The sequence below is a fragment of the Toxotes jaculatrix genome, chromosome 11 (assembly GCF_017976425.1).
Source record: "Toxotes jaculatrix isolate fToxJac2 chromosome 11, fToxJac2.pri, whole genome shotgun sequence".
In the NCBI taxonomy this organism is placed as follows: domain Eukaryota; kingdom Metazoa; phylum Chordata; class Actinopteri; family Toxotidae; genus Toxotes; species Toxotes jaculatrix.
Genome location: NC_054404.1, coordinates 12459522 through 12520469, shown reverse-complemented (window position 1 = coordinate 12520469; position 60948 = coordinate 12459522). Strand labels below are relative to the sequence as shown.

General features: G+C 41.3%; 4 protein-coding genes across 5 annotated transcripts; 3 read left to right on the top strand and 1 right to left on the bottom strand.

Annotated features, from left to right (window-relative positions):
* Nucleotides 1–2498: 2498 nt before the first annotated feature.
* slc25a28 (solute carrier family 25 member 28) lies at nucleotides 2499–9302 on the bottom strand. 2 transcript variants are annotated; one of them, XM_041050249.1, is made up of 4 exons: nucleotides 8697–9302; nucleotides 5932–6160; nucleotides 5003–5059; nucleotides 2499–4521 (listed from the first exon to the last, which is right to left on the bottom strand). In XM_041050249.1, the coding sequence occupies exons 1-4, from the start codon at nucleotides 9039–9041 to the stop codon at nucleotides 3953–3955; spliced, it is 1200 nt and encodes a 399-aa protein (XP_040906183.1). In that variant the 5' UTR covers nucleotides 9042–9302; the 3' UTR covers nucleotides 2499–3952. The 2 variants fall into 2 exon arrangements, with proteins under 2 accessions (XP_040906183.1, XP_040906184.1); XM_041050250.1 differs by lacking the exon at nucleotides 8697–9302 and adding an exon at nucleotides 5472–5487 and having other exon boundaries at nucleotides 5932–6122.
* A 2401-nt stretch (nucleotides 9303–11703) lies between these two features.
* Nucleotides 11704–18160, top strand: pyroxd2 (pyridine nucleotide-disulphide oxidoreductase domain 2). Its single transcript, XM_041050247.1, has 16 exons — nucleotides 11704–11852; nucleotides 12255–12274; nucleotides 12413–12506; nucleotides 12929–13002; nucleotides 13102–13257; nucleotides 13443–13596; nucleotides 13732–13793; nucleotides 13884–13981; nucleotides 14097–14238; nucleotides 14360–14494; nucleotides 14575–14647; nucleotides 15300–15453; nucleotides 16221–16372; nucleotides 16729–16835; nucleotides 17191–17311; nucleotides 17606–18160. Exons 1-16 carry the CDS (start codon nucleotides 11729–11731, stop codon nucleotides 17674–17676), a joined length of 1737 nt encoding a protein of 578 aa, XP_040906181.1. The 5' UTR covers nucleotides 11704–11728; the 3' UTR covers nucleotides 17677–18160.
* Nucleotides 18161–18991: 831 nt separating this feature from the next.
* On the top strand, nucleotides 18992–29364 carry zgc:123010 (uncharacterized protein LOC641500 homolog). The gene is made up of 16 exons (XM_041050248.1): nucleotides 18992–19180; nucleotides 23653–23735; nucleotides 23823–23903; nucleotides 24020–24076; nucleotides 24165–24377; nucleotides 24572–24685; nucleotides 25146–25191; nucleotides 25378–25468; nucleotides 25569–25710; nucleotides 25847–25951; nucleotides 26110–26203; nucleotides 26333–26366; nucleotides 26583–26660; nucleotides 26837–26939; nucleotides 27035–27156; nucleotides 27300–29364. Exons 1-16 carry the CDS (start codon nucleotides 19123–19125, stop codon nucleotides 27433–27435), a joined length of 1557 nt encoding a protein of 518 aa, XP_040906182.1. The 5' UTR covers nucleotides 18992–19122; the 3' UTR covers nucleotides 27436–29364.
* Nucleotides 29365–32884: 3520 nt separating this feature from the next.
* On the top strand, nucleotides 32885–57264 carry loxl4 (lysyl oxidase-like 4). The gene is made up of 15 exons (XM_041050246.1): nucleotides 32885–32965; nucleotides 34196–34525; nucleotides 35410–35714; nucleotides 35798–36012; nucleotides 42716–42754; nucleotides 43028–43241; nucleotides 43330–43507; nucleotides 48399–48553; nucleotides 48642–48809; nucleotides 49252–49414; nucleotides 49503–49746; nucleotides 50834–50949; nucleotides 51243–51379; nucleotides 54147–54258; nucleotides 54352–57264. The coding sequence occupies exons 2-15, from the start codon at nucleotides 34216–34218 to the stop codon at nucleotides 54420–54422; spliced, it is 2427 nt and encodes an 808-aa protein (XP_040906180.1). The 5' UTR covers nucleotides 32885–32965; nucleotides 34196–34215; the 3' UTR covers nucleotides 54423–57264.
* Nucleotides 57265–60948: the final 3684 nt, after the last annotated feature.

Here is a 60948-nt window from a genome sequence, read left to right as displayed (position 1 = left end):
AAAGAGTCTGTAATCACACCTCATCCATTAGCTGCTGGCAAAGGATGGAATAAAGTGGACATTATGGCATAATCCTGTATCACTCAGTAATTCACGCTGAGTGGTCCAGTCATGATTTGGCTGAATATATGGAGAGAGATGTGACAAGAGAAGCAACAAAAGAGCCATAAATATGTAGAGAGGGAGAGTTGTTATAGACGACCTGAGTCCTTCAGGCGATCACATTCCTAAGTACCGTTGGAGTGTGTGTTTGTGAGCATGTGTGTGTGAAATACACTCTTCCACAGGTGCTTGCTGTAAGGGGCTTTGACCCGAGGCTTTAGTTTCCAAAACACGGGCTTACACCAATACACCCGGGAGTGTGTGCATGTGTGTTTCTGCCAGCCCTTCATCAACTTGTAAGGGTCTTTTTCACCACAAAAGATTTATCCACTGTGTGTGTGTGTGTGTCTCTACGTGTGTTATTGTCCAAATAAAGTCAGACAAGCTGGCCTCGAAATACCGCTTATGTGCAGTTGAGGAGAGAAAGTGTTCCGGGTTTGGATAGGGGGCAGCAGCCACTGATCTACACACTCACACACATGCATAGTATATACACCTCAGAGTAATTATGACTGACAATACAAAGCATTGCACTGTGGGAGCAACAACTCCATCCTTGCTTTCATGTTTGTGTATCTATTTCACACTGCCAGTTGCTTTTAATGATTTGTCTGTGCACCACAAAGCTACAAAAGACAGCACCTGTAACAGCTGCCAAGTAGAAACATGGTGTTGGCACCCACAGAAACTAAGTCAACACCTCTATCATCTGCCAATGCGAAGCAATAGTGCTAATAGAAAGGACATCCATACACACACAAAAACCAAACTACTGGAATGGCATGCTCTCCCTCTTTTTCTTTCCCTTCACTGATGTACACACACACATACACTTACATGAACAGAATCAGAAAGAGAAAGGCAAATGACCAGACTACATAGTTTACTCCATTGCTGAGATTTGCAGCAGACAGGCTCAGTCTGACTCTCCCACACAGACACACAGACTTTGCTTTCCCTCTGCATTTTTATCACTGTAGTTCAACCACATATAACACCTGTCAGTCAGTGTCGCATGAGATTCATTTCTAGATGCAGCGAGACACAGAACAGTGGGCAAGCTATAGCTGGCTGAGCAGCGCTAGAGGAGAGAGAGGCGCACACAAACACACAGACAGGCACAAATACACCACTCTAACAGCATAAACTGTGAGAGGCCACATGTACTGTAGACATGCATGCCGAGATAGTGAGAGAGAGGGAGAGAGAGTGCGACAGAGACGGTTCATTAACACTCCCTGTTTGAACAGGTGTCTCACATGGGTGTGTGTATATGTCAAGGCTGGGGTGTAGGGGTAGCTGTCACTCTTCACTACGATCTGTACGGTGTGTCCACAGATTCTAACTGAAGGATTTCGGTCTTTCTACCAGACAGAGCAAAGGTGTGAACGTTTCGAATGACATGACGTTAAAAGACTGACTGACATTATTCCAACGCAACGGAAGACCTTAGAAGAAAAATCAGTTAAGTGCTTCACAGCCTCTGCATGATGTAGTTGCCCGATTTCATACTTAGTAAAACTTCTAGACATAACTGAAGGACTCCTGATATGTAATGTTACTTTGTACGCAGGTCCAATGGTAATCAAACCATTTGACATACTTGTTACATACATACTTGTTTTGTTCACAAGTAAGATGTTAAGATAAGTTGTTTGCTGCCAAACTAGTAGTACTGGATTTCAGTTCATTCATAGTTTAGTGTAAAGATGACTTTCAAACTGATTGACACACACCAATAAGCAGAATCATCTCATCTCACCAGTGGTCACAAGCCCGATTAAAGAATTACTCTGAATTGTTCTTCCTCCAACATCCTCAATTAAAATATGTCATTGTGGACTCAATACAGTGACTGATAGATTTTTGTTAGGCTTTCTACTAACCATAGTTCCGTCTTTTTAAGCACAAACAGTTTTTGAATATGCAGTCTACCTTTCAGTAAAATACCAGTTTTGCTTTCTGTGGTTCCTAAAGTTTGGTGCATCATGCATCATTTGCTGAATTACAAAGCTTCTCTGTCCCTGCTGTTTGTACGCAGGCTGTGTGTCCACAAGTTCAAACTGTGTTTTCAGTCTGGAGGGTCAAAGTTGAAATCTGCACCTGTGTTCAAGACTAAACAACTGTACCTGCCTCAAACTAAAAATAAATACCTGAAAACACACACACACAAACTCACCATGTATTTCTGGCAGTACAGATGTGGCTTAGGGCACTGCCTCCTTTTCAGCCATCCCTTTCTTTGGTTTCTATTCACAGAGAAAACAAAGACTAAAAATCTTTTGTACACACCCAGATTAAAAAGACAATATGCAAGAATCTTTCATTAAGTTATCTTCAAATAGCCATTCATTCAGCACTCAGAAACATTTAAGGAAATCAAAGGAGGGCTCCCATCATTTACGAGCAGTGAGTAGAGCACCGCTGCTCAGTCTTTATTCAACGAGTGCAATTCAGTGTCGGAAACAATCAGACATCAGTCAATAAGAATGACAGCTTCCATTTATGTGTACTCAACAGGGGTGCAGACAGATATCTTATGGGACACTGAACTCCTTGAAATTCTGAGTGAAATTCTTCTCTTGGGCTCAGTAAACTGTACACAACCTTCGCTATCATGCACAGATATTAAAACTCAGTAGTTCACAAGCTGAAACAGGACCATAGCTACAGTTACTGCACAGAAGTGGCCGTTCTAATGCTGCCCTGGTCTGCTCTGCCAAACAGGTACACAAGGCATTAATGGTGAGTATTTGGATGATCCAAGTGTTGTTTAAACACATGAATGGGGGACAAAATGTAATATTTAAAGTAATGCATTTGCTGGAAATAAAATACAATTTACGGAATCAAAGTAACTTAAACGCAGATTTCAGATATCTTACAGCTACTGAAAATTGGTATCTTTCTATCCTGTTATATCTTGGGGAACAGTCTTTGAAAAAAAAAAATTATATTAACTTTCTTTCTTTAATTAATTTCTTTACCGGCCTGTTGCCCATTGAAAAAGTGGAACCCCAAATCTGATCTGTGGCCTTTTTTGTTAATCTGTGGAATCAGGGTACAAAGATGGTCTGAAGCTCTGCTCTCAACGACTTGGGTTGCCAGGGTTCCACTGAAGTTCTACAAAGGTATCTGGGTACTGGTCCATATCAGTAAATAAATGGATTTATGGACAAAATCTTCTGAGCTAGGGTCTGTTTTCTTTGGATTCTAAATGGCTGCAAAACTTTTAATTTGGATGAACTCAATAAGATATTTTTTAGGAAGCGCAAAGTTATCTTTCTAGGGTTACTGTGAAAATCATGTGTTATGAGATATATAAAGGTTTGTTCATTAATCTAGAGAGGGCTCAGGTGCTGGAAACTGCTATAATCTTTATCTGCAAACTCAACATTTTAATGGGTGAAACTTTTAAAAAAAAATCTGGTTCTAGGACAGCACAGCTTATGAAACTACAAGAATTGACAAATAAACACTACTGCCCTCTGCTGACTACCTTTCCAGCTGAAAATCTGTGCATTGTTCACATTTATCCTTTGCTTGGACAAATGCAGTGGCCATTAGAATTGCCTTAAAGAGTCTCCAGACTTACTAGTTTTATAATGCTGTGTAAATGCTTTCTCCTACAGAAGAGAACCAACATAGCCAAACCAAAGCTAGTCTTGAAATAGTGTACCAGAAATATAACTAGCCAAGTTGTCTTTGAAGATGTCTTTCTTATCTGCTATGTCTGAAAGGGATGGACAACTGAGGTGGATTTTAGTCAGATTCTATGTGCGTATTGACTTCATCTTCTCCTCACAGGGAGGGCAGAGCAATATTAGAGGAGATTAAACTGAGGAGGTGTCTACATCTCAGCCTCCATGTGCTGCGTTCTCCTCTTGTTGTGCTGGTGCTTGGTGAGTCCATACTTGAAGAACTCATACACTGACCAGCTGATGGCTGTGGAGGGCATCTGGTAGATGACCCTCGCCTGGACTCCCTTGAAGAAGCCCTGCAGGCCGCCCAGCCTGTAAACTGTCCGGAAGGCATGGGCCAGGCCTGAGATGTGTCTGTGGGCCCCTTGGCCTTGGCTGGGGCCTTGGCCAGAAGACAGGGAGTTGAGGGTTAGAGACTCCTGGGTGTTGAGCAGGGTCTTGCAGACATCTAGAGGTGTGGTGGCTGCAGCTGCGATGGCTCCAGCCAAAGCCCCGGACAACATATGGGATGAGGGATTGTACTGTCTGTGGGGGTTGAGAAGCTCCTGAAGGTACTCGTAAGTCATGAAGTGGAGCGCCTGGAAGGGCACGTTCATGGTGAGCTGGGTGGTGTAGCTGCGGTAAAACGCAGCAGGGCCTTCTTTCTGCCATATGGCGCGTACACAGTCCAACACGCCACGGTAGGGCGAATTATACATCTGCATGCGCTGCTTCACAACTTGAGACACACGGGTAGATGTGTTGAGGGGGGAGAAATCCAAATGTGACGGGAGGGGGGGTTGGCCAGTACGAAGGTAGAAAAAGATTGGAAAACAACAAAAAAGAAATTAGTGAGCTGTTACCTGCATTAAAGTACATGTAGTGTGAATATACACAGAGAAAGATATAGGATGTCATTATAATAGCATTTGCTCAGGCAGCTGCACCAAATCTAACAGCTGCACATGAGGACGCTGACCAGTGTCCTTCTACTGACATGTTTGGGCAGGTGGACTAGAGGCAGCTGTGAAAGTCAATATGAGAGACTGTGAGATTTAGGCCAACATGTGAAGGTGGCTGGCCCAGGCATGGCACCTGTAAGTTTCTTCACTGAAATTTCAGTATGGCAAACTTTTTTTTTTCTGAGAGAGAGAGAAAATTTCTTAATACCCTGATTCAAAGCGTCAAAGGCAAATTCGACAGTAAAATGTTACCCCTACCTTCAGCCGGGTTCATGACTGCATCATGAAGCAGTGTGGCCACACACCCAGCTGCTCCTGAAATAAATACACCTTGGAAATTACTACACATTAACATAATCATGAAGAATAAACAAGGAAAACAGTAGAAACTGCAGTAAAGAAGCACAGAGCAGAAAAGGAAAATGAATTTTCACTTGCAAACAAAAGAACCCCTTTTTTCATGACATGACACAGCCTTCACTGCCTTATTCCTAAAAACTGCAGATGTCAGAACTGAGCAGAACTGGTACATATTCAGTAAACTGCACAGGTGTAAGCTACAGATCACTCCTGACCAAATTCAGGAGGCCAAACCTGAGCAAAGAGAGACATCTAGTGCACAAGGCAGTTCATTGCGCCTTTTGAGAGATTTAAACCAAACCCATAAGCTTTAATAGACAGGACCAGCAGAGGAGAGAGCATATGAGATGGGAGAAAGAGGACTTACCCAGCCTCCCACTAAACTGGAAAAGAAGGAAGAGAGAGAGAGAGTAGGGAGAACAAGGGATAAGGAAAAGGTTGACATTCAGAGCAAGGTTTCCAAACTGAATCTGGCTGAATCTCTCTTTCTATTTTGGTAACTTTACTGGACTTGACCTGAATGAAACACATTGTTTAACTTTCCTAAAAACCAGGGACGGATCGACAGCTGACCCTGGCACTTCCTTACACAGTACAACTGTAGCTATGAAAAGGCTCTATCCAATTTGACGGCCTGCCAGGGGTTTTCAGGACTGGTCAGGCCATGTCTGCTCTGTATGCGGATTAGGCTGAGTCAGCAGCTTCATTGAGATCACACCGAGTGTGCTTGGCATTAGGAATGGAGTCCAAGTCCTACATATCAGCGTAAATTATATTGTTAAGATAACCATACATGTTTATGTGTGTATATGCATGTTTTGTGATACCATTAGCCAAATGACTGTTAGCCCCTGGGTGAATGACATCACTTAGAGTCTTTTTGAGTTTCTCATAGCTGGCAAAGTAGAGCGCATGGGCAGGTCCTGCCCCAACTGCTGTCGCATTCAGCCCTCTCATTGGCCTCCAGACTCCCTCTGTGGCTACAATCCGGCGAAGAGCATCCATTACATTCCTGTAGCGGGCTGCGGGGTCGGGCTGGAGGCTCTGCATTCGTGTCTGGGAAGGAGGAAAAGGTGAAATGCAGCAAAGTTCAAGGTCAACACTGTGCTTCATTCCCACCCACCAGGGCTAGGTATTAGGTTTAGTAAGGTGTTCAGTGAATCTGACCTAAAATGGATATAAAAATAGGATGTAATGCATAATTTAAGTCTTACAATATGTCTGCCTATTACAGCAAAGAATAGAAAGGCAATGAAAAGAGGTCTGAATAGACTGCAGTGTGAATAAGGAGTCAAATGAGGGAAATGGGGTGTTCAACATTGTGTGTGTGTATGTGTGTGTATGTGTGTGTGTGTGGTGTATATGCATAATTGAATAGAAGGAAGTTTGGAGTTACAAGCTCCAAGGTCACAAGGGGACATAAGCTGACTTCCTGTAAGCCTCTTTTCCCACTGACCCTGAAGCACACCTTTCTCTCTTCCTTCTAACACACACACACACAGATAAATGACAGATTTTATAAACATTATGAAAAGGATAAGTGCAAAGCATACATGTTTCAGTCACCTGTTATTTGGTATTTAAAGACGGATGGCTGGGGATGGACTGGGTAAGTGTGTCCGTCTATGAGGAACCGGCAGTGACATAATCCCTGAATACCAAACTTCCAGCTGAATGGACAAAATTACACCCCACTGTGTGTGTGTATATAGTGCATCAGGAAATGAGTACAAGTGGCCTCATGTCACTCTATACTACAGCTGTGGACTGCAAGTCCTGAAGAGAGCTAGCTAACAGTGGTACAAGTGTATGCATCAGGTTAGATCACGTCTAGCACACAAACTCACAGCATACTCACTCACTCTCTTTGAAGGGGGGGGGGGGGTGGGGGGTACAATGTCAGTACTCCTCATTCATTCATGACTCCCCAACCTATAGCTGGCCTACCGTTTGCATATGTAGAAAGCTATGAACTTTGTGCTCAAAGTAAACACCATGCTCACCAATCTTCAGTGAAAACACAGAGGACTTTATGGTTTCTTTCAATGACTGGCAATTCCATTCATATCTGCCATGCAGTGTACTCTCTAAAATACCTCCAAACGCAGCACATGTTTTTAAATCCACAACCAATTACTGGGATTTAGGAAACATTAAGGGCGAACGACAGTCTATTCTAAACTGTAATTACACAACAATCTCTTAAGTGAGAAGCTTATCGTACAGGAGGAAAAGCCACCTGTTTATTTGGTTTAGGAGGAGACCTTTAAAAGGGAAAGACATTTTCTGTATGCAAAAACAAAGGACTGTGTTTCAAGCATGTGAAATATTTCTCAAATTCCTGCAATATCTATTTCTCTGGGGGAAAAAAAGCATCTGTTTGTTTATGTGCAGGAGACTTCAATTTGCTGAGTCACAATGCTTAAAATCTTCAAGTCCCATGTGGCTTGTTTGACAAGATGTTGAGCTCCATCAGCAGTGTAGCAGACACCCTGTACAAGGGTATGCAAAGTCTGGTCTTGTGCTGTTTCACGGCTGCGAACATAGGTGGACTACAGGTGGAAGAGACATGGATGAAGCATGGGCGTAAGAACAGCTTTTCAGCCTGACATGGACAGCTGACTATACTAAGCTCATTGTCACTTGCTCTGCCTCTCTGGTCCTCCGCCTGTTACACAATAATCACTAGTGCATGGCTACCGCTAGCTGACCTCTTAGGGCAATAGGTCATGCCTCATTAGATGTATTGACAGTAAAAACAGAATAAATCTAATTCATACATAACAAAGAAGACCACATGACAAGATCTGGCCCGGTTCAATTGCATGACTCACATGTGATCCAAAAAAAAACAAGACCTCTGTAAACAAATGGTTATGGTGTGTGAAGCAGTGGGCTCGCTGCTCAATAAAACTACCACACTGTGTGCTGGGAGAGTAGCAACTAGATGCTGCATTGTGGACTGAAAGGGCCAAACTGTCTCAAAATTGCAGTGTAATTCATTCCTGTGTGTCTTGTAATAATAGTGGCACACACTGCGTAAGTTACCAGAAACAACAACATTCAACCAGCCCCTGGTTTTTGTAAACAGGGAGCATAGCTTTGGTCTCCCTGAGCGTTTTGATTGCTGTTACATTGGTTTCCCTTATTAGCTCCTCCAATAACTTAAACTGTCCCTTTCCACTTCCTTACACGTAACGTTAGTTATGTAACATTATCATTAGAGTGTTTCACTGCAGATTGTTGTTATGGTGTTTAGTAGATTTACGCGAAGTGACAAAACGGGCTCCCGTGTTTGACCCTGCCATCGGTTGTCATAACTAGCCAGTGGCTAGCGTTAGTCGTGCTTAACTTAATAGCAACATGCTAACCAGTTAGCTAGTAGGGATACGAGACGCTAACTGAGCCGACTGACCTTGTCCTCACAGCCGTCAGTTCTGCAGCGGTTAGCTAATAAGCTATGCTACCAAAACACGTTGGCTACACGAATAATATCCACATAAACACAACAGAGACCGGGCTGTGGAAGCACTGAATGCTCATTTAAAAAAAAGTTGAGGGTCAGTTGGTTAGCCACTGAGCTATGAGCTACCTTAACACAGTCGATGGGGAACATGAGGCAGTGCTCCATGATCCCGGCCACGGCTCCTGCCAACATGTGGGTGCCAGTGGAAGCTCCCTGTGGCAAACCCTCATAGTCCGGTTCAGAGTCCTCTGTTTCTGCATCTTGTGCACTACGGATAAAGTCAACAGTCTGTAGTTCTGCCTCGCCTCCGATCCGGGGTGTCAGGCTTCCAACGATACTTTCCGAAACTCCCCACAATCTCCCCCCAAGCCATCGAACTTCTGCACCGGCAGAGGCACCAGCAACCCCGGGATCACTGCCTGTAGTCTCCGCTGTCATCCGACGCCTCCTCACAAATCCATCTGCTTCCATGAGAAACCAGGTTATAGGTTAAGTCTTTGGGCACGCAGACACGGCGTCTCGGGGGTGATTTCAGTCCTAAACTTTTACATTCCCTTGGGGGCGGTTTCGATTCCACGGCTTCTTGCCTCCTTTACCATTCCCTCCCAGCCAGAGCCAAGCAAGGCAGGCCGAGGCGGACACATACGCACCGAGACACACCGCAGGCCGCGGCGAGGTATTGGACTCTGATTGGTTACTAGAGCCAAGTCCTACCTACGCTATTGGGTAATACATGTGCCACTCATGATTGTATTTTGGTGAAGACTTCAAACCTTGTCATGTGGTACTTGACATGGGGTGTTGCTGCGTGGTAGGCGCATCTGTGAAAGATATCAAAAAACACAGTTGTAGGTCACTGTAGGTCAGTATAAAGGACATTTTTAGTTACTGAGAAAGACACAAAGAGCATAAGATTATTTTACCAGTATGGTTTCACTTTAATTTGTTTCCATTTGCTGTTATGCTCATTCTTGGCCAACTTGACAGTTGGCAGCCTATTGATTAGTGAGTTCCATGCAGACAGACATAAAATTGCCCAAAATGTTTACAAAGAAACTGTAATAATTTGTTCAGATTGTGCAAAAACGAACAAACAAATCATGTTGCACATCAGAGTGATAGTGTCACAATAAAATATTATAATCTGGTTTGGATCAATAAAGGGCTACAACAAACAATTATTAGTGATTTATGTGTGAATCATGCTTTCAATTAAAATCTAGGAAAATATATTGCTTATAATGAGCTGAAGAAATAAGAAACCTGTTATATTTTTGTGTCACATGACTTTTCCATTTTGAATTTACTTTTTTCCTTTAATTTTTTTCCCTTCATTCTACAAATGACTTTTTCTTGACATAAGTGTCTTCAGTATTTTACAGTGAGAATGTTCAAATGTTCATCCTGCACCATAACACCTTTTCTGGTCTGCTGTGAGACAGTAGTTTATGATTTAATAACTATGAATGCTGAGAGGCCTGACATGTTCACCGGTGAACCTCTCTGCCTGGAGGCAAAGGACCACATTTTTTCCAGAAAATGAGGTAATTGTGTTTTGGTGCGGCGCTGTTATAACATAATTGAATTTTCCCCTTTATTGCCTGGGAGAGCCTTCAAGGGCTGTAGTGTTGAATTTCTGCCGACAAAGGGGAATGAAGTGTTAATTTCTGCTTACAAGAACAAAATCTCCTGCTTCTGATCTAGTTATGGTTGATTGGCTGTTGTCTGCAGACGTTCCTTAAAGGAAAACCAAGCAGACAGCACATCGGGATCATTTCTCTTCCCTGAAACTAATGCTACTCTAATACACTGGGGGAGAGGCATGTTAGGTCTAGCGGGAAACTCTAGATCACCATAACACCTCATTTCATTCCCTCTACCAAGAGAGTGCACAATCTATATAGGCCTTAGGAATTATTTTACACTGTCTAAGCAAAACATAGTCAAAAATCTACATTATATAGACAAGATGAGAAGATAATATGCTTATGTTCTGCTGTGTTTGGTTGTTTTTGTACCAATTAACACCCGTCCTTCCTTAGATCCCAGCAGACAATCTCCTCTGTCTATTCCCTGGACTACTGCTTAGGCCCACAGCATTATATGGCCTCTTATCTTATTAATGCAAGGTGAGTGAACCACTAGGCCAACATGACATCTTCAACAGCAGCACTAAGAAACCATTCTGTGTTAAGAGCTCATCTTAAAACTCTTAAGGTGGGCCCTTACTGTGAGATGAGTTGTGTCCAACCCCAAACCAGCTCAGAAAGGACTTCTTGAATTGCACGTTTTGGTTATATATATTATATTATATTTGGTTATATATTTTCACACATGTAAAATATGTACATATTTTACATGTGTGAAAACACCTTCAAAAACACATCACGTGTGCTCTAGAGCAAATGTTGTTTCCATATGTGAACATTTTTTAATATTTACATATTTACACATCTGGAAAGAGTCGAAAAGAAAGTCCAGAGAGTCTGGAAAGGAATACAGCCTTTGAGGTTTTAAGTCTTTTAAGCTTGTTGCCGACATCAAAATATTTCATACTACAACATAACATGCAAATATAATGTGAATGGAAACAATGAAATCTGACAGGCCTTAGTAGCACCTGAGTGATGAAGTTTCAAGTTCTTGCGGGAGCTGTGTGACACAAGGGATTGTAAAGCTGGTTTCAGTGGAACAACTGCGCCACCAAATGGACCACTGTATAATTACAAGCCCTGTGGGGCCAGCTAAAAAAAATGGAAACCACAATTCACTGATCTATTGGTTAACAGTAGGATCTGATTATTCTTCTCATTCATTTTGATGTCATTTCTGACTCTAAATTAGAAACAGACAGACAGACAGATAGACAGATAGATCTCATCCAATAAGCTCTCAAATTTCTTATCTACTTTCAAATGGTCAGTGGATCAACAATCAACACTTTGGCTAATTTTAACAAATATGTAGATAATGTAACTCGACTTATTTCAGTCCATGTTTTCAGATCAGTTTCCGGACCCCTAGTCCAGATCGGTTCAGTGAGTGAGTTCAGATTTTGATCGCAGTACTAGATCTCACAGGAAACCCGGATCTACTTTAAACGGCTCTAGGTGGAAAAGGGGAGGGACTCGTGTGGGATACTGCCTCAAACTCCGGCCATGGCTGCAGCGGTGTGGACTGATCGAGGACGGAGGGCTGTGACTGTTGTTGGGACAGTGACTAGATCCAGATCCAGTCACGCCGGTTTAAAATCCCAGTATGACGCGCTGGTCATCGGAGGAGGTGAGATCTGTGGACTGTGGGGGCATAAAAGTGCAGAAAACACAAGGAGCTGTGTTAATACCCCGCCAAACTTTGCAATAACAACACTGCAAAAGATTGCAAAAATAATTGGTGAGGTTTTTTTTCTCCCTCCTTAAAACGCCTTAATGCTCCTGAGAGAAGTGATTCGTCTCTGTCTCTCATTACGTACCGAGGTGTTTTGCACAGTTTGATCTGAATTGTTCAACTTTGGACCCGTTCTACTTGACTGTAAAATTCACTGGAGAGCAGCGTGCACAAGATGCCCAGCAAAAAAATATTCATGAAACTTGAACAACTGTCACTATTAAAATGAATTTTAGAATTTAAAGTAATTTCAATGGGGAATTAAATCTGCGTGACATATTTTATATTTCATTGCAGGACACAATGGACTGGTGGCGGTGAGTTCCTGCAATTGTTTCCCAACATCTACAGTATGCTGCAATAAAATCTATGGTTCAGCAACACGATAAAGGTGATGTGTGTATGGTGTGTGTGTGTGTGTGTGTGTGTGTGTGTGTGTGTGTGTGTGCGCGCAGGCTGCCTATCTTCAGAAGGGAGGACTGAAGACAGCAGTGTTGGAGCGCAGACATGTGCTGGGAGGAGCAGCTGTTTCAGAGGAGATCTTCCCTGGTACGGTGGCCTGTGGCTGGAGAACAATCCTGGCTCATCCTAGGTCATAAAGGGTTGGTTCACCCAAATTTAATAATAATAATAGTCATAAAAACAACCAAAGAAACAACATTTTTCTCACTTACCCATAGTATTATCACAATACAGATACTGCTTTCTAACTAACAAATAGTCCATCCCAAACCTATTTGCAATATCTTGGATACCCCTAGAGATAAGTGAAGAAATATGATTTTCTGTTATTTGGGTGAACCAACATTTTAATGGTAGAATAGGTTTGATTTTGTGTTTACATAGCAAGTAAATGTGTTATGTGAGTAATACACTGTTTCTTTTCCCCTTGTTTATAGTTTTATACACTGTTGTTCACAAACGTCATATAAGTTTGGTTCTTGAGAGAATAATAACACTCTTGTATGCAGGTTTCCGCTTCTCCAGGTGCTCCTATTTGCTCAGTTTGTTACGACCCCACATATGCGCAGACCTGGAGCTCAAGGTAAATACAGATATTTCTAGAAAGAATTTTTAGCCATCCTAAACTGTCTAGATTTTAAAGAAGTTTTTTTTTTTTTTATCTTTGTGTATCTGTATTCAGAAACATGGGCTGAAGGTGTACATGAGAGACCCTCATGCTTTCACCCCTATGTTGGAAGAGGGGGTGAAAGGTGCTCCACCAAGATCTCTCACCCTGGGCTCAGATCTTGCCATGAACCAGAAGGAGATTGGCAAGTTCTCACAGAAGGATGCTAAGGTGATATAAGCATTATGATAGCTACAGTAAATGGCTGACAGGTCAACTGACTGAACTGGAAACGTTCCTCACTGTCTCTTGATCTTTACTTCTTCACCAGTGTAAAGTTATTCTGCCATTTTTCTCAAATAATCTGCACCTCTACACTCACCCTCCTCTTCACCCACTCTCTCACATGTACCCAGGCTTTTCCAGATTTTGTTGCACACCTTGAGAAGCTCGCAGGAGCTATTCACCCTCTGTTGGATGCTCCTCCAGTTGACATTCCAGGTGTCACCACTGGATCACTGAGGAGACGGCTGAGTGCAGCTAAAACACTGATGCCTATTGTCAAATGTGGTGAGTCGGTGGATGCATACCTGGGAACCAAAATTTTATATTTTGGATGTCAGAACAAATTATTTACCATATACTAATTTTGTTTTCTGCAGTAGCTGAGTCATGCTGGGTTATGTTATGTTTTTGAATTTAAAGGTCTGAAACTGGGCAGAAACATTCCAGACTTTTATGAGATTATAACTGCACCAATAATGAAGGTTTGTTATACTTCACACAAACTTTGGGGTTAATTGCCATTTTCTTTTCATGTTCACTGCATTATGACTAAGTCTTTTTTTGTGCTGTAGATTCTCAATCGGTGGTTTGAGTCAGAGCCACTGAGAGCAACACTGGCTACCGATGCTGTGATTGGAGCTATGACCAGTCCAAGTAATCCTGGTAGTGGGTGAGACACATTTTCGGGCAACCTGAAGCACACAAACACTCATAACTACAGGTATAACTGTACAAAATTAAACTATGACCTCTAAAAATGTTGATTTTATGGTCTTGCTTTGAAGGTATGTGCTCTTACATCATGTAATGGGAGAACTGGAGAAGGAGAAAGGAGCCTGGGGTTATGTGGAGGGAGGCATGGGAGGTGTGTCGCAGGCTATTGCTAGTGCTGCGCAATCCTATGGTGTAGACATTTTCACTGAGAAGGTAGCGTGGTTTGAGTAAATAGACTGATTTGTTGCAGTTTATTTTGTGAATTAATAGGAAGTATATTCTAACATCTGTACTGTATCCGTACTTATGCATTTACATGTATCCCTGGATACAGGATGTAGGACAGGTCCTAGTGGGTTCAGATGGTGCTGCCAAGGGAGTGGTGCTAAAGGATGGCACAGAGATCACCAGTAAAGTTGTTTTATCCAATGCTACCCCACATGTCACCTTCAAGTACCTCACGCCTCAGGTAATACAGAAATATACACATCACACGTAACCATGGCACCAGATAGCGTGGTTTATTCTGGTTTCCTGTTTTCGTTGTAGGCTGCCCTTTCTCCAGAGTTTGTCAGAGCCATAGACCAGATAGACTACACATCACCTGTTACCAAAATCAATGGTAAATCTGGTCCTCTCACACTAATCACAAATCCTTAAATAAGTTTCAATTTTTATTTTTTGACTGCTAAAAATAAGGTATCCAAAGGTGCTGACTGTCAAAACGTAAAGACGTAAGAGTTGTAGTGTATCAGGAGGGATCTGGTCTTTGCCCTCCACTATTAAGAACTGTGTGTTATTACATTGTAAGATTAGGTAACTGTCTTGGTACTGAAAACACAAATTTCAAAGTTTGGGGTATTTTAAGACTGTGTAAAACGCACACAACTAAGAAGATGTTTAGAGTTTTTCAGCTTCCTGTATGGTGCCATTTGTAGCTCTGGCTTGTTAATTACAGTAGAGCCTGAGCTGTAGGGCTCTATTACTCAGGAAGTCTTTACTCACTACTGAACCTTTACAGTGCATTGCTTCTTAAAGTTAATGATAATCTACTCTGTTTTATAGAAGTTATTTTTAAAACTTAACTTTAAGGTGAAGGAAGTGAGCAGTGTGAAGCACAACATATTGCACATATTGAGTTGCCCTAATTGTAAGTCAAATATAAACTTAAACTTACGCAAGCATTTAGCTCTCCCAGAATGTAAATTTACATAGCGATACATAATCTTACAGGAAATACTGATTCCATGTCATTTCCTTTGTTGTTTTTACAGTGGCGGTGGACAAGCTACCAAACTTCCTAGCATCTCCCACACCAGACGATAAACCCGGACCCCACCATCAGTGCTCCATTCATCTCAACTGTGAAAGTGTAGAGGTACTGGAGACCGCGTACAAAGAGGCCATGAATGGACATCCCTCAGTAAGGTACATATACTGTTACACTCCTACATACATGAGCACTTTAACACAAAGAATTTACTTTTAATTCCCCATATACAACATCCTTACATGCAAGAGATATTACAGAAGGTAAACGTATGTTCTGCACAAAGAACTTTTGATTAATGTTGAAGCACCTCAAGTCATGCATAAGAGCTAGCCATGCATTCCTTACTGTATAGAAAGCGTTAGGTGCGTGTTACTGTAGATTAGAAATTAACCTTGCAGTTGTAAAACTTTGAGCACTTAAACTTTAAGCCATAACATAGAGATCATTGGTGTAAACTGCAGCTTAAAATGTCTTTCTTTATGATGTAAATGTTTTTAAAACTACACCACTATGCATCTTGCAATAGACATTTTCTCCACATATTTATGTCCACATAACTATGCAACACACTTAGTTAGGATGTTAACATAACTTTAGGATGTTCACATTTCTTTAGCTCATAGGTGACATTTAGCCTTGAATGAATAGGCTTTTGTCCCAAAAACATAAGGCCTTCATCTTTTTTTCCTGAAGGATCTGTATATTAGTTATTAAAGTTTGATTGCTTGCAGACTGGTTACCATGTGACGACAGACATCACTTGCATACAATCTTGACTATTCAACTTTTTTCTTAACTCTTATCTTTAAAGTGTTTTTAAAAATGTATATACTTACATTCTCTTATCCCAAATTTTCATCATCAACTCACCCACCCTTCACTCGCCACCATCTTGGTTCATCATGCGCCTCTACTCCTGTAGACCCATGCTGGAGATGACCATCCCCTCTGTGTTGGATCCTACTCTGGCTCCCCCCGGCTGCCACGTTGTGTCACTGTTTACCCAGTTCACGCCCTACCATATAGAGGGCAGAGAGTGGACTGACCAGGATCGGGAGGCCTTTGCAGACACTGGTTAGAAACACAGAAACATTCAGGACTTCTTAAAGCTCAAAGTGTGATGAAAGTATACATTGCTACTACATTTATTACTCAGGCACACAAGTTCTACCATGCTATGCTTAAAGCTATTCTTAAACTGAAACATTTTTTTTAAATTATGTGACAGCAGAGTTAGAAGGAAAAATGAGAAAAAGTTTAATAACAAGAACTCACTAACAACATTTTAATTTTTGCCATTTTTTGTTATTTTGAATGGTGACAGTGAGGTTTTTTTCCCCCCCAAAGTTAATAATCAGAATAACACTTCTTAGGTGTATACTGATTAACCTGTTTTCAATGATAAAGCATGAGTTTGTGTGTTTCTTCAGCATTTGACTGGGTGGAGCAATATGCCCCTGGATTTAAAAAGTCGGTTGTGGGAAGGGACATCCTGGCTCCACCCGACCTGGAGAGGATCTTCGGGCTCACTGGAGGGGTACATACACTGTGCACATTGTAAAAATGAGCAGCAATTTGAACGCTGATACACAACTTATTTGCTTAACTGTTCAGAGGCTGAGGAAGTAATTTGCGTCTTTTGCAGCATTCTGTCGTTTACTATCCACTCAGGAACAGATGTGTTGTATAAGCAGTTAATGGTTACAGACAGTTTTAGTACGACCCATGAGTTAGAGTCAAAGTTCACATCAACTATGTAAAGTGACACTAAATCACAGAATGGTATTTTCTTCTGTTTGTTTACTATGTAGGAAGTGGCAGGTTCTTTTTCTCATAATTGCATTTTTTTTCAAGAAGCATAAAAGTAAACATGTTTGGTCTCGTCTTTACAGAATATCTTTCATGGATCAATGTCACTGGACCAGCTCTACCTAGCACGACCTTTGCCCTTTCTCTCAGACTACCGTTCACCAATTAAAGGGCTCTATCTGTGTGGCAGTGGCTGTCATCCAGGTTTGCTTTTAATGTTCAACCTTCAGATGAGCATTGAATTGCAAATGTGACTGTTTGTTGTGTATAGTGTAGTGTAGTATGAGTACTGTACAGTCATTAATGTTATGTTGTCTGGTGAAGAGCACAGTTAATGAACCTTTGACCCTTTAGATGAAGTCTTATCCTCACTGCTGATGATAAAGAAATGAAGTCACTTGGTGATGTCAGGTGGCCGAGTAAGCTGTTTCTGATTTCTCTATATAGAATGAGACTGACGAATTCTTCATTCATTTCGTATGTATAATGTTTCTTTAGGTGGTGGTGTGATGGGTTCGCCCGGGTGGAACGCCGCGCTGGCTGTCATGGCTGACCTGAAACATCGCTGAGAAACATCTGACGGCATCAGTGTGTCACTGTGTGTCAGATCAACAAGGTTCAGCTTCTCTTTTGTCTGATTTGTATGGATTTGACTATGATTTCCTGCAGGGGAATTGTCTAGTACATATTAGTGCAGTACTTCTGCACAAAATCATCTAACTCAGCCAGGAGAAAATCATGGAAACAGTACAAACACAACATGAATGTTGAAGAGAATTGTAATTTTACAGTAACGGATACTTAATAAAATGAAATAAACTGTTTGTGTAATCATGTAAGTGACACCCAATGGAACTTTTTACAACTTTGTATGAATAAATTGAAATGAATTATTTCAACTGTGCAAAATGAAAACTGGTGTGTTTTATTTTGCTTTCATTCCACTGGGATTGAAGTGTTGTTTGGGGATATCAGGGTATAAACCTAATAGATCTTTTTTCAGAGCAGACACTTTGACTTGTCATGGTAGGAAAACACAGGAGTTACTAATAACATTAATGATGGCTTTGTTCTGTTCAAGAGTCCCAGTAAGCAGGATCCTGAAACTGGGGCAGCTAAATGGAATCCAGCTCTTAATTTTGTTAATAAACACTTTTCTACTGTGACATTTCAAGATATTCTTCTGTGAAAATGGCCTATTTATCCATAAGACACTGTTCACTGTTTTTGTAGAAACATGAAACAACCAAATTAATGACAGAATGAAATTAATATTAGATTAGTTCATTGAATGTGGTTTAATGGGCTTTCTCCTAAGTTAAGCACTCTGACTGAAAACCATTACTGGTTTGGAGATTATCCACACATCTGTCAATCTGGAATGACAATAAAGAACTCACAAACCTAACAGACATTTTAAAATGAGCCTGAATCTTCATTTTTCAGCTTATCGAAGTTTAACAAAACATTCTTAACTCTTGGTCTGTTAACATGAGATCTGACTGAAAGCTCTAGATGAAACCTTGTAAGTGAACCTCAGGTTAATAACCTTTTGTCAAACCCTCCGCACAAATCTATAGTTCAGTATTCTTGCGTTTTTGTTACTTGTACTAAACATCCAGTTCATTAAGTAGTAAAAATATTAATATCCTACTAACATATATGTCAGTGGAATTAGGAATGCCATCAAATCATCATTATTATAACTCTTATCATTCTTAATTAGCGATTAGTGGCATATATATATAAACACACACCCACGTCATCATTTGTTTGTACTCGTGGTCACTGTGATAACAACGGAACCGTTCGATAATCGATAAGGGTGCCCTGTGCCTTTAAGACGCTGCTCAGGGTGTACCCGGCGTCGGTGCCTGACGCTCAGGAAGTGGACTAAACCACCAAAGATTCCCGCAGATTCGATACCGATTGTCCTGGCTTTAACAAACGTGTCCAGACCGACCTAAACATTCGCTGAAATATCATTCGTGGGACACTTGAGACGATAATGCTGGATGGTTGCGCTCATGAAATTCACCAGAGATATATGCAGGCTCTTGGGGCTCGGGAGCGGTAAGAAACGTCCCACTTTTTCAAAACTTTGTGAACTCATCCTCGGCTTAAGTCGATCCCGTAGGTAATAACGAAACGCGTCAGACAGCGAAACCCTGGATAATATCTTAACACTTGGCTTATTAAACGGTGTATTTGTGACAGTATTTCGCCGTTGTCTCTGTCGTTGACTTCAAACAGAGTCCTTGGTTAAACAATGAAAGTTCCCCTCTTGCCAGTTACACCCTGGCTTGCACCACTTCCAAGTTTGCGCAGTTGGTGCCATAAAGTTGTTGTAATAACGTGTTAAAAACACATGCGTCCACGGAGCGCGCAATAACTCAACTAACAAGTGTAATTATGCCTTGTAAGCCAGAAGGTGTGTATATAAGACGGAAACCAGCGGAGATTAGAAGTGCTTTCCCGGGTACATGGTGGTATGATAACAATGCCCCAAATAGGGGGCAAAAGCTCTATAGCCCGGAACATGCTACGTGGTACATCTGGAGTTATATGAGCATAAAGTTGTATGTCTTAAATGCCCAGTGTCATGTGCCCACACTTTGTTCCTCTTCTTTGTTCTCCATGTGTGCTTAGTTTCCTTGTAATACTGGCTCTGTGAAGCCGGCTAGTTCACTGACATACTGTCAAAACCACTTCAGAGGCAGCCGGGCATCCCAGAAATCCTCTTTCTACACCTCCAATATAAAAGGCATGTTAATTACGTATGAAATACATGATATCTAATCTGTGAAAAGTATTTCTGAATCTACTGCTTCTTGGAATCCCACATTTTTTGGATTATTTTTTTTTCCCCACAACAATGGGGCCAGACTAACTCACATCAGAGAGGGGGGCCGAGATATTTTTCTTGTTTGGTGGTTCTCTGTGACCAAGAGCTGTCATTTCACAAATTATCCATGCCATGATAACTTTGTAAACATTCAGCTGTTCTTTGTAGCTCATGCCCTTTGTTTTAGAAAGACTGTTGATTTACACAGCTTGTTACTACTTTCAGTGTTGTGTAAACACTCGTGTTTACTCAGTTGAAAAAAAAATCACTGAAAACCACTGACAAAAGAGGTTCTAGTGATTGCTTTAATAAGGTTACGTTCTCTCTCACTTTCTTTTTGTAATGCTGTGTTGAAGAAGTGAAAAAAAAAAAACGAGCTCAGAAGCCGATTTCCTGGTTAAAGCTCCAGTCAATGATGATACGCTGTTATTTTGCATTCCTGTGGAGCGAGCTCACCTTTCAGCTCAACACTAATTTAGACAGCCTCCTTGAAGGGGAGAAACAGAGACTCTTTTGTTGCTTCTGTCCACGGATCTTGGATCATTTATTTGTTAGGAGGAAATTCCATTACGGTAAAGATTTAACAAAAAGCCTGATTCAGCTAATGGGATGGAGCTGTGCTTTAGAAGTGGCTTATTCTCAACATTTGAATGAGTAGTGAGCCATACACTGACAGCTTGTATTGGAAATCTTGTGATCTGGTTAACTCGTGATGGAAGAAGTGACTGAAGCTCGGCAGAGGAGAATAGAGATGAGCAATACAGGTTAACAGAATGTAATGCCACGCAGTTTGAAGGTTGTCCTCTTTGCAGGGCCTAGTTAAAGGTTATTATTCACGGGCCATAATATCCACACACGTGAAGATCCCATTGCGTACCAAATCCTAAACTTTAAACCATGTCCACCTAAGTCACATTGTATAAGGACTCTCAAGGGAAAGCAGAGCTGAAGAGCCCCCCGTGCTCCTTCCCTAGACCGGAGTCTTGCTCCATGATATCATTACAACCTTGGTTTCTATGGCAACTGCCATTTTGGAATGGGCCAGCTGGACGCTATCAGTGTCTTCACATTATTTCTAGGGCCTACTTTTAAGACTTGTATGCCTAATACTAATTAAAGACTTAAGACAGAAAAATTCCATCACAGATCCCATTTTTGGTTATGATGTCAACATAAACCGTCACTATAGTCAAAGTCAAGGCACGTTAACCTTCATAGCTGAGATAATAAACATTACATTAATCAATCACAGTACTGTTAATTAATCAATCATCATATAAATCAGTGACAAACAACATTATAAAATGTCCAACTAGAAGGGCACTCAGAGAGCACAGACCTCTGCCAAGGCCAATATCAGCATACGCCAGCCTTCAGAGAAAAAAAAAATTCAAATTCATAGTAAATGATGCAGATCTTACCAAAGTTTAATAGGTTCTTCCCTGGCCCATGGCTCATCTCTCCACCAAATTTGGTGCAAATCTGTACTCTGTACTTTTTGAGTAATCCTGTTGACAAACAAACGAACAAACAAACACACAAACAAACCCAAAAAACAGACATTGGTGAAAACATAATCTTCTTGATGGAGTAAAGTTATATATTGAATCAATGTCAGTCAATTTACGCAGAAATGCCATAAGTAAATCCAAACACATTTAACTAGTGATGTAAAGATTTTTGAAGAAACTACATGCACATGTGTAAAAGACTTTGAAAATACAGTTTTCATCTTTATTCAGTGTTGCCAATCCATTCCTAATAATCCATCATTTCCAAATAAATTTCAACATCTGCATTTCTTACCATTTTCTGTGGTGCTTAAATGGCAGCAGCTGTGGTTTTGTGAATAGCCAGGTTAACAGCTTCTACCAAAACAGGAACACAGGAAAACCAAGAAGAACTATGACACTGTAAGAGTAACCAAGAATTAGGCCGACCTCCATGACCCAAATACATTTGAGAAACCCCCCAAGCTAACATGTAGCTTTAATAGATTTTGGTTTACATAACTTTACATGACTTTCTCTTTACATAAGTGTTGCTGGATTAAAGTTGTAGTACTAAAATTCAGCAGCCATGAGTTTGTGTGTTCCCCCTGAGATACTAACACGAGATCAGGTGCCATACGTTTTTGAAAAGCTACAGTTCTAACTTCCTGTAACCCCTTATGCTCAGCTAACGTAGCTCTCCTCTTAGTATTCAGGTGAAATTCCTTCCATTTTCTGAATTAGTCTGGTAGTAAAAAAAATGTTCTGGAATGTACATAGCTGATTTCAGGCAGCGGGCAAGTTAGATGGTGAAAGTTAGATTGTTGCTTTCTCTAATCATACTTTTAGTGCATTTGTCTCATTACTCTAAAATCTATACATATTGATAGTGATGTTGATATTGATAATGTGGAGCTCCACCGTCTGCTTGTCATCTTTTGCCCCACAAAAGTTGTAGCATGCAATGCATAGAGTTTTCACTGCTAGAGGAAAACCACATTGAGCAGTAGGAGAGTCGCAATCAGTCCTAGCAATGCCCCACGAGTCACAACATGAGTCACAGACCAAGTATGAATATGTCACTGCTCTGGAAATCTTTGCTGAGCAAATAGAAATCTGACACCACATAGACTCCTGATTTCCTGCACGGTCCAGTGATATATTTCCTTTTGTCTTGCCATTTGTCTGCTGCCTTTGGGCCTAAATCAGCAACAGGGTTCTGGTTTGATATGATCTATGCCCCCGGCCCCCCCAGAATACACACACCACATCCACATGTCTAGGGCAGTGGTGTGACAGCTCTGTGTTATTTTTCAACCAAGTTTCTGAGAAAAAACGTGGTGGTCTCAAACAGCAGTACCTGAGGCAGCTGCTTGTTGCAAGTTGGGCCTGTGGCAGTGGAGGCACAAGCCAACAAATAAACACAACTTGAATCAATCTCACCGAACAGTTTTTCTGTTTTGTGTGCATATTATGGCAAGCTTTCCTGGTTCTTTTTATAAGAAATGATTGCACCACTTTTCCTGTCTCCACTGAACAACATCTACGTTATAGCTTTTTTTAATCAAAGGCTATGTGGCTTGATTTGAGTATAAACAAGGAAGGAGGAACATGTTTTATTTGGCATCCACGCGATTCTTTTTTTTTTTTTTTTGGGCACTTGCTGGACTGCATGCCTGTAGATGCACAGATGCTTAAACATGCAGTCACTTAATCCTGTGCAGGGTTACATTATTGCACAGCATCATTGCTATTGTTATGTCAAACTATGAACAAAACATTTTGTGCCTTATCCTTTTGCTCTTACGTTATCTCATGTATAACTGATGGCAGGTCAAATATTTGCATTGGATGTAGACACACAGTGTGTCATGAGATCAAATGATAATGCTGCCCATCTCATCTCATATTTCACAGGCATTATGCATTACACACTTCCACTGTGTTGGAGAGGTGTTCCCCCTCCATGGGTAAAATAAAGAATTTTAATTGGAGATGTACTGGTCAGGCTACTTTGCAGAGCTGAAGAACAGAAGCCTGATGTTCTTACTTTGCTACACATTACCATATGAGAGAGCATAATGTGCATATATAATGACTTGCTGTACAGACATTACCAATATGCTGTGTCATTATAAGAACACCACAAGACAACAGAAGACAGTGTAATCAGGTTTCAAAGAGCTCATGTGCTGTGTATTTCCCAACAGGTGCCCCTGTCCAACAGCAGGAGGAGCAGATGGACTGCGGTGCCGCAAACCCTGACCCAAGTGATGATGCCACTTTGTCACAGGTAAACAAATAGTGTCAGTCTAATAGGGCATTGTCAGAACTCTGTGTGTTCACTCTCTGAACTCCGTGTGTGTGTGTATTTGTTTAGGATGTATTAAATGGAGAGGAGGATTTGAGTGAGGAGGAGAAGGTCAGACGGAGGGCAGAGCGACGCAAAGCCAAGAGAAAGGTGAGCACACAAATTCTTATACCCCTTAAAAAATCTCTATTTGTTGCACTTTTAAATAAGTAAGTCTATTACTCTACGTGTGAAGGGTGATGTGTGACGTACTGCATATGTTTCAGCGTCGTCGAAAACGTAAGAAGCAGGAGCAGGTTAAGCAAAATGAGAGTGCTGAACAGGTAACAATCACATTACTCTTTCTTGGAATGCACTCTATATTTGCCTTTACTATGAACAGCTTGGGATTTTTATGCTCTGACACTTTAGGATGATGAGGACGAAGATGGAGGTGCAGAGTCTGAACTGGATGAAAGCGAGTCAGAAGCAGAAGGTGGTGCTGAAGAGGAGAAACAAAGAGTTCAGAAAGAGGAGAAGAAGGAGGAAAAATCATCTGCCTCACACAAATATGCTGCCACCCCACTCATGGCTCCTTTAGGAATCAAAGGGCATCAGAAAAGCCAAGGCAGATCAACTGAAGAGGTAGGGGCACTATACTGGTGTATTATGCATGTATGACTCCTCAGTTGCTATCATTCAAGTCAAGAGCCATCAGTTTTAACTCAAGCCTAATACTAAAATAAAAAAAAACACCATTCTATACGACAACTCTAGTTTGAATATCTGAATCAGTTGCTGTGGTATTTGTTTGACGTCTGACTTTCTGTGTCCCACAGGACCCTGAGTGGGATGTGAGCAGTGCCTTCTTTGCTAATGCTGCTAGCCATATCAAACCCAAAGGATCAACTCGCAAGTCCAAAGAAAACAAGGAGAACGAGGCCAGGAGAGAGGTGAATGAATGTTAATGCTCCAGTCATAGCTGTCCACTGTTTTCATTGTGGGAGCAGTTTGTTCCTCTCGCAGTTCCAAAGTCTGATGTGTGGAAAAGTGGACTTTGGACCATGGCAGCCTTTAAAATAGTTGCTGTGTGTGTGTTGACATTCTTATATTTTCTAGGTCTAATGCAACTAAGGCATTGATTTAGTTGTTAAAATACATATTGTATGTCAGACTACTGTATTTTGTAAGAGACGCATAAAACTAAAGCACTCAGTCAGCTGTTAGAAACTTCTTTTCTGTTTCAGCAGTTTGAAAAAACATCCATATGCAGTTTTGTCAGGAGTTAATGTATGCACATCTTTTCTTTTAATTTGAAAAGGAAAATCAAATCATAGCATTTCTGATTGAGAATGATCTGAACTTTTTCTTTGCTGTGAATATGAACTTATCAAAATATAATTTTTCTTACAGGCAAATGGAACTGACACCATTACCAAGAAAAGCACATCACTAGTCGGTAAGGAATGATTTCTGAATAGCAGTGTAGATAGCAAGCCTTTTTTAGTGTTTAACCATTGGAGGAAATTATTGATCACACGTTCCTTTGTGTAAGGACGTCAGTGTGTGGCACTGCATTCAGTTGAGCCTTCAGGTTAACAGCCCACCAAAGAATTATTTACAAGCATTTTTTTCTTTCTTGCAGAAAAGGGGATAAAGCTGGTGCAAGAGGGGCAGTACGCACAAGCAATTGTTATGTTTACAGAAGCCATCAAATGTGATCCAAAGGATAACAGGTACATCATCTGTGGTCATGAATAGTTTAATACAAAAAAGGTCTACATTTTAGACATATGTAATGTAATCCTTTTCTATTTTTTAAATTATGTCTCGTAGGTTCTTTGGGAATCGGTCCTATTGCTATTACTGCTTGGAGCAGTACCCTGAGGCCCTGGCGGACGCCGAACGCTCCATTCAGCTGGCCCCGGACTGGCCCAAGGGACACTTCCGTAAGGGCACTGCTCTCATGGGCATGAAGGTGGGTATAGGCTTCTGTGGTCATGGGATATAGCATGTAATCAAAGAAATATCTGTTGAATAGCTTCATATGTATGCCCTTGCGATAAGATTAGCCTGGACTAACATATTTTTGTGGGTCTTTGTGTGTGTTGCAGCGGTACAGTGAGGCAGAGAAGGCTATGGAGCAGGTGCTGAAACTGGACAAAGACTGTGAGGAAGCTGTCACTGACCTCTTTAACTGTAAAGTGCTGCAGATAATGGTAAAAACACACAAATGAAGCACAGGGGTTTTCCTATAAGACTGGTAGCTGTGAATAGAAATACCCTAAACCTTCTATTTTTAGCAAGGTTATGTTAGTAAACCAGTCATCCTGACTTAAAGGATAATTGCTGATTGTATTCTCCATTCTTTCCTCAGGAGCTTGGTATTGATGAAATGCAAAGTGTTCAACTGCTGGAGAAACTTTCAACTGTGCAGGCAGTTCAGGCAGCCTGTTTGGATTCTGCCAGGGGTAAGATCACATAAAATAAGGCCTGTATTTTTCTTCATTCACTGTAAAGCAGTCAATGAATAGAACAGGATATATGCTAATGTCATACAGCTTTGTTTCCTACATATTCAAACTCTCTTTGTTTTACAGCTGGGAGCCAGGATCCATCAGTTGTGCAACCAGGGTAGGTGACCAGTTGTTTGTCTAATCAAAGCTCTGGGTCAGAAGGGTTAGTAGCCTCTCTTGTGGCTAAAATGGATATTGTTCACCTTGGTTTATGCGTCTGTCTTTATAGATTGTCACACCCTGCACACTCTTTGGAGAAATATCAATAATTGAAGTATTTGGACTGTTATTTTATTGCTTTTAGTCACATTCTGTCTGTTCCCCTTTCCTTCAGAAGCCCATGTCCATCTCTGTGGGTAGGAAATGTGACGACTGAGCTGACTGAGAAACACCTATGGGACCTTTTTAAAATGTATGAAGCTAGCCCAGCAAAATATTAGATACTAATGATTTGAAATCAGATCAGCAATTCATTAACTTGATAGACATTATGGCGAACACGTTACCACGTTTTACCATGTAAAAGAAACACGTAAATCTAATATTTAACCAAGATGGTTATTGACTTGTCTGTGCTTTACATTGTAGGTATGGCGAGATAGAAAGTATCCGTGTGCTGCATGAGAGATTCTGTGCTTTTGTTAACTTCAGGAATGCAAATATGGCTGCTCGTGCCATGGAGAAACTAAATGTGAGTACTTATTTGGTTATCCTCTCTCAGTCTTGTGCCTCTCTTTAAAGAACATGATTATTGACTTACAGTGGCACGTATGCTTCCTCTTATAGGGTTATTGTATTGAGAACACACGTTTAGTGGTGCGCTATCCTGACCGTCGCGCTCCGAGGGTCCTCCCAATTCCACTTAAGACGTGTCTCCCTGTCACACAGCAGGCAGGGGCAGCTGCTGGGTAAAAAGCACTTCAGCCTGACTGCAGAGACTCTAGGTCATACAGTGAGGCTGTAGTTATAATTTCTTTCATACTTGATTGATTCATACACATATGATTTCTCTGTGTTTTCCTCTATTTATGTCATCTTCCTCTCTGTTCAGACCTCGACGGCGTGGCCCAGTGAACGGAGACGAGTGTTACTTCTGGAGAACCACCGGCTGCCATTTTGGGGACAAATGTCGCTACAAACACATTCCTGATCAGAAAGGCAAGGACAGGAAGCCCTGGCAGCCTTGAACTCAGTTTACGCTCTGCCTCAGTAGTGTGCAGGAAACCCGGATACACAGACCGAGCCAAAGAAACTGGTACTTACTGGACCAGGTTCTCTGGGCTAAAAATACTAACTGTGGCAGAATGGACCAGAATAGTCGAAGGATCAGAGCCAGCATTCGGGCACTAAAGCTGGGATAGTAACACATGTGCCACCAAGGACTGGGAGTATGAAGGTTTTTATTCCAACCGAAGATTTTATTGGATGATATTGCTCAGTAGTACAACATTAGCCAGAAAGGAGCAGCAAAATCACCTGATTTAGTCTTTGCGTCCTGTGAAAACCTTCATATTTATAGCCCTTTGTGGCATATGGTGACTGATCCCTGCTTTAACCTCACAGGACTACAACAGAAGGAGGAAGTGAAACTGCGTGGGTTCATTAATTTGGGGGGGGGGGGGGGGGGTGTCATGGCTCTGTCATTTAAAGAAGTAATGAAAGAATTTTTCAGGCCAAGGTTCTTCAGTAATGATCCTGGAGACCTTCCTTCTTTAGATATTCCATCACAAAGCCATGTTCCTCCCCATTTTTAAAGTACAGTAACTTGTTTATCCATTTGCAGTAACCTATTTTTTTTTTTAACAGTTTAGGTTTACTCGTGGTTCAACGCTGCTCACACTAGTCTGTGGTTCATACTGGGGCTCCATTTCCTACTTTATGTTTATGTGCCAATATCAGCACACCGTGCACCAGACCAAAGACTTCCTAACAGTCATACTTATCGTTTCCCCATGCAGATGAGGTTTTTCTTCAAGTCAGTAAGCTACAGGAACCCAGAGAGGTGCCTTGATACTGTGTTATGTACTATTTAGCCCTAGTTAAGGTGATCATACATGGGTAATTGGACATACAACCCACAAACTGAACTTAAGGGATTGCAGGATTGTATGTATTATTGCAAGGTTTAGGTGTATATTTCACTTTACTTACTGGCTGCCCTATTGTCATAAAATGGAATACACACACTGCATGTCTGTTATGTTGTCGTGACATGTTATGGAGGACTCACTGTCCATCATAACTATCTATAGGGTGTAGAAGAAGTAATACCTGACAATATCATGCAATCCAGTATAATAAATACTTCCATTATGAAGGCTGTAGTTTGGGCTTTTTGGTGAGACTCAGTCAGACAGGTGTTATTTTAACTCTACAGCAATTTTAGGCTGTAGTTTTTGGTTTTGTTGTATTGGATTGCATGAAATGTCATATCCTGCCTTCATTCATTTATTTATGTTAGCATTAGAATATACAACATGCTTTATTGGTACATTTGCATAGTAAATATTACAGTGCTTTATGTCTATGCAAAAGAAAGTTCTGTGTCATACACATCCACCAGCTCTGGCGGTCTAGTCTGTTGTTGTAAGTTAATGTCTGCGACAGACATGGGGATGTCATTGGTAAACTAGACACATTCATGGCCATGTGTGTTAGATAATCCATTAACAGAACCTTTGAAAATTGAAAATCAGTGTTTTTGACCTTGCAGACTCCATTTCAGTATTTCAGTGAACTAAAAAGAAATGCCTCATTTAATGGCTCTGCACTGAAAACAGCCTTATTCTTTCATGATTTTCAACACTAGACAGTGCATTAAAACCTATAGGTATGTGTCTGTATCATCCACCTGACAACAATTACAGTGACAACACATGGTTTAAGTCCACACTACATTCACTTGTAAACTATGCACAGCATAGTGAGAGTATTTATTATCTTATTTATACCTGTTTTTCTTTTTTACAACATACCTTGGTAGCTGAGTTCAGCTTTTAAATTACTGACCTTTTTGTCTTTTACTTTATGATGGGTGAAAGAAAAGACCACTTTTCTGCTCATTTCTGGATTTAGAGGCAAGCATTATTAAAAACTGTTTGGTGCAAATACTGTCACATGCTGCACTTCTGCTTTTCTTGTCTTACTTTCCATCTTGTGGCTAACACTTGTGAAAAAGGAATTGGACACCAAAAACTTAAGACGGCACTTGTTGATTTAACTTGTTTCTTGTTTGACTGGTGCTGTTAACTATGGTTGCTTAGCGTATTTAATTTTGTAGACTTGAAATGCGTGGATTATTTTAATTTCTTTTTATGGACATTTCAGATTGGACAGAATATTTCCCTGGGTTTAATGTCAGCTCTTTGATGTAGTTTTTGACTTTTTTTTTTTTTTTACACCCACTTTCAAACTATTTCAGGAAAAATTTGAATCATGATGTACACACTGATAACCAGAGCACTGCAATCCTGTTAATCCCCCAAATATTTTATATTGTCGCACTGCAAAAAAGAGTATTTTGTATTTAATAAATGAATCACCTATACAACTTATTTTTGAGTCTATACATGCATACTGGCACAAACTGAGAAAAAAAACCATCTGATTTATGCAGTTATTCTGCTAATATGTTGTTAACATGAATTTTCTTCCAGTGGCGTGTGGTTGTCCTGATCTCCACATGGCGGCAGTATTGCACTTGAAAGGTTTCCACTGAAATATGAAATATGTCACTGAAATACTAGGCCTGGCTGATGTGTGGGGGGGAATATGGCAACCCTGTCATCACTAGAAGGAGACACGTGTGGCCAGCATGAAAGATGCATTAGGGAATTTGTAACCACCCAGACCAGCGGGAGATGGAGACATGACTAACATTACTGAGGATGTGTGGGAAAAGCAACCATTATGCCACAGATAGCATTTTGAAAAGAGAGGAACTGATTCCTGATGCCACCTGCGAACGCATGTGCAGCCTATGCAAGTGTGAGATTGCAATACGCTGCTAAATTAAAGGACACCACCGATTTTACACATTACATTTAATTTACTCATCAGAATAAGTACTACTCAGCCTGTGAAAACACTTAAATATAAATATAAAGTTGAAAAAAATAACTGATAATGTCGTCAAGGTTATCTTAGCTTTGGTGTAACACAACATTTCAAAAGAAATCCTGCATTACGAAGTGGAGGAGTAGGATTTGAAAGAAGGGGGCAATTACAAAGGAGGCAAGGGTGGTTTAATGAAAAAAATGTAAATGAGTTGCATTTTGGGAAAAGCAGGAACCAGTGTTTTAGGTGCTCTTTTGTTCTCATAATAGGGACTAAAATCTGGATATTTTTGCCTCTGCTGCTATGATTTTTACCTTTCTTTTTTAATTCTCCTGACTATGATCAAGTGTGATACCAAATTGGTGTAGCAAGACTTAAAACTGCATGCATGTCATTTAAAGTAAATGATTTTAGGTTGTATGAATGCTTTCAGTCATTACATATCAGACTCAAGAGGATGTGTCAAGGTATACACTGCAAGCACACCACATTTATCCCAATTTTATATGATTTTTACCTTATAGTCAAATTTTAGGCCACCTTCAGGTAAAGGCAAAGTTGGTCTTTGATGCTCGATATAGCGAGGTTAACCCCTCTGCACCCTCAGCCCCACAACCTGTACAGCATATCCTCTATACAGTATGTGCCTACATGCTCATATAGCCAGCATGAAAGTAAAAGCATTATGAAAGCCTGGAGAGACGGCAGTGGGGGTGAGCATGAGGAGGTGCCGTCGTTTGAAAAGGCACTTGTTTATTGTTGGAGAGCGTGTATTTATTTCATGCCTCCACAGATTGTGGGTAAGGGCAGAGCCAGCTCGGTCGGCGTAATTAGAGAGGTGGAGAGAGAGAGAGAGCGCTCTGCCACAGAGAGCTGCTTCGCTCAGATACTCTCAGCCCTGTGAGCCCTCTAAGAGCCCTGTAACACTCTCTCTCTAGCACACACACCCCCACTGAGCTGTTAAGTATTGGCACACGGGCAGGGACACCTGTCTAGTCTAGTTTAATTAGTCTGATATGCAACAGTGCATCACACGTTATAATGGATGGATGTCACACATTGCAATGATATTTATATTTTTAACCTTAGCACCCCCCTTATGCTTTTTCTTTTTTCCTTACCTCTCTCTTCCCTCTCCCCGTCGGCCTTGGAGATCCCTCTGATTTGGCGCCGCTAATAGGGGGTCTGTTCTTCCTGTTCGGGTTTACCAGTCAGGGAGGGACCACCATCCTGCCACCCAGTCACACCATCACTGGCACACACAAACATCTCAATTACAACTTCAAAGTTTCCATGCGTGCACACAAATACACACATATGTAACGTGATTTTTTTCTTTTCACCCCTTCGGAAATCTGCATATGAAGTGTTTAACAGTCATGGTCGAAGTTTCAGTTCCTGTCATGATTGCAATTTTTCATGTCTATGAATAAACCTTGCTGCCTTAAAAAGGTGCCCACTGAGGTTTACAGTTTATCAACACAACACCCTGAGGCCAAAAATTTCCATGTAGCTAAATTTGTCTCAAATCCTCCTGAAATTGCTCAAAAAATAAATAAACAAGTTTCAAACATGTAAAAGGGCCTTAGCAGACATCTGGAGGAAACCTAAACTGGACCCAGCACTGAAGTGACCCCAGCTAGAAAGCTATAAACAGGACTTTTTTTCCAGGTTTTTTTATCTGAATCTACACCAGTGAGTTAAATCTTTATGTTTTCTATACCATGATGATAGGTTAGACTAAAGTAACACACTCCTGGGCAAGTGTGGTATGGTATATTCTCATCAGTCACATGGCTACGGTGAGGCTGGGCCTATTTTTGAGTTGGTGGTTTGCGGCCATCTCAACAAGGAAATATCTACCCTGTGGTATAGGGAGCTTCTTTAAGACACTTGGAACTTGATGTTTGAAACTATTCTGGAACCAGAGTCTTTCCTGTTGGTTACACTTACACACGTTTACCCTAAGGTTGTGTAACGCTCTGAACATACAGTTGTGTAAAGCATCTTCAGCCTATCAGAGAAGGGAGGTGTTGAGAGGCCCAATCAGAGTGAAACACTTGATTTAATAATGAAAATGGGATCCATTATGTATAATGTCCATATCTGCTAAGGTACTAACCATCCCATTCTAAAACTGATGAGTCTCGCGGTGGCTGGAGACTACTTTGTGAAAAATTCACCGCTGGACTCATTTATCTCTGAGGAACAACTGTTCCATGTTTCATCTCAGACCTCATTCAGCAACGCTCAAAAGTATTCATCCACAATTATACAAATGTCAGCTAAGAAAGAAACAGAATAAGTTAAAACAACAAATCTCCCCTCAGTGTAGGGAACCTCCTCCTACTACTTTGATGTTTTTACATTTTATAGCAACATTGTTGGAATATTATCTCATAAAGCAGCTTTACATTTTAGCACGTGAATTGAGTCAATACTTATGTATGAGCAAAGGAGACCAAGAGGCAAAGAGAGCCCAGGAGGAGGGAGGGAGGGAGGGAGGGAGGGAGGGATGGAGGCAGGCAGGGAGGGATATAGGGAGAAGGAGGGAAGAAGGGAGGATTGACTAAGGAGAGCATTTAGTAGGCACACTCCTTCACTCAGTCACTCTCCCCTAGGCAGTGACGTCCACCACTGCAAACATTTGCTGTCTGCCAGGTGAGTGAACTTTCACCTTACCTTGTCTTTTTACATTTTTTTTCTGATAAAGAATAATTATAATATTATTTCCACTTCATTTAACAATTACTTTAATTTATTGGGTTTTTTTTAAATACACTTGTGTGTGCAGGTGTGGCAGGTGTTTTAAAGGGTTTAGATTCAAGCACAGGCTTTTCTCCTGATTCTTCACTTCAGTTAGATTAATTTTAAAAAAAAGAACAGCTGTAATACTGTCAAAGTTCAAAGATTTAGAGGAAATATTTGTTTTTAAATTTTGTTTTTACACTGAATCAAGCAGTAACAGATATAAAGTATAAGGCTTTAGAAGCTACATTTTCCTCTGTGTGATTTACTGAGTTTTACTCCGCAAAGACTTTTTGCTTGTTTTTTTTTCCTTTATAATTTTATCATCACAGCAGAAGAGAGAGATTTTGTGCATTTTGCGCTCAGTGTTGTCTTGTGGCCTACAGTGATATAGTGTATCGGTGTCTGTCTCCACCACTGCCTGTCGTGTTTGGCTATGACACTTGTTAACCTCCAGTTAAAACCTGCCTCATGTTTCTGTCTGGTTAGTTATCCTTGGGGGATGTTTACTGCAATACAAACGTGCGATGGTGTGTCTCTAATTATATGCCTGTGTTTGACATGAGAGGAAAAAAAACTATTCATTTTATGCGTTTTGGCTTCCATTGCATCACTGCAAGATTTATGCTGCAGCAGTGACTAAAATCAAATGTGAGATGGCAAAACAAGTCGTGTATCTCTGTCTGTCTATCTGATTGTCAGCAGATAGCCTGAGTTTCCAGCGCAATGGTAACTGTCTCAGCACACCACTCGTTTCTTGATAACAGTAAACAGCATGAGGGTGTTTGTATTCTGCCACTGAGTAGACTACCTGAATTTATTTTCTCCAGAGGATGTCACCGTTGGTCCGTTTAACCAGGCCTCTCAGGCTCCCTGCTGTCTGTCTGTCTGTCTGCCTGACTGGGGTTGAAATAAATTACTCAGTCTTTATGCAGGGTAGTTTTAGTCACAGGGTGGCATCTTAAATTGATGTTTTTCATTACAGGGAAATTAGCCTGTAGCTTTAAACGCATGACTGACAAGCCAGTTAAATGAGTCTGCTGTTCAGTTTAACATAAATGAATAGAATAGCGTGCAACAGTGTCTAATTTGAACAAAAGTAGAACAAATTGAATCACGGACTGTTTCAACCTTTACCTGTAGGCCCCCTCCTCTCCGTCACGATGGCCCGCATACTCTGCTTCAGCTTCCTCCTCCTCCTGCTGTCCCTCTGCTCTCCCGCTCGTGCCGAACCTCGGCGGACCACATCATCTCAGCGCAGGTCGGCTCGCGCGCCTGCCGCCAAGGTGCGTTTGGCGGGCAACTTTGCGCGAGAGCCGCACGAAGGGCGCCTGGAGGTGCTGCATAACAACACCTGGGGCACCGTCTGCGACGATGAAGTGAACATCAAACTGGCCAATGTGGTGTGCCGAGAGCTGGGTTTCCAGGGTGGCATAACCTGGGCACACAGCGCAAAGTATGGAGAAGGACAGGGTGAGAACACTTGAAATTACAATTTAGCCACATTTGCTGTCCAGAAATATTATTTTATAAAGGACAAAAGTTACCTTCCTCTAGTAGGCCAAAGCCAAACTGATTTGATGTGAGTGATAAAAGAAACATGAAACCAGGAAACCCATTGTAATTGGGCTGCAGTCCATTTAGCTTTACTTGTTTGAGAGTCCTGCTACTGTTCATGCTGGCTCACTGACAAGGCCTACTGATACACTGAACTGTAACAGAGCCATCTTAATAGTATTAATTACTCCTGTGCTTTTCCTGCCATGACAAGTCAAGGCAAGGCATCCATACTGGACCATTTTATCCCAACCTATCTCCTCCAAAACTTCCAAAGCTACAGTGTGCTTTCCCCACAACTCATTAAGTGTATGGCTTCATGAAAAGACCACCAATTAAGACATCCAAAATAAGTACCATCATAAAGTGACAAAGATAACTTGTTGTGGGATTGGAGTCTACATCTTGTTAAGGTCGCCTGGCAGGCTGGCAGAGCAAATATATGGGCCGAAATAGGGCATTTGTTTTAGAATAATGACAGCATTCACTTGCCAGAGTTGTGCAACACTTGCTGTGGTTTATGGACATTCTTTACTGCTGCTTTTAAATCCAAATTAAAGAGAAGGTTGAATGGATTCAAGGAGCAGGATCTACAGCACCCTGCCTTGTAAAATACTGTGTATCTACCGCTAAACACGCCGCTAAGGTGCAACCTTAAATCAGCGTGCCAGTAAAAGTCAAGTGTTAGGTGTTTAGGAACTGATTCGGGCCCTTGCATAGATGCTTTTCCCGGTCTGTCTATTGAACAATCAATGAAAATCACTATGAATGAAATAATGAATTGTTTATCCTTTCACAAGGCCCAATATGGATGGATAATGTACGCTGTGAAGGTACAGAGAAGTCCCTGAAGGACTGCAAACACAACGGCTGGGGGGTGAATGACTGTAAACACTCTGAAGACTTGGGGGTGGTGTGCACCCCTGAGCGTAGGCTGGATCTGACAGCCAGTAGAGGTCACACCACAGCCTTCAGGCCCAATGGCAGCCCCGCACCTCAGTGGCAAGGACTTGTGGCCACTAGCAGGCACCCAGGATATGGTTACCATGGAAACGGACATCCACATGAGATCCCCAGGTTACAAAGGCACCACCACCACTACCAGGTACAGCAGTTTATTTCTGATACGCATCTATGTTTTTCTTAGAAAGACATGTAACAGTAGGTGTGATGTGTGTCTTACCCAAGGGTCACAGTAAGGTGCGAATCGAGGAGGTTCGTCTTCGTCCCATCCTCATGGCTACCAAGAGGAAGAACCTGATCACAGAGGGCGTGGTGGAGGTGAAGCATGCTGGGAGATGGAGGCAGGTTTGTGACCTGGGTTGGAGTCTCAACAGCAGCCGGGTCGTGTGCGGGATGCTCGGCTTTCCAGAGGCTACTCAACACAATGTTAAAACATACAAGTGAGTATGAATCTCTCCCTCCAACTCCACTGAGAACAACACAATTTACCTTTCTGAACTAAAGTTATGAGATTACAAAACACTTGGCTGTTGACTGCAGTTCACAATGGCAGCATGCTATCCCATTCATCCCACTGTTGAATAAAAACACATCCTGAAGAATAAAAAAAACAACAACAGTGGCATCCCTTTTAGAGCCACTTTGAATAAAAGCCTTTCACTGGCCTTATCTTCCTCCCCCAGCTACTTCTACCCCTTGTCCCTCTTTACTCCCCCACCCACCCCCCCTTTCTCAGCCTCAGAATGATGATAAAGGGATCCCTGTCCCCTCTCTACTGCCCTTTCTCTACACCTCTCTCTAGGCAAATCACCTCTGCTAACCTCATTGCCTCTCTCTCTCTCTCTCTCTCTCTCTCTCTCTCTCTCTCTCTCACACACTCCCTGTGTCTCTCTGATGGTATCTTGAGCTTGCAGGTCTCAGACAAACAGCCCCACTTTAACTTTTAGATTCCCATGCCAAGGTGTAATATCACTGCTGATTGTACTTTAACTGTCCCATCGATACCATGTGTACGACAGAGCTATTGGAAAGTGGGATGAGGATCTTTGCGAAGCTACTGGTCTTAATGGCAGGGCAGCCTCTGCAGGCTCGAGTCAGCCATGCATCTCTTCACATTTAATCCAACAGTGTGTTTGACAGGCTGCCATTGTGTTTTTTTTTAAACTGTTGACTATACAGTACTTGGTTCTAGTACCAAAACAATACTTCAATATATTTCAATATTTTCTTTCAATACTTGTTTAGTTTTGTCTTTAATTTTGATTAAAATCAGGGAATAACTTAGTAAAGTATAAGTAAACAAGAAACACCAGCATTCAATTCCCAGTTTCTTTGCTTTTGATGACTCAGTGCCACAGACACATTTTGGTGGCTACTGCAAGAGATACTTACTCAGTATCACTGCTAAGCTAAGCTAAGCTAAGCTAACCAGCTTATGTAGTGTCACTCTTTTCATCTAACTCTTGACAAGACACCAAATAAAAGTATTGTTCAAATTGTCAAACTTTTTGTTTTTAAAAGTGTTGCGATTCGATACCCTGCTACAGCATACACACATACATACACTCGTGCACTGTTCGAATGATACATATGCTAAAACGCATTGCATTTGGGTGTCTCCTTTTACCCCTTTGACATAGATCTACAGTTCCTCTCCTCCTACAAAAAAAAAAAAACAAAAAACACTGACAGTGGTTTTTGGGAAGGTTCTGCTCTTAAACCACAGAAGGACCACACATTAGCAGAGAATTACTCCATCGCTATTATAAGAATGAATAGTGTTAGGCCATTGGCTGTCCTCAGTGTAAGGGAGGCCCAGTTGGATCTTGCTTCTGGAGAGCTGCTGGCTCTAGGTGATTCACAGTTCAGCTATCCCTTTCCTCTCTTGGCTGGAGTTATTCTGACTCAACTGGCGACAGACCGCAACATCTGCTCTGTACTGTAGGTGCTGGATTCCTTGTGCTACTGAAAGGCTGTAACTGTTGAGGGGGTAACTTATTTGTTTTATAGACTTTTCTAACTTTTTATTGACTTTACAAACTGCCCTTATTGGAGCTCACTCACTCACGTATTTCTGCATTGCCCTTGAATTAAGCTATCTCCGTTGAACTCTGTTATTGGGAACACAGTGAAGCTATAACTGGATTCTATTGTTGGAGGAGGGCATCATCAGGCATCATATCTTCAGTAATAAAAGGTCCCCAGAATGAGCTGTCGTTGAACAGCCTGGCCTGACTCTGTACACGGTCTGTACAGGATCATTTATTAGTGCAATTGCAGGTGTGATGCTTTTCATGCCTCACTTTGATTTTCTGTTGCAGTACAGATTCAACATTTAATGCAAAGAACAGGAGATGAGAAGTACAAGTAATGGTTGAGTAAGGAATTAGATGGGTAGATTTGAATGGCTGTAACATAAGAGATTTGGCTGCTCACCAAGAAGAGAGATATGGCCGAGGACAGGGCTGCTGTAGCTTGAAGGGCTTGAAGTGAAGCCTGCAGGGAAGCTGCTCACTGGCTGTTTCAGGATGTTGTTTTTAAATCTCTAAGGTCAAGGAAAAGAAACTTAAACAGTAGCACTCCTCCTGCTCTTTTAGTCTCTGACCTAAGCCTCAACAAAGTGGATAATGTTATTTATTCAACATATCTGCTTCTAAATGTACAGTGAAAAGTTTGGGCAAACATATGCCATCATGTTTTTTTTATTGTGTGTGTGTAAATTATAAGGCTTTGGCATGGAAGCGGTTGTGACTTGATACATCTTGGTTTGCCTGTCCTGGGTATGACCTGGTGTTTTTCTGAAGGCTCAGCTGCTATACTGGTCTGAACCACGATGGTGTGTTTGTTTCCAAATCTGTACCTGTTTTCTATCTCAACAGATGCATATTTGTTCTCTCTCACTACATGTTTTTGACTTAAAAGTGGTTCAAGGTGTACACATGTCGCAACATCCTAACTGCCAGTGATATACTCTAGTTGTTTTACAGCATTTGGTTTCTAAAATCAGGATGGAACCTTATCTGTGCTGTTGCATAGTTAAAAGGTTGTTTATATACAACTAACATTAACAACTAACAAGACTATTTGAAAAACAGTCAATTTTACTCCAGCCTGGACTTCAATTGAGTTTGAGAAAATATAACGTTCAGTTGTCATGTAACATCTTCCACTTCACTGTTTGCCAAAACAGCTTAGGATTGTATTGCATGGTTTGACCAAATTTAGCCAGTGACACACCCCCCTGTTTCTCCACCGTGCTCCAAGTCTCTCAGTCCATTCTTAGAAATCCCAGACCATGCCATGTCTCTCGGCTCCCTGTGTCTCTTGGATGAGACTCTGAAGATGCTGTAATTACAGGTTGGTCAGGACCAAGGCTCTCCGGGGTTTCTGCTGAGAGTGAAAAAACACCCCCAATTATAGCTGTGTGTGTGAGAGAGAGTAAGACAGAGTTAGCGTATGAGGAGGAAGAGGATAAGAAGAGAAAGAGGAGATGGAGAGAAAGAACAAGAGCAGCAGTCAGACAAGCCAGATTTTCGCTTGCTCGTGTGAAATATGTCCAATTACAGCTGCACTTTGCAGCGCAGCCCGCTGTGTCAGCAGCTGTCTGTCTTCCTCTGTCACCGTAGTGATTTGGGGACTTAACCGGCATTTTATGTTTAATTATGTTTCAGCTGAAATTTTCTTATGATGAGGGTATCATTTCCAGGCTTTTGGGTGACATTTTGTGTGACCAAGTCTGGTTTTCCTGTCTGATGTCTGTGTGATCTTCCTCAATGACCTCCTCTCTAATTTATTTTCCCATCTTTTAATTTCTGTGTGCATGCCAGTGGCTATTTTTGTGGTTTGGAGCAGACTGTGGAAGCCAGCTTTAAAAACTGAGTTGAAGCATGGTGATTTTTATCAGGGCACTCTGGTCTGCATGCAAATATTTAGCAGCTATTTGACATGTGAGTTAATTTTCATAGATACTCAAAGTTAATTTTTTTTTTTAATATTTCATACTGGCCTCAGTATGCTCTATATAAGAAATACTATGTTTTTTTTGCCAATTTTTATAGCAATAAATTGTTGTGTTTTCTGCTGCAAGAAGGTACTGTTCACTGCCGTTTACAGTGAACAAGGTCTCCCTGTGGCAAGAACAGCTCAGAATATGCCTCTGGCAGTGCAAATGAGAGAAAATGCTAATAAAATGCTGACATAATAAGGGTTAGCAAAGGGTTTGCAATGCAAATTGTATTTAAAATCTGACTTGCTCCATGATTTTTGTATTAGTGATTTTTAAGAGACTTTTTCAAGCCTTTAAAAAAAAAATACAGCGATTTTGCTTTTAACATTAAAACAAGAAGACCTAGAAATAACACCAGCAAGTAGTGTGAGTGTGATAAAACCCAAACAGTGGTGTAATGCTTGTCTTTTAACAGGCGGGTGGGACTCCCTATCATTAGCCTCTGTTCGCTTGGCTCCACAACAACTACTGGATACACTGTTTGGTTAAGCAAGGCTGATGAATGCTATGAAGGTGGAAAACAAACTAATTCTGAGCAATGAACAGACAGCCTCCCATTTGACTCATGCTACAATTACATGCTCTTACATGGTATTAGTTATGCTCTTCATAACAAAAAGAAAGACCTCATGTCTAATTAATGGATTTTATATATTAACAAAGTAACATTTATGTATTTTATTGTCCCCGAATGAAGTTCAGCATTAACAAACAGTGCTGTAATTCAGTCAAATGAAAGACCTGAAGGTACAGTATCATTTATAGCCTGTGTAGTAGTCCTGTTGGTTTCTGAAGAGGGAAAATGGTTAGCTGATTGGTCTGTGGTGAGGTCACAAACAAGTCACAGACATGTTTGCCTTATGGGAAAATGTGTGTGTGTCTGTGTGCATGCTTCTCACTGTCTGTCCCCCATGAGCCACATGGTAGACACATTTAAGATATTTTACAAGTGCAATTCAAGACACTGTAAAGAATAAAGTGTTAAATCCTATACAGTGTGTCAGTCGCAATTTAAAACAGGTCTCGTGACTTTGCACACAGCTCTATTTAGAGCCATGCACGTGATTTAAAATTATGGGATTTTTCTGTCTCATCAAGTCAGATGTTTGATATAGCTTTGAAAGGAAGCAGGCAAAGCTGTTTAAGCTCTTGAGATTTCATTTACAGATAACTTAAACACTTCAATGAGCTGCGGAGGTGTATTCGTGTTTTAAATGGGCCTGAGAAATGACCTTAAGTCCATTTGAAGAGTATGATTCTGAAATAGCATCTGTAATTTTAACACCTCTATTTGCTAAATGATTGCTGAAATTAAAGTATACTCATTTTGAAAAGCTGTTTTTCCTTGCCAAATACTAATATTTTGGATGAGAGGTCTCTTCTGGCCCACAGACTACTCACAGCATCAGGAAACAAGTTGTTACGTGACTTTGGAAAGTGTACAGTCAGCAGCCCATGACTTCACACTACCATCGACATAACATCATGTCAATGACAAGGCTTCCCTTGATTCAAAGACTGAGGATCAGTTTGTTTTTAATGTTTCCTGCCTTAACTTTACGGAATGTACAGAGGTCATGTCAGAAATACAAATATTGACCCGCCTGTGCTTTCATACATGGAGTATGTTTTAATGAACATTTTGTGACTGTAGCCAAAAAAAGCCTGAAAACTATTTGAGTATCCCACACCTGTGATGCCCATAGAAATTAAACTTAAAAAGATGTGTGTGGGTGTGTGTGTACATGTCCAGCCTTCTGAGGGCATTTTGGCTGGTCCTCGGAATTTTAAAGGTCTCTTTGAGGGTTAAGATTTGGTCTTAGGGTTAGGGTTAAAATCAAGTTTAGGTTAGGGTTAGGCTAAGGGTTGAGGTTAGGCATTTAGTTGCGATGGTTAAGGTTACAGTAAGGAGCTAGGGAATGCATTATGTCAAAGATTGTCCTCACAAAGATAGCAAAACAAGGATGTGTGCTGTAGCGTGTGTATATCTTGAGTGTTTTGATGTAATTGAAGTGAATGTCTGTGATGGTGCATGCACTTTGCAGTGGTTTGAGGATGCCTTGGCATGGTCTGTGTGGCACATCTGTGCTGCGTGCCTGCCAAGAGAACAGAAGGCTTTCCTCTCCATCACTCTCCCGAGTCAGCCAGACTACTTGGTGCATAAATGTGTACTTAGTTCTGGCATTTCTCAGACATGCAGTGCACTGTTGTGCCAGCCAGAGTTTTTGTTTGTATACCGTGCTTGGTCAAACCCTGTTTTCCCAGAAATGTTGTACATCACTGATGTTGAATGTTGTGATTTTGTTGGACTGTGAGTGGCTTTGGAGGTTAACGACATAGTTCAAAATATCTTGTGGTTGTTTTTTTTTACGCTTTTATAGTTCTTACATCCTGTAGTTATGTACAAATCTCTGTTATATTGCAGCAATGCAAAAGTCTTATATTCAAAGGGTCTTGTTAGTAAACGTAATCTAAAAGTGGGTAATTTGGATAAAATTACCCAGCACATTCCTGTTGAACACTCATCCTTATGTTGGTGGGTACAGGAAGTACTGTTGCCTTTTAGATCAGGAACATATGATACACTGGCCACTTACTTTAAACGTAAACAGTGAATGGCAAGCAGCCCACATTCCAGATGGAAATATATTCTGCTGCACCTAAAAGCGAGAAAGAGAGACAGAAAGTTGTTAAAACAAAACAAGAGCCTTTCATTCTTCCTTAAACTATACCAGTCATCACCATCACTGAATGTACCTAACTTTACACACACCACAAAACCACATGCACAGCTCATTCTGGTTTTATATACAGAAGTTTTATTTGGGGCTGTATGATTCAATTTTTTTGATAAAGTCAGCATCTGAGCTGTAACTTATTTTAAGTCATCAACCAACTACCCCAGTGAGTGTGTACGTGCTTGTGCTACTATTTGCTGTGACAGAAATTTGTCCCTCTGGCCATGTTACATATAAAACAAAGCAGATGTGACAGTATATTTTACAGTCACTACCTCTTTGCATGAGAAATTGTTCACCCAGGTCACCTCACAGAGTGATTTGTGTGTGTGTGTGTGTGTGTTGGTACACGGATCTGATAGAGCTAACATCCATCTCTGTTCCTTCATTCTCTTACAGGAAAATATGGGATACCAAGGTTGTAGATCCATCAACAAGGTAATAAAATGTTTCTTAGTCATATTTGACCATTTTACAACTGTGTGAGGTACTGGCCAACGTAACAAGTTAAACTTTATTTAAAGGTCTTGAAAACCTATTTTCTCATTCATATTTGAGTTTAGCAACATTTGAATCAAAATGTGATGAAAGTTGTGTGGTTGCCAGCACAGTCAAATCTGATGGAAACAATTAAACTCTAAGTACTTTAAAATTTAGCTGTAAGTTGATTTAAGTATATAGTTCCAAAAACATGTTTTTTCTTTTTTCCAGATTGAGCCTCATGGCAAAGAAGAAGGGATTCTGGGTGGAAAAAGTTCACTGTCTGGGCACTGAGAACACTCTGTCAGAGTGTCATGCTCAGCTGTCAATCCCCCGTAGTCCCACCCCTTGTAAGAACGGGAGACATGCAGTAGTCAAGTGTGTACCAGGACCCCAGTTTGCTCGCATCTCCTCAGGAAGACCCCAGGCCCCTTATCCAGTTGTGGTAAGATTAACGAAGCACAACACAATACAGTGTGTTTAAAAACTGTACACAAGAATAAGCTAAGTTATGTTTCCTTTGCCCTGTACAGCCCGTGCGTCTGAAGGCAGGCCCCAGGCTGGGTGAGGGTCGTGTGGAGGTGCTCCGAGATGGTAAATGGGGGACCATTGTAGACCATATGTGGGATCGCACTGCAGCCAGTGTGGTGTGCAGAGAACTGGGCTTTGGTACTGCCAAGGATGCCCTGCAAGGAGCCTTTATGGGTCAAGGTGAGAGACAGAGACACAAGTTAGGCTGGAAGTCCTGAAAAACTCCACATTTAATCTGGTTGTTTTTAGTCTGCAATTTGGATGTTTGAGTGTGTTTATCTTGCATCATGGTATTCCAGAGAAGACAGGGAGACTTTTTCAGTCTTTTGCTTATCTCAGATGCCACACCTGTCTGCCCTGACTGATCAGATAATGTATGGACACGTGTGTTTGTCTGTCTCTCTGTGTATGTTACCTCGTGACGCTGAAAATGTGTTGACTGCAGTATCTCCCACTGTGATTACATGAGTCCTGTGCCAGGGCTACCAGCTGCACAAACACTGAGCACATGTGCACACATACACACTTACACACAAAGTGTAATACTATAAGCCATGGTGGTTTACATGGTGGTTTGGTATTTGGTGACTGAAGCCACAGACATAATCTTGCTAGCTTCAAGCAAGCTTTTCATTCACTCACTGAGTGCTGTGGGCTTTTTTCTTCGATTTCAAATTTCAAGCTTTGGTGTCGCACAGGTTCAGTCAGTATCCAGCTGCGCCAGTGGTGTCCCCACCCTTACAAGATGTGAGAACGGCTTCCCCATGCCTCAGGCTAGGGTGCAGTCTCTAATCATGCTGATCAAGATGAAATGTGGGAGGACAGTCTGCTGGTTTAGCTGTTCAGTTGATCATACATAAGATATTTGTGTGCGTGTGTGTTGGATTAGTCCCTTTTACCTTTCAACCTCTTAAATTTGGGTTTTCTGTAGATGATGTCGTTTATGCTTCTTCTCGTTTTGATGAGTCTAACAGAACTAAAATCTACTTTAGCTGGCTCCTCTAAGGGGACTTATATTGCTCCTGGCTTCACACCCCTTTTCATCTGGTTTCAGTCAGCACCTTTAGTCACTGGATCAGGGTTCAGGTTGATCATGGTTCCAGCAGTGTGAGTCAGAGGTGGCGTAATTGTCAAAGCGGTATAATTGTTAGGAGAGGAGCCAAAAAGCTTTCAATTTTCTACCTAGAATAGGTTTTGCCAGATTTAACTGTGTGTGTGTGCATGTATGTATGTAATAAAATCAGTCTCAGAATTATAACATTAAGATGTGGCTCTGCAGCTGGAGTTTGGTTTAACAAATGGCAGGGTTACCCTCCACTTTTATCTCACATTACTCCTGTCTCACATCTGGAAATGCAGGTTTCCTATACCATGCCTCCTGAGTTGGTGATTCACTCACACACATCAGACTGGTCGGCTGTAACTCACTATTCTGCCTGTTTACGTGAGAGCCATTGGATTAACAGAATTCATTAACCCTGTGCATCATTGCCTCCTATCCAACATCCTTACTTGCCAAGTGTGTACATATTACAAGATATTCAAATTCGGTTTTTCATTGCTGTCTGTGTATAAACGTAATTAAAAGGACAACTTTCAGAAGATGGATATAAATATATATGAAGCTATTAACTAACAGCAAAGCCAAACAAAGACAAATACATATAAACATTTAACTATTATGTACTTGAAAGAAGGTGTAAAAAATAGATGCAGCAATGGATAACAACAGACAATGTCGTTATACAAGTCAAACTGTTTATAAATCATAAACAGGGACACAACAGTACAAGGGTGCAGACTGCAAAGAGTGCTGGAATAAATATTGAATGGGTAATGTAAGAGGTTTACATACAATGTGCTTGACAATATGTATTTAAATCTGTTAATATTATTTATAATTTGTAGTTACAGTAGATGTTTTGATGCTACAGGGTTACTTCAGGGATGGTTCCTGACTGATTTAACGTCAGTATTGGCAAACAGTGTTCTGTAGCACCAACCAGTGGGGGGATTGGAAAAGGTTGTTTCCAGGATGTGATGGGTCTGCAGTGATTTTTTTTCTGCCCGTTTCCTGACTTGTGATATATACATTGCAGTTGTTGTTGGTGTCGAGGGAGAAGGACAGTGGGGAGAGTACACATCACTGGGGGGTGCCAATGCTTTTTTTATTTTTTTTTAAATCAGCTGTGCATGTTCTAATGTGTTACATTTCAACATATGATATAACCATTTACAATGTGAAATACTGTAGAATTATGACTCAAAAGGTTTCTGATTGATGCAACTGTATACACTGCATTACTTAGCTATTTGATTATTTACTTCTGTCATCATCGTACTAATTATTACAGGGAGCATTAATAACCACACCCTGTGATCAGTGTCTACCTTCACCCAGCCCGTTTGCACTATGTGCTGCTGCTGCATATACAAGAACCAAAATAGCAGGTGCACCTGGAGACGCCCACACAGTCTGTGTGCCCAAGACCTACCGCTTTGAATTTGTTGTTGCACTTGCACTATTAAAATAGGGTCTTAACACACTTTGCATACATATACGTACATACTCTCTTTTCTCTCACACACACGTGCATGCACACACACAGTACAGTACCCTCCCTTTCTGTCTGTATCTGCCTTTCACTTACATATACACTGCCATTGCAGGATGATTGGACTTCAAAGTCCTCTCACAGCTTCCTTTCTATAACACGAGTGTGTTCGACATTTTACTGGGACATATAATTTTCCATGTGCTCGAAGGCCACATAAACACAGGCCTATACGTTGCTGGAAAAGGCCTAAATTAGACTCTTTGATGGAAAAAAAGCCTCACTGAGAAAGACATTCTGAAAGAGTGAATTGTTTAAAATGTAGCTTTGTACAAATGTTTAACTTGTGCATACAGTTAACTTTCCTTTAAAATCATTAGATCTCAAAACACATCAACACACCTCACATCACAGTGCATTCTGCTCGGCTACGTTTACTAGCTGTCAGCACATGAGGAAAAAAAACTCTTGATTTCTGTCAAATCTTTCAGCCAGCCATCTGTAGCAACGGGACCCTACACGAAAACACTGGATTATTTATGATAAGCATATGTGATAATGTGAAAGTTTGTGGTGAACTGGCTGTTTGTCTGGAGAGGGTGGTAGACTGGCCGTCAGAGACTCTGGCTTCAAATGGTCTCACTGATCAGATCTGTTGCACATTTACACTTTCCTGTGTCAGCTTACAAATTGTTAACCAGCTTTGAAATCCTGTTGACAAAGAAAATAATCTTTTTGATCTGGTTTGCTTTTACCATCCAAAAAACCCACAGGCAGGCACATCTATTTACAAACTTACATGATTTAGCACTTGGCTAAGAAACAGATCTATCCAATGGCACAATGTTTTTGTTAGAGGCATAGAAAGAGACGTGCCATGGAAAGAAAAACACTACACACACTGCATTAATGTGCCTAAAACGGAGTGTAATTTCAGACAGGAAAAAGAACAGGGTTTCCCTTGTAACCACTAACCTAACTATTTGTGCTATTCTCAACAAGAATGTGACCCATGCTACCCCGTTTCATTTCCTGAAATGAAATTTCTAATCTGTCCAAATGACCTGTGCCATCTGCCAATTCTAATTATATGGCAATCAAGCTCAACCTATGTCTTGTAAATAATACATTTACGATGCCATATTTACACTATGCCTCACTATTGCTAACATAGCTGGAGTTTAATCCTTAATCATTTGGGAAATCGATGTCAGGGAGAATCTAAGGGAAGAAAATATTCCACACTCTGTTCAGGCTACATCTGCCAGCGCTCTAGCTCCCATCATCATTACATTTATCATCACCATCAGTGTGTTAAATTACAGGGACAATGTTTCTATTTCCTTTCTTGACCAACATTGTTATTGTACTGTGCAATTTAGCCCGTGAAGCACATATACACATAGTGTACTATACATACATACATAAGGGACTAACACTCCCTGAATGACTTGTGTGTACATAAAGTGTGTGTGGCCAGTTACATGGAATTTATTTCAGGCTTTCGTGGATTTACCAAACTAAGGTTTAAATACAGAGTGTCACTGCTCATTTTGAGCATCTCTCAAGTGGGCCCCACGTTTGTCTTGATAACTTAAACAGTGGGAGTTTGGATCTAGTTTGTGGCCTTTACCATGCAGATAGAGGCGGAAGTGGTTTAGATGTGTCTTTTTCATACTTATGAACCCACGCATGGTGACCAGTATGGGAGCAGGCCTACAATCTACCAAAACCAACACAGAGACAGATTGGGTTAGGCTGCAGTCTGGTCCCTACCATTTCAGTCATCTTCCTTTTCACCCTTCTTTGTTGGTTTTTCTCTCTTTGCCCCGGTTTCTGTGGTTTAGGTTGGATTTATTTCAATACTATCAAATTTCCAACTTTGCAGTTTGTGCCTTTTGTTTTAAGAAAACACTGAAGCCATAGTTTGTTCTGTGTTTTCATATATCGTCATCATTGTGGCAAAAGCTGTTTGCTTTCAGTAAATCTTAACTTTTTTTTTTCATCTTTTGCATCGCTGTTTAGAGATTATTTGGATTTAAACAACTAACAAATACTAGTGAAAGTCTTTTATTTTGTTGGCAGAGATGTGGCCTTATTTGCTCTCCCAGGGTGGTGGACTACACACAGTGCTGTTGTTGTTGTTGAGCCAAAAGCAACAGAATGGTGGTAATGAGGTGTGACAGATGCCCAAAGTAGATGTTGGTGGTGCTGCTGCTTGGCTTGCAGGAGCATTTTGTCATGACAGATAGGAACTTTTCATTGTTGGATTGACGCAGAAGTAGAAAAAGCTCTTTCACATGAAGGCAATCTGGAGCCTCACTTGTATGTGTGTGTGTGTGCTTCTTTGCGTGATAAAGTCAGCTAATGCCATTATATCTACAGTGGGTGGCCCCAAACAGTGTGCAAAAATGTTGCTCTTCAGTTATGTCCATGCTAAGCTGGTTTCCCTATCTCCCTTCTTTTTGTCAACATAGTCTTTAAATCCACCACATCTCCGCCTCCTTCTTCTTCAGGTACAGGACCGATCCATATGAACAACGTCCAGTGTATGGGGTCAGAGCACTCCATCCTAGAGTGCTTCTTTCAAGAAGTTCAGCCATGGACATTCAAACACAGCCAGGATGCCTCAGTACGCTGTAACGTCCCTAAGACTGGCATAGAGAACACGGTATGAAAACTACACCATCACAAGTCACTATCAGGCTTCACTGATGACACATCACCCATTTAATCTCTTTAATCTGATGGATTTCTAGGTGCGGCTTGCTGGTGGTAGAGTCCCTTCAGAAGGCCGTGTGGAGGTGTTGATGGAGGTTGGGGGTCGTAAACGCTGGGGCTCTGTCTGTAGTGAGAACTGGGGCATCAACGAGGCCATGGTGGTATGCAGACAGCTCGGCCTGGGCTTTGCTGCCAGTGCTCATCAGGTAACGCCCCTGACCAACACAATATCCATAACTGACAATATGGCAGCATCGTGCCGCCCTTTAACCTGGGTAATTTTGAAAATGCCACAACGTACACCAGCAATTTTTATCAATATCTTATCATCAGTGTCTAGATGGATGGGCATCAAGCAAACAATGGAGCACTCCCACCTCTAAACTAATTTGTATAATTTTGAAAATGTCAGACTAGAGTAGTCAGAGGCATCAGTCCTCCAAGATTTGTCAAAATCTCATCAGCAGTGTCTCAGTTATTGATGAAAGAACAAACAAACTGATGTTTAAACAAATCAACACATGGAGGCCAATCCATAGTCACAGCGCCTGTATTCACTGCAATGGACAGTGAGCTATGGTCCTGGTCACTGATAGAAAACCTGACAAGAGTTCTATGTCTTGTGACTCCATGTCCTTCCTTTGACAGGAGACCTGGTACTGGACCGGTGACCCAAATGCAGCGGATGTGATTCTCAGTGGAACTCACTGTGTGGGCACAGAGCTTTCAATTCAACAATGTCGTCGCAACAACCATGTCCATTGTCCCCGTGGAGGTGGAACTAAGGCTGCTGGGGTCAGCTGTTCAGACAGTAAGTCAAACCATCTTCCTGTAGTTCCCCATCTTCTCCTCTGGTTCTGTGAATCCTAACCTAATCTCTCAAATCCAACCTGCTTCAGCGGCACCTGACCTTGTTCTGGATGCCCAGCTGGTCCAGGAGACAGCCTACCTGGAGGACCGACCCCTCCACCTGCTGACTTGTGCCAATGAGGAGAACTGTCTCTCCTCATCTGCTGCCAGGATGAACTGGCCTTATGGCCACCGACGCCTGCTACGCTTCTCCTCCCGAATCATGAACCTGGGTCGGTCCGATTTCAGACCCAAAGCTACAAGAGAGAGCTGGACATGGCACCAGTGTCACAGGTATAGCATCACCTCAAGACTCCATGAAGGTGTTTAATTGCGTGGGTGTGTAGGCTGCTGCAATGAAAAGTACTGTTTAAATACTTGCTATATGTGGGATGGTGCATTTGCCCTTGTGGTTATTCTAAGTGTTTTTGGGAAAACTGTGGTTTAGAGTGTCCTGGATACAGGTGAGCTGTGGTTTTTAGAGGCTGTCAAAAATATTCTTGCAAACACCTGTTCTTGGTTCAAAATTGCTTGTACGTGCATTAATGACCTTGCTCCTTCCATGTTGAGTAATTTGAGTTATATTTAATTTAATTGCATTCAATTGCTACCAGAAAAGAAAACATGCTGAAGTGTGATCTCTGTGCCAGCACTCATATGGTTTGACGAGGGGTCTGCATATAGCATGCAACGTGGGCATTAGACATAAGAGCCTTTGTCTGTCACTGGGCCTCAGCAGCATTTTGTCCGTTAGCTGTAAATAGATGACATATTGTCCTCAGGTCTACCCTTAACACATTACACTCTACTCCACTCTCTACTCTCAGTTTTCTCCCTCAGTAAGTTAGCTTCTTGTCAGATGACGAGAGCACTTTCAGGCCTGTCGTCATGAGGGAAGAAGGAGTCATTTGAAGCCCACAGTACTGGCTGTGTGAGATGTGTCTCAGTAAGTTACGGGTGGCCTGAAACAGTGCTGTCATCTCTCCAGATCCATTAGCCACACCGCAGCACGTGTCTGTGGAAATGACGGTTGAACCAATCCAGTTACCGCAGGTCGGGTGTAATACAAAGGACAGCGTGGCCCGCGCACAGTCAGGTCCGCCTCAGTTTGTTACAACAACACATCAGATCTACGGATGTGTGTTTCAAAGCGCTCTATTCACTCAGAATGAGTACACAGCGCAAGCAAGCTGGTGCTAAAACAAACTTCTGTGAGAGGTGTTACGGTGACACCCACGCTCGTGTTCAAGCAGTGAGGTCATTAGGCTACAAACCATAGGGAGCCAGTGTTCAGTTAGTGTAAATGCACACACTCATAGACATACAAACACACACACACACACACACACTCTTACCTGGACTTTACCCTCTGTCATCCCAGGCACTACCACAGCATTGAGGTGTTCACACACTACGACCTGCTGACTCTGAATGGCACGAGGGTTGCAGAGGGACACAAGGCCAGTTTCTGTCTGGAGGACACGTATTGCCCTGATGGTAATGTTCACCACTATTCATGAGTCGCAGTGAAATACTCTTTCCCATTAGTAACAGGAAATTAATATCAGTATTTCAGCTGCAGCTATTTAGATTTTTACTCTGTGGTTAATGTATTAGATCGCTGCTGTTGTTGTTTGTTCACTCTCCATTTACTTGTTATATTATGGATGAAAAAGCAGCGTTCACATGTAGTCTAGCACAATTCAGGAAGCTCTTAAAACTAACAGGGAGTGCCAAGCATTAAATGAGCGTCGATGTTGTGATTGATAATGTTGTTGGTGTGCCGTTAGGACTCCAGAAGCGGTTCTCTTGCTATAACATGGGTGACCAGGGCATTTCTGTGGGGTGCTGGGATACCTATCGCCACGATATCGACTGTCAGTGGATTGACGTGACAGATATACGGCCAGGAGACTACATCTTTCAGGTCAGAAGTCATTTCATTTCACTCACTTCTCCCCTTTTACAGTTTGGGTACAGTTTTCATTATTGTTAGTTAAATACCATGATCTTTGTCTTTAAAGGAATAGTTTGAATTTTTATTTCTTATTTTGCTTTCTTTCAAGAGTTAGATGATAGACTCTATATGCCAGTTAGCTTAACCTAGTACAAACTAAAGACATCTTCTTAGCTTGGTGCAGTAAACTTGCTGCTTTTTTGAGTCTCCACTGAGTGCCTAACAACCTCACAGTAACAGCAAGTCGAAAACATAACCCCCTATAAAAACCACAACATGACATCTTTACACTTATGTTTTTGTACAGGTTAAACAAAGAAGATATAGTATGCCAATTAAAGAACTTAAAGGTGCAGGTTGGTAGATTTAGTTTTCTTTGGACAAAGCTAGGCTAGCTGTTTCCCTTTGTTCCAACTGTTTCTGCTAAGCTAAGATAATTGGCTGCTGGCTACAGTTTTTTTTAGTCTACAGGTATGAGACTGGTACCAGTCTTCACATCTGACTCTCAGCAAGAAATAAAAAAGAACATATTTCCCAAAATGTTCAACTATTCCTTTAAGACCAAAGGTGCAGTTAATAAGAAGCATAGGCTCTCAAGGTGGACTTCCTCATGGCTGTTTGGGGTTTTCTCCTATTTCAGTAAATCCTTCCGACCTCCCTCATCACAGTCATCACCTCAGTCATTCCTCTGTCTGTTATTACTTTGACCTGGGTCAATGAGTCGAGTCATTGTGGCTACTAGACTAAAACACATCAAGGACTCCATCTCCCATTATCCTCCATTTACAGTTCAGACGACAGATCCCACCATGGTATGCAGCAGTCCTCAGATCATAGCATGCTGCCAATTACATCCCAGCTGTGGAAGACTGGTTACAGTGTAACTCGCTGTCTGATAATTACTGCTGTTACCCAGTTTGTCTGAGAGGTCACACTCAGTCTTTGTAATTACGCTTGTCAACTCTATTGCAGATGGATTTATTTAATTTACTCATAATAGGTGTGACACACACATATATATATAAACACATGTGCCAACTGGGTGTATTTTAAGCAAGTTGAGCAGGGTGTAATTATAAAGTGGTACATACCTACAAGACAATGTGGAGGCGGAAAGAAGGAATGAATGATAGAGCAGGACAGAAGTGGAGCTGAGGTACATAAGAGACAGAAATTGGAAGAACTGTCGAAGGTGAAAAGGTCAGGGTATTTAGCAGAGAATAGCAAAGAAATAGAAGAGAGAGCACAAAGTAAGCCAAGCAGGGCGTCATTTATTCACCTAGGATGCAGAACTGGAAAAATACACACACCCTGTACAGCAGCTCTCCTTGCCTCCACTGTGTTCTTTAATTTATCTGGTAAAGCAGAGATGATGCCTGACTTTTCTGATCCTGGGCTTTACTCATAGATTCAGCAGGCCTACCCTTGAACCACCCGGTGCTAATGAAACGCCTATTACCCAAATTAACTATTGCCTCCCTTTAGTCAAGCAGCACCTAGTCCCCCCTTCCATTAGGAACGGCTAATTTGCCACCAAGGAATTCCTCCTGCCCTGTTTTTATTTTTATTGCCACTTTCTCACTGAGCAACACATTCTGCCACTGAACCAGCCCCCTGCAAAGGCCTCATACACTCTGGTCCAACACTGTAATTTACCCTGAAAAATTAAGAGACAGTTTTTGTACATTCAAGTTTTTTTTAAAGTTTTCCTCCCTTTTTTTAGTGTAGTTTGCGTTCTTTCTCCCTGTAGCTGTTTGTAACCTGTACTTAAAGTGGGTGTAGCAGTTTACAGAGCAGCTATTAGAGTAAATGACTTCTCAGTATTATCACCAGACTAGATTAAGAGAATGGTTGTATCAGCAGTTATGAAGCTGCTCTTCAAATGACAGACTATTAGTACAGTGTATGGCAGCGCTCAAAATAAGACCGATTTCAGACATATAAACATGCTTAGGCATAACTACTCTATTGCAACAGACATCAATTTAAGGCTAATTCAGTCCTTATTATTGCATACCTATGATGGTGTGAGGAGCAGAGCAGATTTTTTCTCTACAGGAGGCGGGGTGGGGGGGTGTACACTGTGGTATAACCACATTCCATGAATCTCAGCTGTAAAGTTGCATAACTTCTTATGCAGCCAGTTATCATGTTTTGTGTGGCGAGAAGTGTCTTTGTGACATGTTTTCATACAAGTTATAAAATATTTTACAATGGGCTTTCCTTAAAGATCTACCAGCATGTTCCGTGCATTGCCTAACACAGTGTTTTACCATCACATGTTATTCAATCCATATGCTCAGTTGTAGGCGAGCAAGTGAAACTCATTCCAATGTTCACGACAGAGAACTGTATTTATCTGTACAAATGGGAATACTGTATGGAAAACTCATCCAGCTTTTTATAGATGAGAAAGGGGTTGACTATAAAAACAATACCAGCCATGAGTGCTGTTTAATAACAGGCCCTCTAACAATTTTACATCCAAGTGCTCTTTATTTCAAATGGCTTTCTCAGTGCGTAAACTCATTCTTTGTTTGTCCGTGAGCCTGGCCAGCTGGAGATACAGTATTCGATGAAAGTGAAAAACAACAAAGTGATAAATTATCCCTGTTTCCTTATATATGTTTGATGAAATACATAACTGCAAATCGTAAGGTCAGAAACACCTCCTGGTTTTGTGATACTGAATCGGGCTGACTGTCAGCAGAGGTTCTGAATGACCGCTTTTTTGCAGGTGGAAGTCAACCCCTCCATGGACATGGCCGAGTCTGACTTCATGAACAATGTCATGAGATGTCGGTGCAAATATGATGGCCACAGAGTTTACATGTACGGGTGTCATGCAGGTGAGGACAGAAAACCCTTTTCCTCTTTCTCACTTCATCTAAATTTCTCTCCTCCTTTGTCATTGATAGCTATGCTCTTTTTTCTCCTTAAAGGTGATGCTTACAGCGCAGAGACTGAAGACCTGTTTGAGCACCAGAGGCAAATCACCAACAACTTTGTGTAGCCCATCCCAGGGCCCAGTATGATGGCCTTCCAGTGGGGCCCAGAGACTACTCAGGGTGGGCTGAGGTTGATGGCCCTAGGCCCTTGGGGACCTTAGCACCCACAATAACAGAGAACACGCAAAATGGTGCCTGTTCATCTCCTTGGTAGATGTGGATAAAATATTCATAAGAGCATCATAACACAGCAGCGCCCATTGCAGAGACTCCATTTTCAACTCGAACAGCCACTGACGACAAGAGTGGAACAGGTTACAGATGGCTCAACATGTTTTTTTCCTCTAGTTATGTAAGAAGATATCGGATATTGTTTCAAACTATACCGATTTTTGTGAATGTGGACTACTAGTAACTTAAGTTAGTTATTCAAAACGTATACGCATGAAAGTCACTATAACTAATCTATCACAAAGACAATGGGGAAGCTGGCACTGTTGGGAAACCTCATTCCCACGCTAGAGGATATGAAAATCTGAGAAAAGAAAATAATATTGTGAGTTTGCGTAATTTCTTTTGCAAAAGGCAAATTTAGCGCACTTGTAGCAGTTGGCATTATTTTACCCAAATTCTTTACTTATTTGATCATTTGCAACTGTTGCGCTTTTACATTATGTCAGCATTGGTGCTCTTTAACAATACTGTACATTGTTATATTAACCTCACTACGTTTCAGGTGAACAGCGTTGTACAATGCGCTTTGGGTAGTTCTCTTTTACAGTTAATTTGGTATTTTAACTTTGCTTTGGCTTTAACAAAATCATTGTTTTAGAAAAGTGTAGTCATGCTACAAAGCTTAGCTTGTCGTCTAGAATAGGTAAGAAGAGATCAAATGATTTTTATGGAACAAAGCACTTTATCTTTTAAACATCAGTATTCTAGTTTTGCCCCAACACGTTTTTTTTAAGTAGCCGCCAAATTGACTTTTTAGGGTGTTTATCTCAAAAAAATACTTTAGTGTGTTTTACATTTCAGAAAGTGAAATATAAGGTTTGTGTTTAGTTTTCATATTCAATGTACTATTTATGCTGTACCTTTATTTATTCATGGAACTCACACTTACACAGCTTGCTCAGTAAAGTGTTTGTTAGCTAGCATTTAATTAACAATACTCAACATTTTGCGTTTTTTTGATATAATTAACCTAGGAGAAAAAATGATTTCATACTGTAGTTACAGGACATAATATTAGAACGTTCCCACGATGCAGATGAATAATTGCTAATTTTTTATTTTAGTTATTAAAACAACTGTAACTGTACAGTTTTTCTCTGATGGGAGGGAAAACCATGCTGACAAAACCACAGCATTGTGGTAGGCAGGCAGGCTGAGTTTTGAGAGCATATAAAAAGCCTTTTAATTACGTCTGTTTGGGTTAGACTTAAGGTTACGGTTAGGATTAAGGCTATAGCATGTGCTTTATAAAGAAACACTATGGAATTGTTACGGAAAGCAAGAATCTGGATTTCCATCTTAACATGAACTACAAGAAAGATTCTGAGCTCCAGAGAGATTTAGGGAGGGAGACGGTGACTGGAAGAGAGAATGAGAAAGTAAGACAGAAAGATAGAAAGGGATGAAGTATAGAGAAAGACTTATGCAGACATACAGTTTTTACTACCAGAGCTGCCTTTTTGTAGGCAGCCATACAGCGACCACAAGCTGGCATTTTCGGCTCCCCAACGAGAACAACATGTTTGTCTGGGAGAGAAAAATAAACTCCTCAATTCACGCTTCAACACAGTAAACAGTGGCCTTATTTTTACTAAAGCTTGGCCGCCTAAACTGTATCTTTCTACTCTTTCTTCGCTGAATAAGTAACTTTTTAGCGCCACACCAAACCATGATGCAACTCCATTTTCTTTACAACATGGAGCTTGTGTTAATCATGTCCTTTTACCCCATTAATGTGTTTGATGTGTTTGGCTTATTGTCTTAGTGGTTAAACCTGTTAAGATGGCGTCTAATGGACAGTTTCCAGGACATATTGTGGAAAGGACACGTCACTCATAAAGACTCATGTAGACTTAATTAACTTCTTTAACAGACTGTCTTCCTCCTCACTGGCCTCTATGAGTTTGACTCACCAACAGGATTTAGAGTTGTAGTTTTTTTTTTAGAGTAACGTTTTATAATCATGCACACCTGGTCAGACAGTCAGCCCTATTACTAAAAGCTGTTGATACAAATGTTAGTAGATAGAACTTAAAGTCTAAAATGAGCGTTTGCTGATATAATATTTTTTGTTTTGTGCTTGTGTACAGTTCCTCTTGACATATTACCATGGTCTATTCTGTGTGTTATTTAAAATTCTATGACATTACATAGTTTAAGTTGGTTCATATTCACCACTCATCATATTACTGTACTTGCACCCCTGCTATAGACATAGCACTGGGATGTTGTTTTCCATGGCCAGTTGCGCTTTTATTTTGTCTTAAAAACACTGAGAGTGTGCACTTCATGGTGCCTTATCAACAATTATATTCATAGAAAACTGTGCTCTCAGGGACTTTGACCTCATCTAAAGAGTAAAACAAATGTTTCATGTGATGTAATTTAGGGTGCTTTTAGCTGTGATGCCTACACAACAACACCAAATGATCAGGACCTGTTTTTTTCTTTTTTTTTTTTTTTGTCGGCACTCTTACAAAATATAATCTGTACCCACATGTTTATTTTGTAGGTAAAACTTTAAGGTATGAAGGTGATAAGCTTTCTTAGTTTTTTTCGTTGAGGAAAGTTTGGATAACTGTGGACACTGGCTGAGTCAGAGGCAAACTTCAGTTAAAGAACAAATCACAATCCATTCATCATTACTGTGAATCAATAAAACTTCATCACATACTAAGCTGTCCTGTGCTTCCTGCCTCCTTCTTGCTGTTAATGCATGATGCTGCAGAATATCTGTTGTAGAGAAAGTGCCTCAGAATGTATGTTTTCTCTGCACAAGAACACAGCAGATGCTGTATTGTATGTATTACTGTATTTACTTCCACCTGCTCTGATACATGTGAGTTATTTTGCAGGGAGATCTGACCAAAACTGGTTACTCAGGCACTCTGGGTTCTTGCTAACAGGCCTGTGGAATACTGGGACTTTTATTTTACAAGGTACCTCTAAAATTACCAGGCTGCCCAAAGATAACCCTTTCAAGCTGTTAGATTTTCTGTGACTTAATCCTTAACAAACACTGCCCCTCATGGGAACCGAGAAACTGCCGTACTATTCCTGCAACAAAAATACACAAAAGCGACCAGGAACTAATGACTAAATTCAAGCATATCAAATCTGGTAGACCTGGGTGGAGTAATCAGCTATGTCTGGAAAGGAAATTTACTCTTAACAAAAATCTGATTTGATCACAGCTGACAAGTCCACCCAGAAAGAAAACAGTGGAGCTGTGAAGTGGTCACCGGCTGGGATGAAACAGCTGCAGGGCAAACAGGAAAGGAATACTTGAAAGCAGAGCACCTGGGTTCACGGTGTGTTCTCACACACACTCAGCATCCTTTCATGCACTTTCAGCATACTGTATTACCATAAACACTCTACTATAAACTATAAAAAATACTATAAACAACCATAGTGACCTTCACAGATTATCTTGACTCATATTATGTCTTAAAACCTTTCCTTTTTTCATTGTGTTCAACCTTTTAGCTGCTGAAAATGAAAGTTAGAGATGATTCTTCTTGTTCCTTGTGCTTTCACTAGTTCTCTGGAAACATATCGCTACCTTGGAAAGACCTCCAGTTATCTCATCACACTGGCAGACACTAGATACTAGTGTCTAGAACTTGCTTTAAGAGAATACGAGTTCTTAAGTCAGAACTTGATTACATCTCCAGGAAAGCTCATTCTTTTGCAGCGTGGACATGTGTGGACCTACTTCCAAAGTGAATCACTCTATCAAGATGAATCAGAATAAGAAAAAGAAAGCAATTTGAGGGGAAAGAGGCTGAGGAAATATAATCAAACTCCATTCATAAACACTTGGCCACGCAGTCTCGTTTTATCCTTACAGACCCACTTCCTGTTTGCAGCACGTGTTTTTATTCGGGAGGCCCCATTGCCACCCCACCCTGACCCAATGGGGACCACAGACAGCTTCACAATGGAGACTGTGTGCGCTCACTGAATGACAGACCTGTCCGTACAAGCTAACCACCCCCCCCAACCAACAACCACCACCACCACCACCCTGTCACACACACATACAAACAACTGGACTGCATAACAGGTTTTGCCGTCATCTCTTTTGGATGCAGTGTTCCATGGTTTATGAGGGAGGCAGACATGTCGAGGGATTTTTGTGATCAAACTTCAGATTACCGAGCAGGAATGTCTCCGCTGAAAGCCACGTGGCAGCTTTGATAATGAAAACTGTTGGAACTGTCTGGTTCTGTGCTGCTTTCACAATGACGTGCTTTTTATCGTGTTCCAGGTGACGGGCCGCTGCTGTACAATCCAAGAAGCTGATGACAATGCTCATTCGTGTTTTCTTCCACTTATAATTGATTAACCTGTTTGTACGTGTACAGTATGTGAGTGTGTTTTCATGTGCTCATGGATCATGAGCAGACCACCTGACGTACGGGCCCCTAACTCATCACCAGGGACTGTTAATATATGCTGATAACGGGACGCGTTCCTGAATACTGAAAGCATTTGCATAATTGTCCCATACTGTTGAAGGAAAAACACATTATGAGACATTCAATTTCCATGTCAGGCCCATTAAGAGAGTAAATGAATAGGCAGTGAGATATAATGACTTACAGAAGGAAAGAGAATGCTTGCGAATTAGTACAATACCTTTTCTTTCTTAGGTGCTTGTAAAATTTTATCTACTTTTCTATGGCCTTACTGTAATGTGTGAATGTATAAGTGAATGTGTCTTTATGTGTGTGCATGAGCTTGCGCACGTACATAACCCCCTCCCCTCCCCTCCCCACCTCAATCCTCTCCACTACGAGATTTACTGCAAAACAGCCCTGTGAGAGAGTACACATGCTCTGCCCAGTCTCTGTACTGCACCCTGACAATTACTGCTATATATACCACTCCAAATGAGAGCCATGAACCGGCGTGATTATAGGGTGGAGCAGAAGCAAAGAGGGAGAGGGGGGAAACGAAAAAGTGAGGCAAGTTGAGTGAGAAGGGGAGAGAGAGTGAGAGGGAGAAGGACTGCGAGAAGAAGGGCGACAGGCAGCAGAAGAGGAAGTGAAGTCTGCTGTAAATTGTATTGTGCATTTTTTTTAAATGACAGTGTATATAACAAGCTAGGTTTAGTCTGAATAGCTTCCCTTTTGAAATAGTGAAGTGGGGAAGATGAGATTAAAGGGATGGGAAGCATGCGGGGAATGAACAGCATCTTCTGGACTTTTTTTGTGTGGAAAGAGCCAAGATGACGACCTCTGTCTGCCTGCTTCTCCTCAGTAAATTAAACAGCACAGACATTGCAGTGACATTCGGTGAAGAAGTGCTGCCCTCTTCTGGAAGCCAGGGAAACAAAATAAAGGGAATATGAATGAGAACTTGAAACTGAAAAAAGTGAAGAAGAAGAACTGAAGGATTTGAGATTTAGTTTCACTGTGCAGATCTTTTTCTTCTACAAACTGTCCACGGTTGGAATGGGAAAGTGCAAACTGAGATAACAGAGAAAGTAGATAAAGATTTCCGGAAGCCAGACTAGAAAATATACACAAGAGACATAAAATAATGTTTGACACAAACATCCTGGTAGGCAAAGAAGCCTCCTCGGGCTATAAGCAGTCAGTCTCCATACCTCATCTGCATTCATCTCTCACTTTCCCAGTGGCTGTCCAACACTGAGCCTGTCATTTCAGCTAAGTGACAGCCTGCTGTCAGTTGCAGGGCTGCCCTGACTGTGCAGTCACCTCAGCCCGGATGTCTGGCGACATCACACTGCCTAAAAAGAGGCATCTAAAGAAAGATTGATAACACGGGAACTGATGTCACAGCATAAATGCCCACATATGATGTATTGAACTGCTGCATGTAATAGATGCAGGTTGTTGCAGAGCTAAGGCCCCAGTGATGAGAGCCATTTGCTAAACAGATCAGTCTGCCTTATGGGGTCATGAGACTGTGGGAAAAGTGGTGAACTGGGAGGGTGTTGAGTAGAGAAATGGCTGTACTTTTAATCCCCCCTCCGTGTGCGGAAACCATCCCTGTGGGGGAAAAGCAGCGGGATCACATTACCCATGGACCAGTTTTTTAGTCGTACAGAAACCCACGCTCTGCCTCACTCCAGCGGCTCGCATAATTGGAAGCATCTTGGCATGAAGATAGAGTCAAGGTGGCATATCAATGGGCGCGTACTCCAAGGGCATGCAGATAAGAAAAGGCTGCTTCTCTTAACAGGCCGTGTCCATGATAGGGTCACTGGCCCTCCCTAAAAAGACAGCAGGCTGGGTGCTGCCTCACATACAAATAGCTATAGTTGATCAGTAGTGTGAAACCTTGTGGTACAATTCACTCCCAGTGGCACTCATCCCTAACACC

Bases quoted from the DNA above. Each gene is read 5' to 3' on its own strand.
- slc25a28 (XM_041050249.1), bottom strand. From the start codon at position 9,041: ATGGAAGCAGATGGATTTGTGAGGAGGCGTCGGATGACAGCGGAGACT. The intron at 6,161-8,696 runs GTAGCTCATAGC...CCTCCTTCCCAG, and splicing joins TCCCCATCGACTGTGTTAAG to ACACGAATGCAGAGCCTCCA. The intron at 4,522-5,002 runs GTAGGGGTAACA...GTGTGTCTCAAG, and splicing joins AGTCATGAACCCGGCTGAAG to TTGTGAAGCAGCGCATGCAG.
- pyroxd2 (XM_041050247.1), top strand. From the start codon at position 11,729: ATGGCTGCAGCGGTGTGGACTGATCGAGGACGGAGGGCTGTGACTGTT. The intron at 12,507-12,928 runs GTACGGTGGCCT...TCTTGTATGCAG, and splicing joins TTCAGAGGAGATCTTCCCTG to GTTTCCGCTTCTCCAGGTGC. The intron at 14,239-14,359 runs GTAGCGTGGTTT...CCCTGGATACAG, and splicing joins TAGACATTTTCACTGAGAAG to GATGTAGGACAGGTCCTAGT.
- zgc:123010 (XM_041050248.1), top strand. From the start codon at position 19,123: ATGGTTGCGCTCATGAAATTCACCAGAGATATATGCAGGCTCTTGGGG. The intron at 25,711-25,846 runs GTGGGTATAGGC...TGTGTGTTGCAG, and splicing joins CTGCTCTCATGGGCATGAAG to CGGTACAGTGAGGCAGAGAA. The intron at 26,367-26,582 runs GTAGGTGACCAG...CCTTTCCTTCAG, and splicing joins CCATCAGTTGTGCAACCAGG to AAGCCCATGTCCATCTCTGT.
- loxl4 (XM_041050246.1), top strand. From the start codon at position 34,216: ATGGCCCGCATACTCTGCTTCAGCTTCCTCCTCCTCCTGCTGTCCCTC. The intron at 43,242-43,329 runs GTAAGATTAACG...TGCCCTGTACAG, and splicing joins AGGCCCCTTATCCAGTTGTG to CCCGTGCGTCTGAAGGCAGG. The intron at 48,810-49,251 runs GTAACGCCCCTG...TTCCTTTGACAG, and splicing joins TTGCTGCCAGTGCTCATCAG to GAGACCTGGTACTGGACCGG.